We start from the raw sequence: 72,089 nt of genomic DNA, 5'->3' as shown, positions 1-72,089 counted from the left end.
CCATTGTAGGGCTTTGTCTCTTAATGTTCTAGTAAACAGTTTTGCAAGCAACCTTTGGTCATAAGCAAAATCAGTACATATTGTTTGAAAAGTCTTAACATGTGTTAGAGGATCTCCTTTACCATTATAAAGTTCCAAATGCGGGATTTCAACATGTTTAGGAGGGATAGCTCGAACAATGTCAAGAGAAAGTGGGCTGGCAACGTCAAATGTGGGCACACTAAACTTAGATTGATTCATAGAGGCAATTTGTTGTTGTAAAGAAGAGACAGTTTGTACAAGATTGTTGATGGTCGCTTCGGTCGAAGAGTTCATATTGGATGTGTTAGATTGAGATGGAGGTGTTATGTTATTGAAAGAGGGTAAAGAGTAAGGTGGTGGGACTCTATGATAATTAGTCATAGGAGATGATTGGACAGGAGGAACACTACAAGGAGGAATAGAATGGTTAAATGAATTGCCCCCTTGCGTCATGTTCATTTGTGGAGATATAATAGGGACACTCATTGAAGGAATGAATGAAGAAGTCGGATTGAATGAAGGAAGAGGTTTAATTGAAGAAGAAGGGTTGCCCCCATGACTAGTAATCATGGGAGGAATGTCTTGTATAGAAGTAGCCATGATGTTTGATGTAAAGGTAGGTATACTAGCAATAGGAGTTGTCAAAGGAATAGAATGATTGACTTGAGTAGGAGGTTGTGTATAACCTAAATTTTCAGCACAACTTTTCATAGGCATCACATTCGAATCCACAATGTGTGCAATACCACGCAAAATATCAATTCCATTCTTATCACTTTGAAGCATACGTTTTAGACCCTCAATTAAAGGAAGAGCTTGACTATCAGGGTATTCTTGAGACATCCATTGTCGAAAATCGTCAAATTGGTTATCCAATTTCGAAAGTTGTTCTTCAGAAACCTCATGGAGAGCTTCTTCATCATTAGGAGGATTAGAGGAATTACCCATGTCCTCGTTAAAAAGGCTATTCAAATTAGGTTCCATCTCCTCAGTAGTTAAACCTTGGAAAGACTTAATTCTATGGCTTCGTCTAACAGGAATAGTGTAAGTAGGGCTTATTGTTGTAAAACTCATGCACTAGAAAGAGAGAGAAGATTTTGAATTTAGAGGTAGCAATTTTCAGCAAAATCAGCCAATCTTCTGGATTTAAGCTGTTAAATGCAATCACAACAGTCTCCCAAAATTTCGGAAAAAATGTCCAGGACCGTGGCGCCCGGAGTGCAACACGGTCCTTGCAACTTTTTTCGAAATTTGCAGGGATGAAAGGTATGATGATTTTAGAGCTAATCTGAAAAAATTGAGTGATTTTACGATCTGTAGATAGGCCAAATTAAAGTTGTAATCTCGAAATTGAACCCTACCAAGATTGTCGAAAAATGCAAAATTTGAATTTTGAAAAAGAGAGGGAAACTGAAATTTTGAATGTTATGATTTTAGAGGGAATGTCAAGAGCAATGCAAATTTTGACTCAATTTCACGCAAAATTCAATTTTGAAAGCGGAAATTAAAATTGTTGTAATTAAGCACTTAATTTCAAAAGTCACAAAATGCAAGAATTTGAATAAAGCACTGAAATTTCGAATGAATGTTGACACACTTTTCAGATTTAGGACAGTAAGAACACAATTTTGACACAAAATTTCAGTTTCAATGATTTTTGAATGTTTAAAAACCTTAATCCAAGCAATCACAAGACCAACTTTGACTGTAATTTTGAAGGTGTTATAATTGATAAAATCAGCCAAAATTCTGAATTTTAGCAGGAAAATACAGTAAGATCTCGCTCTCGAAATTTCGGAAAAAATGTCGGGGACGACGGCGCTCGGCGCCACGGTCCTCGCAACTTTTTTCCAAATTTTCAGGGATGAAAGATATTGTGATTTTATTGTGGAATCCAAAGTTACAGCTGATTTGGAGATGTTTTGATCAGTGAAATTGTCGGACAAAGGTTGAATCAAGAGGGTTTCAAAAATTAGGGTTTTGACACTTAACCACTTAATTTTCAGAATTAAAGCACAAATATGAATTGAAAATTTGTAATAGAAGGGCAGATCTGAAACAAGCATTAACATTTAGACATTTCGCAGGTTCAATTACTAAAAAGAAAATTTAGGGTTTTTATGCAATCACCTCTAAAATTTTGCAAAAGATCAAACATGGAAATGTAATCAATTTTTTCAGATCTAAGCATGAAAAATCAGAAAGGATGTTCACGTCGGGTTCACCAAAATGTAAAGCAGAAAAATCGTGATCGAACCCTAGTTGTTCTCCCCTCTTCCAACTCCGAGGAGAGAGAAGGGAGGTTCACTAGGATTCGATGGTTTTCACTTAGGGGAGAGACTTTACATTCAAAAGAGGGGTTGAAACCCACAAGATCCAATCCCACGCAATGCAAGATTGGATGCTAAATGTGTTTCAAGGGTTAAGACAGCAAGGCTACCCTCTTTTGTAAAGAATGTTGATAGGAGAATTAAGCTAAGCATGCATAGAAAGTGATAAAGATTTGCTTATAAACTGAGATAGGAATACAGTATGAAGCTGCGGACCTGGAATTAGCAGTAAAATGTCGATACGGCGCTGTCCTGCAAATTTGAGCAAAAGTTGTTGGGACGATGGTGCCCGGTGCCACGGTCCTCCGAAAAATCCGCGAAACGAAGGGGGATCTGTTCGTCTCTGCACAAGGATTCCAGATCTTCAATTTCAGCCACGTACCTGCAACCTACACACAGAAAAGCGAAGACGATTGGGGGGTTAGGGATTAGGGGTTTGCCTTTAGGTCAAACCCTGGTTTTGAAATTAACCAAGAAATGAGCTAGTCCTGTAAATGTAAATGTATGTAAAACAAGTACTAATACCTTGTTCTAAGGATGTTTGTATCCTTATGTGCGAAGGTTTAGATGTTGTATGTTGTATGTTGTAGTAGCATGTTGTATGTAGTATGTGATCTCCTCTTAAATGGTTGAATCCTTGTCTTGAATGCAACACTTAGCCTTGAATGGAGACTTGAAATGATCAATTGCTTGAAGGAATGCTTGAATGCTTGAATGCTTGAGTATAATTTCCACGCTTTGTACACATATCCTCTTCATCCCAAATGAGAGAGAAAAATGTAGTTTATATACTTGTCAATTAGGGCTGATAGACTGATTTTCCCGACCTTAGGCCGACCAGGAAAGTTAATTTCCAATTTGCAAACAAAAAGACCCGAGACCCCTTAGGAGACCGGGCCCAAAATAGGACCCAGGGACCAGGGCGCTGGGCGCCCTGGTCCTGAAGGACCAGGGTGCTGGGCGCTCTGGTCCCACCTCCCGGGACAACAGGGTGCAAGGAGGTTCAGGCCAAGGTGCTTGAAAAATGTAGTTTTCAGTGTCGTGAGCAAGTTTCAGGGTCTCCATTCAAGTTGCGTGTTGCGTCGCCATCGTGAAGACCAAAATGCAGTCAAAATTGCAAGTGTCACAATTTTAGGACGCTACACTTGCAGAATTCATAAGAAATGCATTTATTTTTCTTTCTTTTTGTAAAACATGAAAATTTACATACAACCTAATGCATTGCTTCTTTCATTTGCAACTAACTAAAGTAGGAAAGACATTGTGTATTTCATTAACAAGTAGATACAAAATAATTTATGGATACAAATGGGGTGAAAACCCAACAATGTTTTTTTTTCTTTTCATGATACATGAATGTAATGCAACACTTTCTTTTCTTGAAAGTAAATACAACAAAAGCTCACATTTCTTCTTTTATACAAACTACAACTTTGAATCTAACCCCTTTCTTTCTTTTTTTTCAACACTTTTCTGCAACACAAAACAGCAACATAGCTCCTTAATTTTTCTTTTCCCATCCCATGCAACCTGTAATAAAACACAACTTTGACCATGGAGAGCTCACCTCCCAGCCTAGGCTTACTAGAAGCCACCCCCGAGCTTGGAGAACCAAGCACTAGACGGGTTACAAACAAGCAAACTCCACAACAAACATAGGAAGATACTCAACATACAAATTTCCCATCCCAAGCTACACTTTCACCACATTCATGATGATTCTTCCATGGGTGGAAGTGGACCAAGTACCAATGGGGAGATTGCAAGCCAAATACAACACAAGCCACCTCATGGCAATACAAATGCAACAAAATACTTCCACAATCCTTATGCCCCCCCAAAAGGCTCAAGGCCATATTTACTCCCCTTATGACCCCCAAATGCATACACAAGGCTATGCAACAAGGGTCACAAAGGACACCCTTGAGATCACTCTCCATAAGGAGAGCCTCTCACCCAAGGCTGTCATACTCCTTCCACCCCAAGATCTTCCTACCCTCCCAAGAGTAGGAGATCTTGGACATTCCCAAAAACAACAAGAACACAAAAAAAAACACATGGAAATGAAACTACACATTCTTTACTTCAACAAAAAACTTCATAAAACACTTTCTTTACAAGCATCTCTTTCCTTCAACAAAACAACATAAACTAACATAAACAACATAACAAGAGGAGATAAAAACCAACCTTATTCTGCCAATAGGTATGCTAAAATTAGTTGGGGATGAGCTGCCCAATTCCACACAAGCTTTTCTCCAAATTCCACCAAAAATTCTATTCTACTACTAATTTTCAAAAAACAAAGCATAATCTCCAAAAATGGAGAGTGGGTGATTACTCACTAAGTCTCCAATTCTTGCCTAAGAAGGCCTCTCACACACTTCCCAACCCCTTGGGTGAGGTGAGAGTTCCCATTGGTTGCCCTTCCCAAACTCTTACACATCACTAAAATTGGAAAGGAAAAAGGTGGAAGAAGATGGGGAAGAGAGTTTGACATCAAAAGGGAAGGTTGTCTATCCTAGGAGGAACTTTCTAAGTTGAATTTTCGTTCACCTTGGAAACACCACTTTTTGAGGTGACTAAACAGTCACATGGGAGAAGTCACATGTTTCAAAATACCCCTAACCCATAGGTATACCCTTTGGACCTTTGGAAAGGCCTTAAAACTGACCCTAGGAGTCCATTTAACCCTTTAGAAACCCAACTGAAGTTTACCTACGGGTCAAACTTGAGTTGACCACTCCCAAGACTCCCTACCCAAGGCAAATTTGGGACCACACTCATGTTTTTGAATGGCTTTGGTAGAAACAAAACTCCCTCCAAGAGACAACTCAAAATCAATGACACTAATCAGCACATGTGTCAAGTGACACAATAAAAAATACAATATAAAAATCACACATGGAATTTGTCTCTTGTAGGATTACACATATACATATAAGTTAATTTTAACACTCAAGCATCATACCCTTCACAAATAAAATACATTACAATGGGGTGTTGTCTCTCCAAATAGACAACTCCCGGCTTAACAAATGCACATTGGTCTAGGTTTGGTTCTCCATATAAATTCCATGGTCACATGGATAATTTTCCTGCGCATCTCAATTAACACATTAGTAATCCCAAATAATCACAATTATACATAATCAAATACATGGATTTCATTGCACATCAAACACTTCATACATTGGCAACAATAATTCAATATTCTCATTCGTTCAAATTCGATTTCACATAAGCAATTAACATAATTTTCCAAAATTGAACCATTCATAAATAAGCATCATTTTTCTATCATCAAAAAGAAGTCCTGTAATTCCAATAATGATATTCACCGTTTCAAAATAATTCTATTCTAGCAACATATATATAGTTTCATAATCATCATGCATAAAATAAAGCATCAACATATGTCAATGTGATCCAAATCATGGAATCATATAAGTTCTAAGTCCATAAAACATAAAATAAAGCATCCATAATATTCTCAATATGCAAATAACTGAAAATGTCAAACTGAGTCGAGGTAGGGCCTCATAGGAGATAGGCAGGATGCCTCAATGATTTTTCCACAACTTGTAGTGGCTGGAGGTGAGGGTGGGATGGATGTGGATGTGGAGGATATCTAGGATATTGAGGAGATCAACTCTTTAGTTGATTCTAGTTCAAGATCTAATAACTCTGATCACAATTTTGACTTAGATGAGAGTGATGATGAGGACAAAGATGAGTGACATGATGGGGATGATCTAGCCATATGGGACATACAATTGCAAAATGTTGAGTTGCAAGAGGTACATGTGGGCAATGATGTCACTCAAGTACTAGACCCACAAGTTCCTAGGGCTTAGATTATGACATTATATATAGGGTTAGATTACAAAGTTGTAAACACAACTTAGTATAGTAGAGAGGCACAGGGTTGAGGATAGGTTGATTTATATGGAGGAATAGGGCGAGTGAATACTAAAGCGAGATGATCTTAATTCAGAGAAAGATATTCTTATTGTACAGAGAGATCATCTGTGAGTTTAGTGGGATGATTCCCTAGCCTAGGTGCTATTGGCTATTGATGCTTATCAAAGATATTTCATAGATTGGTCAGATCATAGTGTGAGGGTTGTGGTTGATCATCTTTATAAGTTAGGGCATGAGGTATCTTGTTGGCATAAAATTGTATGAGAGACTAGAGTTATACCTCCAAACTAAATGACACTGAGTTACAAGGATTTTTAATCTCAAATCCATTCATAGAGTCAAATACGCTCAAGATCTACAACTAGCAGTGGGGTGTTATGGGACCACCATATAGGCCATCACCACCTTTTGGGCATCCTAGGGTAGGCACTTTGGCTAGTAGACAGGTTAGGGCTCCATATATTGATAATAGAGTGAGAACCAATTGACCCTCTTTATGTTAGACACTTTTTTATTTTTGATAAGTCTGTGGCCCTTATTGTTTTTCACAGATATGATGACATTATAGTCTAACACTATTTTTGAGCTATATATATGACATGCAATTTTGGCAATGATTTTATATGATGTGCATAATGTTTTATAGATAATTTTTTGATGATCATTATATGATGGATGGTTTATGACTCTTATGTGATGTTTTATGTGCTTTACATGCTTTATGATGGATGCATGCACTCTTATGATGTATATTCTCGTGCTTCTATAAGATAGACAATCTATATTCTAGATGCCTTAAATGTTATTATGGATGCAAAATACTATATGCATACATGTGATGAATACTTGATGGATGTTGTGTATCAACATGATTCTATATGCATGATGACATGTCTTTTAATTTCTTTTGTATATATATGATGATGTGATACAATGTAATGCAAATGATATGTTATGATGTGTAATGACTCGAATTTTCATAAATGACAAAAATTCATAAATTCTCATAATTTACTTAGAATACACGATAGAAGTTTTAAAAATTCATCAGTTTATAATTCACAATTTTCTTCTTACTCGAGACATAGTACAACATGAGACCAAGCAGGTCAAGATACAAATACATATGACCTTGAGGTAAAAAATTTAACACATGTTTAGTGACCAAAGGTCGAATTGCAATTACAAGAAAAATAATCATAAGATACAATAAAATTGTCTCTTGTCATCGTAGACTACTCTCCATCTGCTCCTGTGAGATGAACATGTGGCCTAGGCACATTAGCCGCCCAACCACAAAGAAAATGCTTCCTCAGTTCTCTATGAGCCCTCAACCCTTGCATAAGGCTCCTAGAAAACTAGAACCGATAGGTTGGATGGGATCCTAGTACAACATGAGAATAACTAAGATACACATCACCTATGACTATGCAGTCCCTTTCCCATGATATGGCAGGAGGTAAGAAAGAAATCAATAAAATCAATATATATATTGTAATGTGGTGAATGTGTGAATGAGAGATCAGGAGGAAAACTACCCTTTCCCTCCAAGGAGAGATAAGAGTTTCACTACAGATTTCCCTTCAAACACTTTTCACCCTATTACATTGGAAGAGGAGAGGAGAATTCACTACATTCAACCTTCAAAGAAGAAGATAGAATTCTAAGTGAAATAGGAATGATAAGCTAATCCCCCTCTTCCTATTTGAAATGGAAAAGAATTGATTGAATTATGTAGTGCAAAAGTGACAAAGAACTAACTATAACTTGAGATTGGAGTATGGGATGAAGTTGTGCACCTGGATCTAGCAATAATATGTCGAGACGAAGTTGCCTACAAATTTGAGGAAAAGTTTCCTTGATCGTGGCGGGAATGTACACGGTCCTCCGAAACAATCTGTGAAACAAAAAGGGTTTTTCTGCCTCTACAAATGGAGCCTGAATCTAAAAGTACAGTTGCACACCTACAACCTACACACAGAAAAGAGAGGGAAATGGGTTGGGATTGGGGGTTTGCCTTTAGGTCAAACCCCAATTTTTGAATTAACCAAGTAATGAAAGAAAGTACTTGCAAGTAGATGTAAATGAAAGACTGAAATGTAAATCACCTCAAGAGAGGTTGTGATAGAAATGTTGATACAAATTCTTGTGTGGAATTGAATGTTGGAATCAATATCCTCTTCAATGGTTGAATCCTTGACTTGAATGCAGCACCTAGCCTTGAAGGGAGACTTGAGAATGCTCAATGTTGGAAAGGAATGCTTGAATGCTTGATCATAATTTTATCCAACTTGACCAGCTTACAACTTACCCAAATGAGAGGGAAAATTCAACTTAAATACATGTCAATTAAGATTAATGAAACTGATTTTTGTCACAGGCCGACATCGGGGAAGTTTTCCGCTCACTGTACAACCTACAATGCATGCTTTAGGAAACATCCTGCCCTAAAATAGGGTAGCGATAGGGGCACCATTTCCCTATCCTTGGAGGACAAGGGTGCCACACCCCTATCTTAGGGGAGATAGGGGTGCCACACCCCTGTCCTACCCCTTTCTCTAGGGCAGAGTGTAGATAGGGCGGTGCGGAGGCCAAGGGAGAAGCAAATTCTGAGGGTTGAGCAATCTTTGGTCTCTGATCAGGCTAGGGAATTCAATCTCGCGTGCGTGAGGAACCTAATGTAGTCAAAAATTGCTAGGGTCATAATTTTATAGCACTACATTTATCCCCCACTTTAGCGGGAGTATGAGCATACGCCAATACTGCCGGTAAAGTACAAGGGATCAAGATTGAAAGACTTTTACCATGTCAATGAGGCAAGATGCACCAAGTCCCCAGTGGACTTAGGATCTTATGACTTCAATTGAAAAAGTAAAAGGGAAGATCAAGAAGGAAAGAACCATGACTACAAGTAGCAAAGTTCCCCTCACTATGATTCATGAAAGCAAGGATACTAAAGATTACAAAGAAAAACAAAGTTCACTAAGTAATTCTAAGTATCAAGAAGGAAAATATGAGTGAAGTGTATGCCCCCACATTAAAGCGATCGCACACGCTTTATCAGGAGTGATTTCTTTAAGGTAGGATACACCCAAAAGTGAGAGAAGAGAGGAAGCACGTTATCACAAGGATTTAGCCACTAATCAAGGAATAAACCCAAGGATAATGAACACAAAACATGAGGTACAAGACAGTTTCACTTTCCTCGTGGTTAGTATGTTGTATGATAACTCATGTATATCATATATGTATGTGTGCATATAATAATAATCATTCCCTAAAGAAGGACACCATATTAGAAGAAAGGGAAGAGAGCATATCTTTTAAGTCAACATGAAAGAGACCAAGAAAAGATCTCAATGCTTTGCATTGTCCCCAAGTAGACATTAAGGGGATAATAGAAGAACATGGATACACATAGAAGAATGGTCACAATAGAGCAAGAAAGGAGAGAGAAAGAAGATCTACAATGCTAATATTGCTAATATAGCATGACATACACCTCCCAATCTTGTTGATCACTATTTTGGGAAGGCGAGCAACACGTCAGAGGAGTGACATCAAGCATAGTATATGGAGCTATCACAAGATCCAAAAAAGGACTATGCTCATGTTGTAAGTCACTTTGTTTGATTCTAGGAGCTAGGATTAGGGTTTGTGAAAATTCAATTGATAAATGCTTGTCCACATTAATATATTCATACTCACTATTAGAAGCATTAGGAGTTGTATTGCCATCATAAATAAATTTTTCACCTATTTCTTCATCAAAGTTTAAAGAAAGAGGACCAAGAGCATGAATAGGAGTAAAACCATCACATGTTTTATGCAACTTATGATTTGGAGATGTAGGTTGAACATCTTTCTTAGGAGAAAAGGGAATCATATCAACTATTGGAGTCTTAGGAGATTGATTATTTTGAGGGACAACTTCACGAGCTCGAACATGACATCTTTGTCAGTGTTCTCTCACAAAATGATTTCGTCGAGTCTTAGTGGAAGGATGAGAAGGAGGAGGAACACTTGAAAAAGTAGGAATGTTTCTCTCCTTAATAGTTGACAGTTTAGGTTGAGGTATTTTAGGTTGAACAAGAGGAGAAGCATGCCTCTTCTCTTGATAAGAGGAAGGAGGTGGAATTGTGGCATATAAAGGAGGAATATTAGGTGTAGGAAGGAGACCAGGTCCATCATGAAGAGGAGGCACAGGTCTAACCTTAGGAAGAATATTGTTGTTCTTATTAGGAGAAGGCATAGTCACATCCATAGGAATAGGTTGATGATATTCCTTAGGAGGGAGATTAGTTCTATCCATGAGGGGAAGAACCTCATCGTAAAGAATAATAGGAATGTCAAGTGTTGGGGATCTGGGGATCTAGGTTGACTTAAGGATAATATCATATCTTTCTTCCATTTTTGATAAGACTGAAAAAGAGAATCGCTCCTTGATGGAAGAGATTGAAATTGTATAGACCAAAAGAAATCAATAGGAACACCAATGCTTCTTTCGGATGGACAAAATAAGCTATGGTTCACAGTTATGATTTCTCCATTGTGAGGAAATTTCAGACACTTGTGAATTGGAGAAGTAATGTCCTTCATGGAAGATAGCCAAGGATAGCCCAACTTCACATGGAATTGCTTAGAAGAGGGTATGATAAAAAAGTCAACATCCATGGATTTAGCATGAACTTCAACGGGAAGGGTGATAGAGCCAATGGTAGGACAAGAGAATCCATCAAATAACTTCACAACCACATTATAAGCATCATATATTGGTTTATGCAATCATAAAGTGAAAAGATACTCCTCAGTGATGACATTAATCATGTAAGAGGGATCAATAAGGGCACCACGACAAGGTATATCCTTAACCTTTGCAACTATGTATAAAGGGCCATCCAGTGCTCTAATGGTCTCACTAGGGTCAAATGTAATACAAGGATCCTTAGGCGTATCTTGTGTTTCTACCATATTTACCAAGTTCAGAGCCATAGAGGTGAATTCTTTAGAAGAGAAAGAATTAGGAACAATCTCAATAATGTTAGAGGTATGAGAAGGAAGGGATCAGTGAAAATATTAAGATTTTGATTAGGAGGAGCTACTGATTTATTCCATTTATCATTCACACCTGCCATAGATATAGTGTTATTATCAATCAAATCTTGAATCTTATTTTTCAATGCAAAACATTTCTCAGTATCATGATTAGGCTGACGATGAAATTGACAGAATGAATTGTTATCAAAATAAGGGGATGCAAGTTTAGAAGGATCAACTTGTTTTATAAGAGGAAGTTTGATAACATTTATTTGCAACAACTGAGACATAATACTATGTAAAGATTCACTCAAAGAAGTAAATTGTCTTTCTCTTTGGAAAAAATTAGAAATAGAAAGAACACATGTTGTAGCATTCACATTGTGCTTGTTGATTGTATCATTGAACTTGATGGAGATTTTTGTTTGTTTGAACTTCACAAATGGTTGTTGAACACTTTTCCCCTTATCACTCAAAGCCATAGGAGTGGATTGCTCTATTTGGCTCACAGGAAGTTGATAATTATGGAGTGTTGCACACAACTATGGAAAGGAAGTAAACTCAGACAAAAGAAGCTTTTCCCTGATATCTTTTTGTAAATTAGAAATGAAAATTCTTTGAATATCATTATTAGGTACATGAAAAGAAATTTGAGCACACAAATGCTTATATCTACCAATGAAATCAGACACTTTTTCTTTAATACCTTTTTTACAATGCATTAAATCAGTCAAAGTGATTTTAGGACCAATGTTGTTTTGAAATTGTTGGATGAAAGCATTTTCCAGTTGTTGAAAGGAAGTGATAGAATAAGAAGGCAAAGAGCAATACCATTGTAAAGCCTTATCTCTTAGTGTTCTTATAAACAATCTTGCAAGCAATCTTTGATCATAAGAAAAATTGGTACACAAGGTTTGAAATGTTTTGACATGCGTAAGAGGATCGCCTTTTCTATTATAGAGTTCTACTTGAGGGATCTCAACATGTTTAGGTGGCACAACTTTAACAATATCAAGAGAAAGTGGGCTCGCAACATCAAAGGTGGGCACACTAAACTTGGGTTGACTCATAGAAGCAATTTTTTGTTGTAAGGAAGACACAGTTTGAGCAAGATTGTTAACTGTTGCTTCAATAGAAGAATGGATGTTATACATAGTTGATTAAGAATGTGGTGTGATGTTATTGAAAGAAGACATGGAATGAGAATAAGGTGGTGGGACATTATGATAAGTAGGCATAGGTGATGATTGGGTAGGAAAAGGGACACTTAAAGGAGGAACAAAGTTGTTGAAGAAATTGCTCCCTTGTGTCACATTGATTGGTTGAGGAATAATAGGAATACTTATGGAAGACATAGGTAAAGATGGAGGATTGAATAAAGAAGAGGGATTTCCCCCATGACCAATGGTTGTAGGAATGACATTTTGAGTTGACGTAGCCATGATGTTGGAAGTAAAAGTAGGAATATTAGTCATAAGAGTAGTCAAAGGAATAGAAGGATTGACTTGTGTTAAAAGTTGTGAATAACCTAGGGTTTCAGCACAACTCTTGATAGGCATGACATTAGAATCAACAATATGTCCAATGCCATGCAATATATCAATTCCATTCTTATCACTTTGAATCATGCACTTAAGGCCTTCAATTAATGGAAGAGCTTCACTATTAGGGTATTCTTGGTTCATCCATTGTTGAAAGTTATCAAATTGATTGTCCAATGTGGAAAGTTGATCTATAGATACCCTGGTTAAAGCTTCTTCTTCATCATGGGATTCATCAATGGGGTGAATAGGGACAAGATTAGGATGGGAAGAATTATCATGATCTTCATTAAAGAAGTCACCCAGATTAGACTCCATCTCCCCAATAATTAAACCTTTGGAGGCCTTAATTCTAATGATTAGTCTAATGGGGATAGAATAGGTAGGACTAATAGTGGAAAAACACATCAACTAGAGGGAAAATTTGAATTTTGAATTTTGGAACAAAGCTTACAAAATTGATTAATGCAAAATTTAAGAAAATACTGATTAAACAATTTGAACTTTGTTGGAAGAAGAGAATGACACAATTTCCAAAAATAAAAGGAAATTGGAATTTTAAAATTAGGGCCAAGGGAATACCACTTAATTTTAAAATCAGAATTTTTAAAATCAGGGTAGACTATAATTAACCTCTTAATTGAAAAAAAAATCTTAAAATTTGAAATATTGAATGTTGCAAGTATTTCCGATTCTAGAGGGATCAAAAATCGACAAAATCAGTCAATCTTCTGGATTTAGGCTATTAAATACAATCATAATAGTCTCCCAAAATTTTGGGAAAAAAATCGAGGATGGTGGCCGGAACGCACATGGTCCAACCAACTTTTTTTGAAATTTTCTGGGATGAATATTACGATGATTTCAAAGTTAACCCCCCAAAATTGATGAATTTTACAACCTCTAGATGGGATAAATTAAGGTTCTAATGTAAAAATAGGACCCTATTAGGGTTTTGAAGAAAAAGAGGAATTGAATTACAAATTTAAAAAATGTCAAACCTAATGGATAGGGACACCTTGGAAAATGTTTAGAAATCTAAATTGGAATGAAATTGATTTGAAATTTGTACAAAATCCAATTAAATTTAACAATTAGGGTTTTATGACCTAACCACTTAATTTTCAAAATTTGAATTTTGGGGAAAAGGAGGGAAATTGAAAATTTGAATTGTAGGAATGAAAACGAGTCTGAGAACAATCTGAAATCTGAAAATTAAATGGAAATCCAATTTTTGAACAAGTTCAAGATGATTTTTGAAAATTACGGTTTTAACAAGTAACCTCTTAATTTTGTAAGTTTTATTTTCAAATTGAACAAGACAATGAGGAAATTGAATTTGATAATCAAAACAATTTTCAGATCTAAGATAACCACAAGCAATTTTTACAAATCACAAGTTCAATTTTAATTTTAAAAATTAGGGTTTTTAATGATTTAACCACTAAGTTTGCAGAAAATTTAAACTTGCAAATGAAAAATATGCAATTTTGTTCAAAGGAAAGCATGCAAGACGTCGGGTTCACCAAAATGTAATGTAGTGAATGTGTGAATGAGAGATCAAGAGGAAAACTACCCTTTCCCTCCAAGGAGAGATGAGAGTTTCACTATGGATTTCCCTTCAAACACTTTTCACCCAATTACATTGGAAGAGGAGAGGAGAATTCACTAGATTCAACCTTCAAAGAAGAAGATAGAATTCTGAGTGAAATAGGAATGATAAGCTAATCCCCCTCTTCCTATTTGAAATGAAAAGGAATTGATTGAATTATGTAGTGTAAAAGTGACAAAGAATTGATTATAACTTGAGATTAGAGTATGGGATGAAGTTGTGTACCTAGATCTAACAGTAATATGTCGAGACAAAGTCGCCCTGGGAATTTGAGGAAAAGTTGCCCAGACCGTGGTGGGAATGTACACGGTCCTTCGACAAAATCCACAAAAAAAAGGGTTTTTTTGCCTCTGTATATGGAGCCCAAATTTGAAAGTACAGTTGCGCACCTACAACCTACACACAAAAAAGAGAGGAAAATGGGTTGGGATTGGGGGTTTGCCTTTAGGTCAAACCCTAGTTTTGGAATTAACCAAGTAATGATAGAAATTACTTGCAAGTAGATGTAAATGGAAGACTGAAATGTAAATCACCTCAAGGGAGGTTGTGATAGAAATGCTGATACAAATGCTTGTGTGGAATTGAATGTTGGAATCAATCTCCTCTTCAATGGTTGAATCCTTGACTTGAATGCAACACCTAGCCTTGAAGGGAGACTTGAGAATGCTTGAATGCTCTTGAATGCTTGATCATAATTTTATCCAACTTGACCAACTTACAACTTACCCAAATGAGAGGGAAAATGCAACTTAAATACATGTCAAATAGGGTTAATGAAACTGATTTTCATCACAGACCAACATCGGGGAAGTTTCCCGCTCACTGCACAACCTACAATGCATGCTTTAGGAAAGGTCCTGCCCCAAAATAGGGCCCAGGGATAGTGGTGCCACACCCCTATCCTTGAAGGACAAGGGTTCCACACCCCTATCCTACCCCTTTCTCCAGGGTAGAGTGTAGACAGGGTGGTGCAGAGGCCAAGGGAGAAGCAAATTCTGAGGGTTGAGCAGTCTCCGGTCTCTAATCAGGCTAGGGGATTCAATCTCACATGCATGAGGACCCTAATGCAGTCAAAAATTGTTAGGGTCACAAATTTATGACACTACAAATATATATAATTAAGTTTCACCAAAGATTTAAGTTGACTATCGGTAGGTAAATTAGGTGTCGAGATTTACGCTCCCCTGTTATTCCATATTTGGCACCTGCCCATTCAGCTCATATTTTCTCAAAATAATTAAATGATAGTGAATTTGATCAAATCAATCCATTCCTATGCTTATACAATTTGATAGTTTTTCAATAATTCAAATTTCTTTGTACAACATTCACACTTAATGTCTTTGGAATAATTCATTTTTAATTTTTTATCTAAGTAAAATTTATTCCTCTACATAATTTATCCTTTACCCATTAACTATTCTTCTTATCCATAATTTAGTCTTATTATAATTAAATATGTCCAAATTAATTATGCCCACAAAACCTACTTAAACTAATCTACTCTACAATGATGTTTGTTAAATAATCCTTTTAATTAATCCTTTATATATGTTTATAAATATTCAGAATTAAAAAAGTAAAACTAAAATTAATGCCACATCTTAAAATAATAATAAATCCTCTTTATAATTTTGAAATTTAACTATATTTTATGGATATACTGAATTCCCACCAAAAAAAATAAAAAAATCTTTAATCCTTTATTCTTCTGTAAGAAGTCAAAAAGGTAAAAAAATAATTGTGAGCACATAATGGGATTTGAAATCTAACCCATAGCTCCCAAAATATGCCCCTTAACACTACACCAATTTTTTGAGTTTGAACATATTAAGAGATAAGTGTATATAGACTACATCACCACCGACTAATTAAAGCACAACCACACATTTGATAGAAGCTAGCTTATAAATACAACTTCATAAATTATGTTTAATGGTTTTCAACGAAAATCATGTTGGCATTCTACACTCTAGTGAGAAATGATGGTGTTGTCATTGATGGAAACCTATCGGCAACCTACTGGCAACCTTCAGGCAACCACCCGAAATTCATCTGGTAAACCACCGGCAGACACTAGCACCGACAGACACTTCACCGGCACTGGCAACAATGCATACCGGCACCCTAGCCGACAGGAATAAACTTTTGTTTATTGTATTTAATTGTATATATCTTATGTAAAGCTGACATGGCATATTGTAATGGACTCATATATGTATGAGATCTTGTAATTCATTTTGATATAGAAGATATAGAGGATAGAAGATAGGAGATGAGATAGGAATGAGCGAAAAATAAGGGTAGATTTTGTATAAGGTTTATGGTTATAGTATGAGCTTAAACTGGTACTGAACCTGACATAGTTGATGCTGATTTGAAGCAGTACATTGTATTGGATTTTCATAATCCATTTTGTAAGTCAGTGAGACTTCTATTTTGTAGATTGAGTAGTGAGCTCTAGGCAGCTGGCCTTCCTGCATGTACAGGCCCCTCATTGTAAATAATATTTATTCATTGGCCAGTGAGTGAATATTGTGGGTCACAAATCCCACCGAGGTTTTTCCCACACCGGGTTTCCTCATTAAACATCTTGTGTTATGGTGTGTTTTCTATGCTATCTTTATTGTTCTTGTTTACTGCATTAATTCTTATTTACCGGTACATTGTTTTGGAATGCAAAATACTTAATAAAGTTAAATATTTTGTCAATCGGTTAGATACTGATTCATCCCCCCCTCTCAGTATATTTGGGACTATCATCAATCCTAACAATTGGTATCAGAGCTTGGTTCTGACACTGGTACAGATGGAGAACTTAAGAAAGCAATTGGAAGGAGCTCTTGTAGACTATTATTCAGATAAGTTGAAGAATATCAAACTTGAAGATGATCTGAGGACTGCACATGAATTCATTCAAGGACTTCAGGAGAATCTTACTATTTGTAGAAATAAAAGAAAAAAACTTCATGAGAAGATGCAGAATGACAATGATGAAAAGGAAACTCTTAATGAGCTTGTGAACAAGATGAGGCAAGAAAACATGACTCTGAGGAATGAAATGCAAGATATGACTATGAGATTTTGTAAAGACATTGAAGACAGAAAGAAGAATGAAGATGACTTTACTAGGAGACTCAATGATGCTGGTAATGAAAATCTAAGACTCAGTCATGAAAATTATATGTTAAAGACAGATCTGATTCACATGCAACATGATAAAACTGAACTTATGAGGCAAATGGGAATTTTGAAAAATGAGTTGGCTACTGCAAATCAACACAAAGAGAAATTCAAGACAAGTTAAGGAGAACATGATGATATGCTGAAAATTCAGAAATCTAATGGGGATATTAATGGACTTGGATTTGAAATTGGATAAAGTTTTGGTTCTGCAAACAATTTTGATCACAATAAACCGGTAAGACAACCTAATGCTTACAAATTTAATGGGAAATGCTTTAATAGTAACAAGTATGGTCATAGAGAAAATCAGTGTAGATCTAGAAACAATCAAAACATTAATGCACCCACTGGTCAATGTTCCAAATGCAACAGTTGGTCATAATTCAGAAAACTATAGAATGAATGTGAGATGTTATGTTTGTGGAAGATTTGGGCACTTATCTAATCAATGCAGAACACAAACCGGCATAGGATATGGAAAGGCTATTTAGAAGAATAATGTGACTTGTTATGCTTGTAACAAAATTGGACATATTGCAAAATTTTGTAGAAGCAAGACTTCACCGACAAACAATAAAGGACCCAGTCTGAAAGGCAAAGAAAAGTTTGATGAGGTAAAGAAAGAATTTTCAAGACAATGGATTAGAAAGACATATCATAATGTTGATGAGAGTATTTCTTAACTAGTAGAATAGAGTATTACTCCACCGACAGGAAATTCTTCATCCAACTGAGAAGTAACCCTTTGGGGGTATTGCAGCAAGTTGAATATCATACAGATTACCCTCAGTAGATGGTGAGAAGATAGATTTCTTCTTTACCGATAGATGTGTTAAGTTTTCACTTAACCGGCGAGCATTTATTGCAGTTTTTGAATGAAATTTCATTATAAATCATCGATTTTCCTTCATTTTTGAATCACCAAGTATTCAAACTAGCAGAGAGCGTGAAAATCTAAGCGAAGACATTCAAGGCAAAGAAGTGAAGCAATTTCTTTCAAGTACTCAAACATCGTCATGCAGCTTAAGGTATTTTTCAAATGGCTTCCTCTTCTGCTCCCAAATTTATTGCAAACCCTACTATTATGGAAATTGTAAAACACTCTAGGCCCATTTTCAAAATTATTCTTGCGATAGCTAAGCAAGATGATTCCATAGGCACATTCTCAAAAATTCCTAAACGTGTAGCTTATGTTGAAGACCCTAGAATTTATATTCACTGCAATATTGAAGAATTAGGTTCTGTGGAAATATTAAAGATGTTTAATACCGTAATTTGTGATGAAAATGGAAATATCAAACCCAAGCACAAGGTTATTGAGACCTTAGGTTTTGTAGAAATCTTGAACATCCCTGAATTTCCAGAGGAGGTCGTAAGAATTGTCCTACGCAGGGCACATGGAAAATTTCTTTGGCTAGACTCAGTCTGCAAATTCACCCGACAAGCAATTAGGGCAGTGACAGGTTTACCCTTTATCGGCAGCAGACCAGACAAAACAAAGAAGGTACCTAACAACACAGTCATGACCTTAACAGGAGAAACATCTGATAGTAGATCTTTGAGAGTAAATGACATCAAGGATATCAATGTGAGATTCATAAGTATGATTTTAGGCTATAAGACCACACATGCAAACAAACTTAACTTAGTTTCTAGTCTTTGCATTAAAAGGGTGAACTCACAAAGTTGGTTCCCACTTTTTGGTACGTCCTGATTTTTGCTAAAATCATACATTTTTTAGAAAATATAATGATTTAAGCTTTACGAGGTCCCATTTTAAGTAATTAATTGAAGAGAGTTAAATAAAAGGCTCTTAGATCAAAATTTCTTGGATAGAACCTCTCTACTTCTAAATCATACTTGCAATGGAGTCTCCTTCGCATCTATCAAATGCTGATAAAAAACCAATTTTACATTAGCTTTTGGGGGGTCAAATTAATTCATTTAAATTTTTATTTTTTTAAAGTATTTAGTCCTTATTATAAGTTTTCCAAGTAGTATAACTTTTAATATATTTAATTTCATTAATATATTTTTATTTTATTTCTTATGAATGTAGGTTTTTCACCGAACATGAACTTCTTTGTTCAATGCATTGGGAAAAATTCTGAAAAATATCTATGCACTAGGTATTGATGTTTTCTTTCTACCAAAAAAAAGAAAATTGAATTTTGATATATATCGAACAAGTTATGTGTTCAAACGTACACCTATATCTAAATTATAATTAGTCGAACTTCAAAACTTAATAAAATAAAAAATATTCAACATATCACTATCAAACCAACTACATGCCTTGGGTATTGATGTTACAAACCAAAATTCAAAAGAATTAAGTTTTTATCATTTATGGAAAAAAAATTATGCGTTTCAGGATACACATCACTCTTAAAAAATGTTGTTTGCTGTAAAAAAATACTTTTTGAGGGAGATGGAAAAATCAATAAAATTTTATTCAAACAAATTTGAAAAAAATATATTTAGAATCTATAAACAAGATGTTAAAAATCACTAGTTTATATCATCTTCAAATTCTTAACGATTTAAAAGTTATAGGTGTCGGAAACTGAAGGTTTTTTTCAAAATATTCATATGTGTCAAAGTTGGTCAAAAAGTGGGAACCAGTATTGTGAGTTCACCCAAAAGTGCTTATGATATGGTAAATAACAATGCAAAAATAGATGTGTGTGAATGGCTAAAGGATGAGCTAGTTGATAATTTAAAAAAGATAAAAGAAGACAAGAAAGGGACATTTCATTTTGGTAATCTTTTGGTATGCCTTATGTTGTATTTCTCAAAACAAATTCTTGGTATTGGACAAAAAGATTTTGGATATGACATACTGGTAGGAAAACAATTGCAAGAAGCCTTCACCGACATGGGTACTGCTAGGGAAAACAATATAACTGAATATTTCAAATCCTTCCAAGACAAAATGAGAACAAGAGAGAGACTACCACAGAGCATAGTAGATAAATATAATAAGGAAATATGTTTTGGTGATTAAGAAAGATGAAATATGGATGGAAGCAGCTATATGGGTAACTAAAATGGGGTATGAGGTTGATGTGAATATTATTGAGACTTATGCTAAAGCCCTATTAGAAGCACCTAGAGAACCAACGGAAGAAGTTTTTGGTAGTGTAGAAATAATTGAGAGTGATGTACAAACAATGAAATAAAGAAAGAGAAGAGAAAAGTGTATAAGAGATGCATCAAAACAGGTACAGAAAATAAAAGAAAATGTTATGAACCTTACTAGAATAAAGGAAAGTGAAATGGAAGAATTGCAACCAGAGGCACATATCTCACCGGTTGGCACATCATCTGACAGTGAAATACCTCCTGAATTTAAGAGAGTTGATAGGAAGAGAAAACCTTCACCGGTACCCTCTCCTCCACCCAAGAAAACAAGAACTTTGAGAAAGAAGCAACAAGCGGTAAGACAACCGACAAAGAACTTAACACCCAAGAAGAAACAGGTGATACCACCTTTGGATAATTTACTAAATGAAATCACTAATGATAGTAACTTGGCTAATGTGAGCAAGTTGTACAACACATTCACTGATTTTGAAAAGGAAAGTGTTCAAAACAATATTATTCTACATCTGAACATTTACAAGAAAGAGCTAATTGAAGTAGTAGATAACTTTCCAAATGATCTGTACAGAAGATAAGATGCAAAAAGGATTGCAGTAATGGAGTTGGACAAGAAACATAAGGTTGAAAAATTATAGTTGTGCATCCAGTTAACTCAAAAGAGGATATTGATGAATTAATTTGTGAAGCTAACAGATCAGTTTTTTCTAGTGGTCACCGATAGGTGAGCTTAATGGTTGGCAGAGTAAATGAAATTGCAGAGGAAACAATTGACAAATGGGATATCTTTTTTGTAGAAAAGGAAAAATAGGAATAATTAAATTGACCCAAGAAAACATTTAAACTTTATCAGAAGGACAAGGACAAAGGGAAAGGTAAAGTTGGTGGAATACCAAACATCAAAATAACTGACAACTTACCACCACCCTTGGATACTACACTGGTACATATTGTTGATACACCGGCTACTGAAAATGTGGACATAACACATGATGACACTAACCCTGATTCAGAAATTCTATTCACCATGAATGTTGATACTCGAGAAGTGAACATTATTGTGGACAAGGACAACACATAGGTACAAGATGATATTGCTGATAGTGGAAACATTGTTGAGTAGCCGACAAAAAATGTTGAGGTTGAAATGCATACGGAGCAAATAGAGCATACAAAGCAACCTTTGGACAATAGAATGAATACTGGTAGTGTAGATACTGGCACAGAGAAATCAACAGAGAAACCAGCAAAGGCATAGGTACACATTGAGATAGTTAAACTGGTAATCACTAAGAAACCCAAACCACTACATGTTGAAACACAAACTCAGACTGATCCACCAGAGGTTGATACAAGCAAATTGGTAACAAATAATGGAAGCACTGAAATAATAAAGGCAGTTGGTCAGACATCTGAATTCAGACCCACTAATGAGATAGAGGTACTTCTGGACTCAATCAAGAAGATAACTGATTGTAATGCATTGGCCTACAAGACAATTGATGATACAATACCTATTCTTAAGATGATTGCACCAAAATGCAATGTAGATAATGTAAAGGATTCTTTAGGACAGTTAGACACATTGTCTAAATTTATTGTTGGAAATGTAATAACAGTGGATAAGGTAAATGAGGATACATTCAAAGAGAAAATGGAAAAAGAAAAGGAAAAATTCTTTGAGGAGACAATAAAGAAGTGCACTAAGCATATTAACACATTCAAAGAGAAAATGGAAAAAGAGATAAGCATAGTACAAAAGGAAATTGATGATATAGCTGATAACATCATTGGTTCATCTGAGCCTATATTAGTTATTGAGCAAGAAATAGCATGATTTGAAGAAAAGTTGGAGAAATTTGAGAAGGAAAAAGCAATGATCAAGGCAAATGCCAGAGAGCTGAAGTATAAACTTAGTCCTAAACTGGATAACCTTATCTCTTTGAGAAATGAGATCTCTAAGGCATTAATTCAAGGAGAAAGATCACCGGAGGGGCATATGCATCATCTCATCGGCACAATCCAACAACTTGAGGCAACCATGAATGACAACAATAGATTCATGCAAAGTTTAAATTTGGTTTTGGTTGATATATTTCAGATTGTAACCAACCGGTTACAAACCTTAAGGTGAAATTTTGTACTCGTTTGACAATTTTTGACAACCTTTGTCATTGATGTCAAAGGGGGAGTAGTGGACAGAGAAAAATGGCTATTCAGAGGAGATCATGTGCTCAGGGGGAGCACATATTTTTGGTAAATGTTTGGACTTCACTTTTTGGAAATAGTTTTTGGATTTTTCTCATGAGTGTTGCCATCAATGCCAAAGGGGCAGATTGTTGGCATTATACACTCTAGTGAGAAATGATCATGTTGTCATTGATGGCAACCTACTGGAAACCTTCAAGTAACCACCTAAGATTCATCTAGTAAACCATCGGTAGGCGTCGGCACCAGCAGACACTTCACCGACAACGACAACAATGCATACTGACACCCCAACCGATAGGAATAAACTTTTGTTTATTGTATTTAATTGTAAATATCTTTTGTAAAGCCGACATGGAATATTTTAATAGACTCATATATGTATGAGATCTTGTAAATAATTTTGATATATAAGATATAGAGGATAGAAGATAGGAGATGAGATAGGAATGAGCGAATAATAAGGGCAGATTTTGTATAAGGTTTATGGTTATAGTATGAGCTTAAACCGGTACTGAATCTGGCATAGTTGATGCTGATTTGAAGCAGTACATTGTATTGGATTTTCATAATCCATTTTGTAAGTCAGTGAGACTTCTATTTTGTAGATTGAGCAGTGAGCTCTAGGCAGTTGGCCTTCTTGCATGTGCAGGCCCCTCATTGTAAGTAATAATTATTCATTGGCCAGTGAGTGAATATTGTGGGTCACAAATCCCACCGAGGTTTTTCCCACACTGGGTTTCCTCATTAAACATCTTGTGTTATGGTGTGTTTACTGCATTAATTCTTATTTACCGATACATTGTTTTGGAATGCAAAATACTTAATAAAGTTAAATATTATGTCAACCGGTTAGATACTAATTCACCCCCCCGCCCCTCTCAGTATCTTTGGGACTATCATCAATCCTAACAAATCATACTTTAAATCTCATAATACTAGTACATTTCCACCCATATAAAAATTATCATTAAATTTGAAATCATCTAATCACTTTCAATGTAAGAAAAATATAAATAGTGACATTCCCAATTGAATGTATTATAATGCTATGATTCAGATTTTAAACACAATAAAAAGGAATGAGATAAATGGTATGATGCCCTTACTAGTGCCCAACTAGATATGTATGAAAAACATAGAAGCACATGCAAGACACATGATTAGCTTAACAGAAAGACTCTAGAGGTACCATCTGATATAGCGCATGTAGGCAAGAGACATTGTATCAGTGAAGATTTGTGCATGAAGATTGCTTAGGGGTTGTCATTGATGGCAACTCAGTCAATAAATCCTATCCGATGTATATAGATTTGACTTATCAGAAGTCATATTGTTCATAAGGCATAAGTCTGGAAGGTGGAACTCAGTAACCGGTAGAGCATGAGATCATTGTGTATATCCTGATTTTGGGTGGGTAATTTTGGTAGTGGTGATTAAGGTAGATGATTGGATGTTTGAGGTAGCTTACTTAGTATTATTGACCCCTGGTGTTGATTCATGAGCAAGATTAAAGGTCTGGTATCTGATGATTTCAGAAGAACAAACTTATCCTTGGTTTGATGGTGTAATGTGTGATGCAGAACTGTTGGGTTGATTTCGATGATTGGGCCGACTCATATGAAGATTTTTATCATTAGTTTTAGGTCCACATATGGATTTGTGGATGGATTGAGCCAACTTGGTGTTACATGTTTCATGTTGTGTGTTATGTGGTTTTTGTTGGAATCCAAGAACACTGAGAGGGGGGTGAATCAATGTTCTACTTGAATGATCAATTTTAACCTTATTAAAACATACATACACCAACCGGTATACTGATACATATAGAATTGAAAGAAGTAAAGCAACCAATAAGCCAATCACATAAATGAATACCATAACACACAAAATTATACGTGGAAAACCTCAAAGAGAAAAAGGCATGGTGGGATTTGTGACCCACAATATCAATCCACTAGCCATATGAAGAGATATTACAAAATATAGGGGCCTGCACTTGTAGGAAGGCTTACAGCCTAGATCACATTGCTCATTCACAAAAGGAGCCTCACTAAATACATACAAATCTAGATTACAATCTAGAGAAATGATTCAACTGCAAAGATAACATCTTCTATGCCTGAATACAGTTGCGGTTAAGCTCTGTATGTTCCAGTCTGAAACCCTTACCCTTATCGGAATACCCCTTACATAAATATCCTCACATACATGATCTCTCTCATATATTTCATATTACATAACATTATCCTATTCTCATATCCATCCATATTCGCATGATATCATATATCAAAATGATCTAATCAACTAACCTATATACCCTTTACAATTTATCATGCCTAAAGTCAGTTTACAAAGATAATTACAATATCAATATACATGTCAGCTAGATAACATAAATACATGAATATCAAAAACAATTGTCGATGTCAGATCCAAAATATGTCGGCCTCCAATACTGATAACCTGATTCTAAACCATGTCAGCCTGCATTGTTGATAACCAAAGAATTCCTTCCAACTTGTCGGTGCCGGTCCCGGTGAAGTACCTGTCGGTACACAGCTAACCCAAAATATGAAGCTGGATTAAATTACCATGTTCCCATCAATGACAACATAGTGAAACCAACCAATTGAGTGTCAATTGCCAACAATCTCCCCCTTTGTCATTGATGGCAACACTCATGTGAAAAATGGTCATGGTTTCCAACTGCCGGTTTTATCTTGAACCGACTCTCCCTACGCCAAATATCCATCAATACAAAATACTCCATACTTCCATATCTTTACCTATACTCCCCCTAATGTATATAACTCCCTTTTTATTTTTCACATCAATATCACTCCCCCTTTGACATCAATGCCATAAAAAATACCCAAAAAAGTACCAAAAAGCCAAAAATCGGGACGAAGAATGAAAGATTGTACAATGAATATGTCCCAAAATACCTTACTAGAGCTGGATGTATTTGAAAATATCTGGATAGGCCTTCTCCAATAGCTCAAGATAGATATCCTAGCTAGATTTGAAAGTGCCAGAAACAGATACAAGTCCATTTAGCATATGGGCAAATGACTCTTTCCCATTAAGCTCTATCGGTGTGGGCTTACCAACCAGATCTATACACTCCTTCTTATGTACACTAAGTGAATTCAACCGAGGACTCACCAAACCTCTAAGACTTTTGGCTCTCCTTATGATTTTGTCTTTTTCCCTCTCGAGAAAAAACTTGGGCTTCCAAAACCAAAATCTGACCATCAATAGATGTAGTTAATTAATTCAATCCATCAAAATAATTGGCTATACCTACAATCTTCTCCTGAATATCCTTAATCATTTTATATGTCTCAATTGTGAGCAAACCTGCATTACAACATACTCTGTAGATATTAGTACACTGCCTCAATGCATTATTTGTCAATTACAATTTTTCATTAATCTTCTTCCTCTCAGACTTAATCACTTGATCAAATGTAGCTCTTTTTGCATGTGTGAAGCTCTCCAGCGCTTGTCGGTTTGATATTTACTACAAGGACTGAAAATCCTTTGAAATGTGCTATGTGATTGTCTTAAGCTTTCCAGATGGACTCGATTCTCTGTCAAACTTGCACTCTGGGACTACTCTATGCAAAACAGTGATAGACTAATCAATAGCCCCTTTATCCATAGATCCCTCCTTCAACATTTTCTGTGCAACCATCATCATGAGTTCAGGAGAACTCATCTTGGTTATGATTTTCTTTTCAACCTGCAAGGTGTCAATTGACAATAATGATGGACTCACTACCAGTTCCCTACCGGATTCCCCTTTCTTCTCCTCTGATGATTTAACCTTTATAGCATCCTCACTTGCATCGGTGACTTCGCCACTTGGTGCAATCTCAGTAATTGTCAGTTCCTCCCTAGGAACTGTAACCTCATCTTATACATTTGTATGTGGAGGACTATTGTCCTCAACATTAATAACCTATTCATTATCAACCTTTACACTCTTTGTATTTGCCGGTATCTCAACATTTTCCTGTACATTTGTATCTATCGGGGGCTCAATTTTCACTATCTTAATGTTTTTCAAAATTGAGGGTGAAGTGCCCATAATACCCTTTCCTTTTCCTTCAGCCGGGATGTCTATGGTACTGTCTTAGATAGCCAGGGTTCTCTTCAAAGAACTTAACCCATGCCTTGTGGGTCTCCTTGATTATCTCATTGACCCTTCCTAACATAAGACTGATTATTCTATGCTTGTTGTTAAAGATTTTCCTATCTGCAACCTCAAGTGTCCTATTCATCTCCTCTGGAGCAATAGAAACACAAACATATAACAACTCTTGAATCTTTATATGCTTGTCCTCTTGCATTGTTGAAGGTCTTCTAGCATCTAAAATATCATACAGTTGTGCCAGTATTTGGTCTTCCATTTCTAATAGGGCTTTCTTATAAATATCCAAATACAAAAAAATTGCTTCCTCTACTTCTCTTTGTTCATCATCCTCTAAATGTTCATAATAAAATTGTACATTCTTTAATATACCATCTTTAGTAATTTCATCGACTAACTCTGCACAATTCTTTGGTGGAATGATAGTTACATTACCAGATTCAATTGCTAGATCAATGTCATCCTTCTTTTTTCTCCTTCTAGTACCAGATGGGGCTGAAGGTGTTACTTTTGGTGCTTTCTTCTATGTCGATATCTTGATAGTAACTTTCCTAACTAGTTGCTTCTTAGCCTCTACCTTAGTTTCTTCATTTTTCTTCCTTAGTACCCTTTTGAATACCAGGGGTGTGTCATCATCAGATGCAAACTCTGTTGCAATAGGCTCAATGAATATTTATGGTTCTTTCCTCTTCTTGCATTTCTCCAGGACAACATCAATCAATGCTTTGATATCCTCTAAAACCTTATCAACAAACTTACTTTCCTTTCCTTCCTACTTCTCTCTCTTCTTCCAGTTGAACTTAGTGTTAGGCCTCGGAGGCAACTGAGAGGGGGGGGTGAATCAATTGTCTATTAATTTCAAACCAAAACTAACTTAACCAAACTTAGTGCATAATACCGGTAAACCAAACTTTAATGACGGTAGATAGTTTAACAGTTAATAATAGTACCGGTAAAGTTTAATGCATGAAACAAAAAGACAAATAACATACACAACACATAACATAGTTATTTGTATGTGGAAACCCTGTAAGGGGAAAAACCATGGTGGGAAACCTTACCCACAATTAGATGATACTACTGCAGATAGTATGTGTGTACAAATGGGGTCTGCACATGCAGAAAGGCCAACTGACTAGAGCTCACTGCTCAATCACAAAATGGGAGTCATAATGACTACAATTAGATGGTTAAATACAATGATAATGTACTGCTCAAAATAACATCTTCATATGCTGGATTTAGTACCGGTTAAGCTCTGATTTGCCTTCTCCAAACCTTCCTTGAATCTTCAAATGATGTCTATGTTTATAGCTCTTCTTATATTGGCATACCTTATTACAATCCTTTTTCACACTCCTCTACTTCTACTTAATCTCACAAATGAGATCTTACTGTAGCGTCCTAAAATTGCGACACTTGCAATTTCGACTGCATTTGGGTCTTCACGATGGTGATGCAACACGAAACCTGAATGGAGACCCCGAAACTTGTTCATGACACCAAAAACTGCATTTTTCCAGCACCCTGCCTGATCCCTCCTTGCACCCTGCTGTCCCGGGAGGTGGGACCATCGTGCCCAGCGCCCTGGTCCCCCAGGACCATGGCGCCCAGCGCCCTGGCCCCTGGCCCTATTTTGGGCCCAGTCTCTTATGGGGCTTTGGGTCTTTATGTTTGCAAATTGGAAAATAACATTTCCTGTTTGGCCTAAGGTCGGGAAAATCAGTCTATTAGCCCTAATTGACAAGTATATAAACTACTTTTCCTCTCTCATTTTGGTAAGAGGAAAAAGAGGGAAAAAGGCATGGAAACGATATTCAAACATTCAAGCATTCAAGCATTCCTTCAAGCAATTGAGCATTCTAAGTCTCCATTCAAGGCTAAGTGTTGCATTCAAGACAAGGATTCAACCATTGAAGAGGAGATCACATACTACAACATACAACATACAACATACAACAACATCTATACCTTCGCATATAAGGATACAAACATCCTTACAACAAGGTATTAGTACTTGTTTTACATTACATTTACAACATTTCTCATTTCTTGGTTAATTCCAAAACTGGGGTTTGACCTAAAGGCAAACCCCTCATCCCTAACCCCCCAATCATCCTCTCTTTTTTGTATGTAGGTTGCAGGTACGTGGCTGTAATTGAAGATCTGGAATCCTTGTGCAGAGACGAACAGATCCACCTTCATTTTGCGGATTTTTCGAAGGACCGTGTGCACGCTGGGCGCCATCGTCCCGTCAACTTTCATTCAAATTTGCAGAACAACACCGTCTCGACATTTTACTGCTAATTCCAGGTCCGCAGCTTCATATCATATCCCTATCTCTGTTTATAAGCGAATCTTTCCTACTTTACATGCATTCCTAGTTCAATCTTTCTATCCACATTTCTTTACAAAAGAGGGTATCCTTGCTATCACAACCCTTGAAACTCATATAGAATCCAATCTTGCATTGTGTGGGATGGGATCTTGTGGGTTTCAACCCCTCTTTTGAATGTAAAGTCTCTCCTAAGTGAAAACCATCAACCCTAGTGACCTCCCTTCTCTCTCCTTGGAGTTGGGGAGGGGAGAATGACTAGGGTTTGATTTTTCCGCTCTACATTTTGGTGAACCCGACGTGAACATCCTCATTCTGATTATTCATGGTTAGATCTGAAAATTTTGTTTCCTTAATTACATTTCCATGTTTGATCTTTTGCAAATTTTAGTGGCTAATTGCATAAAAACCCTAAAATTTTCTTTTTAGTAATTAAACTTGTGAAATGTTTAATTGTTAATGCTTGTTTCAGATCTACCCTTCTATTGCAAATTATCAATTCATATTTGTGCTTTAATTCTGAAAATTAAGTGGTTAAGTGTCAAAACCCTAATTTTTAGAACCCTCTTGATTCAACCTTTGACTGATAATTTCACTAATCAAAACACCTCCAAATCGGCTGTAACTTTGGATTTCGCAACAAAATCACAATATCTTTCATCCTTGAAAATTTGGAAAAAAGTTGCGAGGACCATGTGCACCCCGAATGCCATCGTCCTCGACGTTTTTTCCGAAATTTCGGGAGCTAGATCTTACTGTATTTTTCTGCTAAAATCTAGAATTTTGGCTGATTTTATCAATTTTAACACCTTCAAAATTAAAGTCAAGGTTGGTCTAGAGATTGCTTGGATTGAGGCTTATAATCATTCAAAAATTGTTGAAATTAAAATTCATATCAAAATTGTGTTTCTTACAGTCCTAAATCTGAAAAGTGTGTTGGCATTCATTCGAAATTTCAGTGCTTTATTCAAATTTTTGCAGTTTGTGACTTTTGAAATTAAGTGTCTAATTGCGATAACCTGGATTTCCACTTTCAAATTTGAATTTTGCATGAAATCGAGTCAATTTTTAAATTTCAAAGCCTGCATTGCTTTCAGTATTCCTTCTAAAATCATAAAATTCAAAATTGCAGTTTCCCTCTCTTTTTCAAAATTCAAATTTTACATTTTTCAACAATCTTGGTAGGGTTCAATTTTGAGATTGCAACTTTAATTTGGCCTATCTACAGATCGTAAAATCACTCAATTTTTTTAGATTAGCTTTAAAATCATCATAACTTTCATCCCTAAAAATTTTGAAAAAAGTTGCGAGGACCGTGTGCACTCCAAGCGCCACGGTCCCAGACATTTTTTCCGAAATTTCGGGAGATTGTCCTGATTGCATTTTACAGCTTAAATCTAGGAGATTGGCTGATTTTATTGAAATTTGCTACCTCTAAAATTCAAAATCTTCTCTCTCTCTTTTGTGCATGAGTTTTACAACAATAAGCCCTACTTACACTATTCCCGTTAGACGAAGCCTTAGAATTAAGTCCTTCCAAGGTTTAATTACTAAGGAGATGGAACCTAATTTGAATGGCCTTTTTAACGAGGACATGGGTAATTCCTCTAATCCTCTTAATGATGAAGAAGCTCTCCATGAGGTTTTTGTAGAACAACTTTCAAAATTGGATAACCAATTTGATGATTTTCGACAATGGATGTCTCAAGAATACACCGATAGTGAAGCTCTTTCATTAATTGAGGGTCTAAAACGTATGGTTCAAAGTGATAAGAATGGAATTGATATTTTGCATGGTATTGCACACATTGTGGATTCGAATGTGATGCCTATGAAGAGTTGTGCCGAAACTTTGGGTTATACACAACCTCCTACTCAAGTCAATCATTCTATTCCTTTGACGACTCCTATTGCTAGTATACCTACTTTTACATCAAATATAATGACTACTTCAATACAAGACATTCCACCTATGATCACCAGTCATGGGGGCAATCCCTCTTCTTCAATCAACCCTCTTCCTTCATTCAATCCAACTTCTTCATTCATTCCTTCAATGAGTGTCCCTATTATATCTCCACAAATGAACATGACGCAAGGGGGCAATTCATTTAACCCTTCCATTCCTCCTTGTAGTGTTCCTCCTGTCCAGCCATCTCCTATGACTAACTATCATAGTGTCCCACCACCTTACTCTCTACCTTCTTTCAATAACATAACACCTCCATCACAATCTAACACGTCTAATATGAACTCTTCGACTGAAGCGACCATTAACAATCTTGCACAAACTGTCTCTTCTTTACAGCAACAAATTGCCTCTATGAATCAATCTAAGTTTAGTGTGCCCACATTTGATGTTGCGAGCCCACTTTCTCTTGACATTGTTTGAGCTATCCCCTCTAAACATGTTGAAATTCTGCATTTGGAGCTTTATAATGGTAAGGGTGATCCTTTAACACATGTTAAGACCTTTCAAACAATATGTACCGATTTTGCTTATGACCAAAGGTTGCTTGCAAAGCTGTTTACTAGAACATTAAGAGATAAAGCCCTACAATGGTATTGCTCGTTGCCTTCTTATTCTATTTCTTCTTTCGAACAACTTGCAAATGCTTTTATTCAACAATTTCAAAACAATATAAGTCCTAAAGTTACTTTGATTGATTTAATGCATTGTAAACAAGGTGTTAAAGAAAAAGTGACTGATTTCATTGGTAGATATAAGCATTTGTATGCTCAGATTTCCTTTCCAGTGCCTAACAATGATATTCAAAGAATCTTTATTTCTAATTTACAAAAAGATATTAGAGAAAAACTCCTATTTTCTGAGTTTACTTCTTTCCAACAGTTGTGCGCAACTCTTCACAATTATCAACTGACTGTGAGCCAAATGGAACAAGCAAATCCTATGGCTCCGAGTGATAAGGGTGATAGTAGTCAACAACCATTTGGAAAGTTTAAACCGAGCAGAGAGTCCATTAAATTCAATGAAAACATCATCAACAACAATGTGAATGCGGCATCAGGTGTGCCTCCTATTTCTAAGTTTTTCAAGAAAGAAAGAAAGTTTACTCCTTTGAATGAATCATTGCATAGTATTATGAATAAGTTATTGGAACAAAATGTGCTTACTCTTCCTCCTATAAGGCAAATAGATCCTGCAAAGATTAATTCACCCTATTTTGATAACAAATCTTTTTTTCAATTTCATCGTCATCCTGGGCATGATATTGAAAAATGTTTTGCTTTAAAGGGTAAAATTCAAGATTTGATTGATAATAATACTATCTCTGTTTCTCGAGTGAATGATAAAGGCAACACATCTGTAGCTCCTCCTAACCAAAATCTTCAGATTTTCACTGATCCATTGCCTTCTCATACCTCTAATGCAATTGATACTACTGATTCCTCTGTCTCACCTAATGATCTCGTGTCTATGACTCCGAATGTGATTAACTTTGTGGAACAGCAGAAAATCCCTAAAGAACCTTCCATCACATTTGATTCCAGTGAAACTATCAGGGCACCTGATGGTCCTTTATATATAGTTGCAAAAGTCAAAAATACACCTTGTCGTGGAGTGCTTATTGATCCTTCTTGTATGGTTAATGTCATTACTGAAGAATTTCTTTTTACTTTGCAATTGAATCAAGTAATCTATGATGAAACAAATGTGGTTGTGAAATTATTTGATGCATTTTCTTCTCCTGCAATTGGTTCTATTACATTACCTATTGAGGTCCATAACAAATCCCTTGATGTGGACTTTGCTATTATTCCATCATCCGAACAATTTCGTGTGAAGCTAGGCTATCCTTGGCTATCTTCCATGAAAGCTATTGCTTCTCCTATCCACAAGTGTTTGAAATTTCCCCATAATGGTGAAATTGTTACTATCAATCATAGTCTCTTTAAACCTACTGAAAGAACTTCTAGTGTTCCTATTGATTACTTTCGGCCTAAACAATTTCAGTCTCTTCCTACGTGAAGTGATCATCTTTTCAAATCTTATCAAAAGTGGAAAAAAGATATGATCCTTTCTCTAAGTGAACCTAGAACACCCAAACTTGACATTCCTATCGTTCTTGAGAAGGAAGTTCTTCCTTTGAAAGATAAAACTAATGTCTTTCCTCAAGAAGATTCCCAACCCATCCCTATGGATGTGACTATGCCTATGATTAATAAACTTTCTAAAAGTAGACCTATACCTCCTCGTCATGATGGACTTGGTCTCCTTCCTAAACCAAATATTCCTCCCTTATATGGAGCAGTTCCTCCTCCTTCCTCTTATGGAGAGAAGAGAACTTTCTCTTCTCCTATTGTTCAACCTAAGAGACCACAACCTAAACACCCAAGTGATAAGGATGAGAACATTCCTCCTCCTCAATCTTCTCAACTTCCTACTAAGACTAGACGAAATCATTCTGCACGTGAACGCCGACGAAAGCATCATCTTAGAGCTCAGGCAGCTGCTTCTCAAACTTTGTAATCCCCAAAAACACCTTCAATCAGTATTATTCCATTTTCTCCTCAACCGAAAATTGAGCCAAAATCTCCTAAACATAAGATGTATGATGGTCTTGATCCTGTGCGAGTCAAAGATCCTATTTTTATAAATCTTGATGATGATATAGCTGAAAAAGTTATTCATGATGAAAATGTTACTCCTCTTCATTCTGATAGTGAATATGAATGTGTTGATGTTGATAACCATTTATCTAACGAATTTTCTAAAGCACTTATCCTAGCTCCTAGACAAGAACACCACGGCTTGGGATATGAACATAGCCCTTGTTTGGATCTTGTGATAGCTCCATTTGCTGTGTTGGATGTTCCTCCTCTAGCGTGTTTCCTACCTTCCCGAAATATTGATCAGCAAGATCAGGGGGTAGATGACGTGCTAGACTAGTTTCATTAGCATAGCAAATTCTCTCCTCCTCTCTTTTGTTACTTCTATGTGTTATTCTCATTCTTCTATTTGTTGTCCTTAGTGTTGTCTACTTGAGGACGATGCAAAGCATTGAGATCTCTTGGTCTCTCTCATGTTGACTCAAAAGACACATGTGTTCCCTTCTTCTAGGTGACCTTCCTTGATTGGGGAATGAAGAACAATTATGCATACATACATATGATATACATGAATTATCATACAGCATACTGACCCCGAGGAAAGCGAAGTCACCTTGTGCTTTGTGTTTTGTGTCTATTATCCTTGGGCTTATCTCACACTTGGGGGCTAAATCCTTGTGATAACATGCTCCTTTCTCATTTCTTATACGTATCACTACCTTAAAGCAATCACCCCCGGTGAGGCATGTGCGATCACTTTAACGTAGGGGGGCATACATCCCGTTCATATCTTTTCAAGATACTTGAAAATTTCTTGACAAATTTAGCTTTGCCTTGAAAATTTTTGATATCTTTCTTGCATGACTCATAGTGAGGGAACCTTACTACTGACAGTCATGGTTCTCCCTCGTGATCTTCCCTTTTACTTTGTCAATCGAAGTCGTAAGATCCTTAGTCCACTGGGGGCTTGGTGTATCTTGCCTCCTTGATGTGGTGAAAGTTTTTCAATATTGTTTCCTTGTACTTTACCGGAAGTATTGGCGTACGCTTATACTCCCACTAAAGTGGGGGCTAAATGTAGCGTCCTAAAATTGTGACACTTGCAATTTCGACTACATTTGGGTCTTCACGATGGCGATGCAACATGGAACCTAAATGGAGACCCCGAAACTTGTTCATGACACCAAAAACTACATTTTTCTAGCACCCTGCCTGATCCCTCCTTGCACCCTGCTATCCCAGGAGGTGGGACCATAGCGCCCAGTGCCCTAGTCCTTCAGGATCAGGGTGCCTAGCGCCCTGGTCCCTGGCCCTATTTTGGGCCCAGTCTCTTATGGGGCTTCGGGTCTTTATGTTTGCAAATTGGAAAATAACATTTCCTGGTCGGCCTAAGGTCGGGAAAATCAGTCTATCAGCCCTAATTGACAAGTATATAAACTACTTTTCCTCTCTCATTTTGGTAAGAGGAAAAAGAGGGAAAAAGGCGTGGAAATGATATTCAAACATTCAAGCATTCAAGAATTCCTTCAAGCAATTGAGCATTCTAAGTCTCCATTCAAGGCTAAGTGTTGCATTCAAGACAAGGATTCAACCATTGAAGAGGAGATCACATACTACAACATACAACATACAACATACAACATACAACAACATCTATACCTTCGCATATAAGGATACAAACATCCTTACAACAAGGTATTAGTACTTGTTTTACATTACATTTACAACATTTCTCATTTCTTGGTTAATTCCAAAACTGGGGTTTGACCTAAAGGAAAACCCCTCATCCCTAACCCCCCAATCATCCTCTCTTTTCTATGTGTAGGTTGTAGGTACATGGCTGTAATTGAAGATCTGGAATCCTTGTGTAGAGACGAATAGATCCACCTTCGTTTCACGGATTTTTCGGAGGACCGTGTGCACGCCGGGCGCCATCATCCTATCAACTTTCGCTCGAATTTGCAAAACAGCACCGTCTCAACATTTTACTACTAGTTCCAAGTCCACAGCTTCATATCATATCCCTATCTCTGTTTATAAGCGAATCTTTCCTCCTTTACATGCATTCCTAGTTCAATCTTTCTATCCACATTTCTTTACAAAAGAGGGTATCCTTGCTATCACAACCCTTGAAACTCATATAGAATCCAATCTTGCATTGTGTGGGATTGGATCTTGTGGGTTTCAACCCCTCTTTTGAATGTAAAGTCTCTCCTAAGTGAAAACCATCAACCCTAGTGACCTCCCTTCTCTCTCCTCGGAGTTGGGGAGGGGAGAACGACTAGGGTTCAATTTTTCCACTTTACACTTACATATATACCAAAACCTAAGACCAAATGTGTAGGTCAGCTCACTAAGATATTACAATAAAATCAATTACAAATGAATCAATATGTGATGCATGATGTCGGCTCAATGCATTTACCACAATAACAAATCATCTCCATAACATGTTGTGCTGATCTGGAATGGATAATTCTTGTCGGTCCATAACCTAGACCTATTTGCAGGTAACAACAAATATGCAAACTCAAGTGTACCAATAATCAAATCACCAAAACCAAGTGTCCAAACAATGTCTTCGACATAACCAAGTAATCTCTAGATGATAAAAGATCATCCTCGGTGTTGGTGGACAATATAACCTGCCGGTGAACCAGATACCGGTGACTATGCATAAGTCACTGAACATGCTGATGAACATAACCAAAGATCTCCAAGTGTTGACATAAATGACAAAACCATTGCAACACATCCATAATACCAACACTTAGTTTCAAACTCTTGTGTCTTTTTCTTAACAGTGCTAAAGGTTTTTATAGTTTCTTCTACCGGTGCATCAATTAGCATTTGTGCATAAGCATCAAGAATTTGTGCATCAAATTCATAACCCATTTCCTCAATCCAAATATTTCGGGGCCTAACAACTTCCATCAATTTTTCATCTTTCTTGACCATGAAGCATATGTCAGTTGAGTACATCTCAATAATGTGCTTATGAATCCTCATCCTAGAATTCATAGCCTTTTGAAATGCTTTAAAGTATCCCCATACTTTATCATCTCTCTGACTACCTAATGTAGCAATAGATTGTTTTAATTGCCTCCCTACTGGGATATCGAATACCCATTTTCTCTTCCCAAAATCGGGAGTCTCATTGATGAAAAATAGTATTAAACAGACAATTAGGTTACCATACCAGAATGTCCCTTTCTTTTCTCCTTTAATCTTTCCTAGGTTAATCAACAGTTCATCCAACATCCAACCACATCGATCCAACTTCTTGTTATCTCTCATCATTTTATGAGTTGCATAAATGCAGGAGCTAGAAATAGAATTCAGTCGATTTGCTTGTGTTACCTTGTAACCAATGACCATGCTACCGAATCTGATGTCTGTGTCGATGATAGTATTAATTCTCATTGATTGCATGTCTGATGTTGCACCAATAATCTTGTTAACCTGATCATTTGAAACTTTCTTCTCTGGACGTTGTCCAACCTGTAGTAAACCGGTGATTACCCTGATGGCCTCCTGCATGATCTTATATGGTCTATCCAACTAGATAAACTCTCCATGCACTCTGCTCAAAACATACCTAACAATTTCATCTTTTAATTCTGGAATATCTAGAATGTCGATAAACCCTAGATCAACAATATGTTGGTATTCAGGTTTAATCTTTCTAGAATCTCCCATTAGCTCATTCATGTACATGCTCTTGATATCATTCATACCCAAATCCTCACTATGATAGTGAATATAGGCTCTTACATATTTGACATATACGACTCCTTCTGGTACACGAGAAAAAGCTCCAATTGAATGGTCCAGGGTAGCAACATGCGGATATCGATTGAAAATCAGCTTGGGACGGTCCTTGACCTCAACTACAGTCAAATTTGCAAAAAAGATAGGCACAGATGATGATCCCACTTCCATGATTGAAGATAATTACCAGTGAATCGTTGTCTGTGAAAGACCCTAAAGACCTCTTCCAATTGCACTGATTCACCTTAGAATTCCTCTGAATCACCCTGAATCGCTTTGAATGCAAAGTGATCGGAAATGAAGTGAATTCGACCTTTTATCCTCCAAGAAAAACTAATCTTTCAGTGATATAAATGACTCCTGGTGGAAGATACCAGATCTCGATAAAAAATTTCCATGCCGAATAAGCATCTCCAATGTCTGGAACATCTTCCAGAATGTCTTCCTGGGGCATATGCAACATCTTCATGAATTTTCCCTACCCCTAAGGCATCTGCCTTAGTTACCGATTAAGATTCCTGTCGGTGCAGTAGCAACCTCCTCGGTTGGTTGAGTAACCAGAACATTACCATTTGTTGATTGTTCTTTTGACTTCCTAACCCATCTCTGGGTATGATCTTGTAGGATTTCATTAACCTTTTCTTTTCCTTTCTCATTTGATCCTCAATTACCAACTCCTTTCTCATTTGATCCTCAATTACCAACCGGTGGATTTCTACTTCTACAGAACTTAGCAATATGTCCAACCTCATTACATGCATAACATGTAACATTGTTATTTTGAATTGCTTTGCTAAAACCAGTGTAATTGCTTGACCTGCACTGATTAGCCATATGTCCAAATTTTCCACATGCATAACACTTAACATTCATTCTGCAATATTTTGTCTTATGTCCATACTTATTACATTTAGAACATTGACCAGGAGCAGAATCAGGGTTCTGATTTGCTCTATTTCTATATTGCCTAACCATGTGACCAGATTTATTACAAACAAAGCATCTACCATTAAATTTATAAGCATTAAATCAGAATCAGGGTTCTAATTTGCCTTATGGTTTTGATCTTCATTTACAGTACCAGAATTTTGTCCTTGTTCAAATCCAAGTCCATTGGAATCTTCATTCTGCCTTTGTCTCTTCAATAACTCATCTAGTTGTGTTGAAATAATCTTGAATTTTTCTTTATACTCACTTGCAATAGTTAGATCATCTCTCAGAATTATCATTTATCTCTCAAGCTCTTGTTTATTACTCTGGGATTGTACTAAATCAGTTCTCAACATATCATTCTCATGAACCAACCTACCACATTCTTCAAATTTGTTCTTCAAAGATACAACAAGATTTTTTTCCTTTTTCTTTCGGTCCTCAATCTCTTTAGATATTCTCATAGTTATAGCTTGCATTTCATTTCTCATAACCATGTTCTCCTGACTCATCTTTTGACATTTTTCCTTAAGTGCATCTTTCTCTTCATCATCCTTATTCTGCAAAAGTTCCTTCCTCCTAGCTTGAAAAAATGATAGCCTCTCCTATAGGACAAGAATGAATTCCTAAGAAGAATTTAATTCATTTTGTAGCTTCAAGTTCTTCATCCTTTCAGCATCATAATCTTCAAGTGCCACCTCAAGTTGCTTTTCCAAAACTCATATCCATGGATTCCGGATTCAGGATCTTGCTCAAGCTATTAAACTTCCTCTAAGGAACAAGGCTCTGATACCAATTGTTGGAATCCAAGAACACTAAGAGGGGGGGGGGTGAATCAGTGTTCTACCAAAATGATCAATTTTAGCCTTATTAAAACATGCATACACCAACTAGTATACCGGTACATATAGAATTAAAAGAAGTAAAGAAACCAATAAGCCAATCACATAAATGAATACCATAACACAAAGAATTATATGTGGAAAACCTCAATGAGAAAAAACCATGGTGGGATTTGTGACCCACAATATCAATCCACTAGCCATATGAAGAGATATTACAAAATATAGGGGCCTGCACTTGCAAAAAGGCTTACAGCCTAGAGTACATTTCTCATTCACAAAAGAAGCCTCACTGACTACATACAATTCCAGACTATAATCCGGAGAAATGATTGAACTGTAAAGATAGCATCTTCTATGCCTGAATACAGTTTCGATTAGGCTCTGTATGTTTTGGTCTAAAACCCTTAACCCTTACTAGAATACCCCTTACATAAATATCCTCACATACATGATCTCTCTCATATATTTCGCATTACATAGCATTATCCTATTCTCCTATCCACCCATATTTGCATGATATCATATAGCAAAATGATCTAATCAACTGACCTATATACCCTTTACAATTTATCATGTCTTATGTCGGCTTACAAAGATGATTACAATATCAATATACATGTTGGCTAGATAACATAAATACATGAATATAAAAAATAATTGCCGATGCCGGATCCAAAAGATGTCGGCCTCCAATAGCAATAACCTAATTCTAAACCATGTCGACCTGCATTGTCGGTAACCAAATAATTCCTTCCAACCTACCGATGCTGATGAAGTGTCTGTGAAGTGCCTATCGGTACACAACTAACGTAAAATATGAAGCCGGAATAAATTACCATGTTGCCATCAATGACAACATAGTGAAAACAACCAATTGAGTGTCAATTACCAATAGTTTTTGTGAAGTTGACTTGGTTGAGATCTATTTTATTGGTGCAAATATATAACATCGATCTAGATGATCATTTTATGTATGTTTTATACGAATGTGGATGTGTGGTATGCAAATGAGCATCAAAATGTAGAATTGGTGCTCGATAGATGATTGTGCAACAAAACAAGGCAGAAAGGCAAAGCAACTTTAGACACTCAAATTGTTCTTAACTGGAACTGATCTTTGGCATTTGTAGATACTATATTCCAGTTCACACATTGTAATCTCTCTTGTATCTCATTTATAGGACAGTGAGTCCTCTGGGGTTGTCTCCCTCTCATGTAATTGAGCAGTGAGCTCTAGGTAGTGTGCCTAAATGCAAGCAAATTCCATTTTGTAATATTATCACACTCCTTATCAAAGTATAATAATATTGTGGGTACTCAATCCCACCGTGGTTTTCCCCTTTTTGGGTTTCCATGTAAAAATTTTGGTGTTATTGTTTTGTGGTTGATTAGTTTTTGTTTATGCACTTTGCTTTCGTTTATTTTTTTCTGGTGGTTGAAGAATCAATTTAATAAGTTTGTGTAGTTTCCCACCCTAACTCATACTCCTTGTGCATTTATGGACCCTATTGGCATAGCTTAGCTTACTTTATGATAATATTTGATGGTAATATACTATGTGCTGACTCTATTCATATTTTAGATGTTTAAGGTGATACTTGTTATTGATGATCATGAAATCTATAGGTACTGTAGACATTTAAAAAGGTCAACGCTTGTAGAGTCATACTTTAACATTTGCGTGTTGCCTTATTTTAGGGTTTTTGCGTCGCATTAACATTTATTCTATGTTGCGCACTTGGTCTTTATCATTTGCGAGCATCGAGTCCTTCTTCTGCATTCTTCATTTGTCTCACTTTTGAATTTGGTCTTGTTGATAATAATCTTCAGTCATGATTTTGGTTGATCTTATCCTATCACATCAATGTGCATGCTCATTTGGCATATTTTGACATTGTCAATTCAATTTCATTTTGGACATCGTCAATCCTAATCGATGATAGAATTAGGGTTTTTGTCCTCTTGTCAATCTTGTCATCTTGCAATCAATTCATCATCGATCCTCGTCCTTTTCAATCTCGTCATTTTGCGATCGATTTATCATCGATCGTTGTTCTTGTCAATCTCATCAATTTTGTGATCGATTTGTCATCGATCGTTGTCCTTTTCAATCATGTCAATTTGGATCAATTAGTCATTGTTCTTCATCAATTGGCGCTTATCAATTTGGTCTCTTTATCAATCTTGGTCAGTTTGTCAACCAATCTCAATCGTTTGTCAGCATTGGTCATTTGTCAGTCTGAACCATGATCAAATCGACCCTGCATTAATTATCTTTAGTCAAGACCTAATTGTCATCCTTGCATTTCTAATTCATCTTCTAAGGTTTTATGATTTATTCATTTAATCTTGTTTATCATTTTCCCTCTAGGTTAAATAATTTATTTATTTATCCTAAGTCTTCTTGTCACAATTAAATATTTATTTAATTGGCTAACTAATTCCTCCCTCTTTTTGTGAATTAATTAATGAATGAAAAATTATTAATTAATTTACCTAATTTTCCAATTTACTAATTTCTCCTAATTCCTAATTTTCATCAATTTCTAATTTCCTAATTTCCAATTCATCTAATTTTCTATTTTCTCCTATTTTTCTAATATTTCCCCTAATTTCATGGGAATGACATAGCAATCTTGTCATAATTTGTCAATCAATCAATTTTGCATAGCAACCTTGTCAATTTTGTCATAATTTGTCATATTTGTCATTCTTGATTTGAAATTTCCTTTCAAATCTCTTCATGGTAATCTTGTCTTTTCTCCAATTTATCTATAAATTGGATGAATTTCTTCAGTCATGCCCCCCCCTAATCAATCAATCACGCTTCTAGTAGCCTTATACTGTCTTGTCAATCTTGCTTTCATATTATGCTTATGCACTTGTAGGTGAGATCCACAAACAAAGCAATTTGAAGGAGAAAGAAGGACAATGGAGAATTATGGAGAAGACATTCACGTTTGGAATGGTTTGCATTTGATTTGAATGTCTTGTTTTCGTGTCTCTATTGAATGTTTTTAGGATTGTTATCATTGCAATTTAGTTTTCGTGATTGAGCTAGTCTAATTTGCTACTTGCTTTGATGATTTCCAAATTCCTTTCTACAGGTACTTACTATGTTAAATGGATTAAATGGATTATGGATTTGATGTTGTTATGATTACACTAACCCTATTTCATGATTACATTCGATGAGATGTTTATGAGATGTGTTTGACCATTGTATGACTATCTTCATGATAGAGACGATGTCACACCACTCATTGTGAGCGGGATGTGTCATCATGACTCTCCATCACTTGCTTGTTATATATGTATATATGTTGTATCATCATTTTGAGGTTGCAGGATCTTGCAAGTACCAGACATCGACTCCACTTGGCTTCACAGGTCTGAGCGTGTCTTTAATCCCAATGGTGTATGTGGTCTAGAGATGACATGAGTTCCCTTCACATACTCTAGTTGTTCACTAAGATTCATCAATGTCTTGGCGTAATTCACCATGTCAATTAGTAAGCTTGGTCTTCTTGGTGTTCTGAGTATGTTGGTAATCATTGATTTATTTAATTATATTTAGAATAATTATTTGATCTTTGATGTGTGGTTCTATAAATAATAATGTTTAATTTAATATTTTAAATTATTGGCTTTGAGCATTTAATTATTTGATAATTAATGTTTACTTAGTTTATGATGTTTAATCATTTATTTAATATTTATTATTTAATCTTTATTAAGGTTTGATCATTTATTTGATATTTAATTATTTAATTATTTATTTATTCATTCATTTATTGTTTATGCTTTAATTATTTATTTGGTATTTAATGTTTATTTATTTATTATTGATTTATTTTTATTTATTTTTCCATAAAAGTGGCCAAGCCACTAAACTTTTTTATTAATTTTAAAAAATTTTACATCGGGTTCAAAAGGCATATCGGCAGGAAAGAACCCACAAGAAAACCTCCAGTTGTCGCCTTATATGTTAACCAAAGAGCTAATCTACCCTTACAAAATAGCTGGGTCCAGTTGATCCGAAATCCCATCCAAACCCATACAAATTGACCTATATATAAAGGTCCCCTAGGACATATCCAGATACAAAAGATCCTCAACTGATTGTAACTCAGTTGGTTACAAAATGAAGAGTTGCACTATATAGAAGTTTCCTCGAGAAGAACCAGGAGCCCAACAACTGTTATCAATTGGGGAGCAGCAGGAGATTACAAAAAATGGACATCATAAAAATTATCTCCTCAAGAAGAACATGCCGAGACACCAAGGAGCCCATAAATTTGTACCAAAGGGGAGTCAAAACTAAAATAGACCAATTATATCTGACTCTAGAAAATTGAGCCAAGAAGAAATGCCCAAAAACCTGTACCATTAGTGCAATGTGGTTCCTAAATCCAACATCCCATAGACAGCCTGCCAAAAAAGAGTAAGAGATACTTGCAAAAACATGTTATCAAATAGCCATAAACCAATTACTTGAGCTTTCCACAGGTGGAGTAGGCCGAACATCATCAGGAACCAGATCCTGTATCGAGACTGCGAGGAGAGGATTAGTAGATGAAACAAAATAGAAATTAATCAGAGCATGGAGGCCAATTAACACATCTCATGCCCTAGATAAAACCTGAGGAGAGATGAATTCAAGCAACCTATCCACAACTTTTAATGCTTCATCAATAGTATCGCAAATTAGGCCCATTCTAATTTCAAAGAGCAACTCTCCATAGAATCCATTCTCCAAAAGCTCTTGAACAAAAAGGAAACCCCCATAAGGAAGAGTACCCATATCAAAGTTATAACTATCCAAAGCTGACCCAAGATAATGCATATAACACAATGGAGGAGCCACAAATTTTGATGCAATAATTTGGACTAGAGTCTTATCCCATAGAAGATCATAACAAATAGTAAAAAAATGAGACAAAACTTTTGAAGAAGAGATAAAAGAAGGAGAAAGCAACCAACGATTCCCCACCACCCTACAAATTTCAGACTCTAACTCCAAATTATGCAAAACAAAAATTCTCCCAAGCTTCTCAGAATCATACCCATAATTATCAACAATGTCTACCTTTGGAGAATCTAATGAAACACGGTAAATCGGAAGTGTAATAGACATAAGAAGAAATTACCTTTCCCACAAAGAGAAATACTCACCAAGTTACCTTCGACACAGCTGTTAAATGAACTCTGGACCAAAAACCAATATATAGCTGAGGCAAAAAAGTAGCTAATGTCTAAATTAATTTATCACCTTACACAATAATGAATGATCTGATTGTGTGAAAGCCAAGTATCCAAGAAATCATTCCAAGAGATGCATCTCGGCCAAACAAAAACTAAGCCAAACAACCTATATTAATTAACCACCTTACATAATAATGAATAATCCACTCGTGCGAAGGCCAAGTATCCAAAAAAATCATTCCAAGTGATGCATCTCGGCTAATCCAAATTAAATCAATAAATAAATAATGATTGTTCCTTATTATCACCGCTGTGAGAAGTACCAAAATATCACCACCTAAGCCAAAAAATAGTATAGCAATAATCATCATTTGAAAGGACCAAGCATGACACAATTATCATGTCACAAAATGAAAAGACTTTATAAGTAAATAAGAACACAACCGAGCCACCACTCTAATGGCCAATAAACATAGCCACCCTTATTGCCTATGTCAGCTTGAAACCAAGATATATATAAGAGAACATATTCCCACATACAGAGCCACATTGCCAGCTGAACATAAACAATAAACATGCCCACATTGATTGGCAAAAGAGAGGCAATTTTCAAAAATTAGATACCAAGAAAACCTTATATCATTGCAAGTATTCCAAAACTGAAACAGAAAATTGTGTCGACCTTTTTAGTCTATGCGTTATATTTCTGTGTGTATGCGTTGTTTCTATTCTATATGCGTTGTTTTGCCTTGTATTTTTTTTCTTTTAGTTGGTGAAGGCGTTGAACAGCTTAACAAAAGCATTGTTTGATTGAAAGAATGCGTTGTTCTAGTGAAAAAAAGTATTGTTTTGTCTACTTACTATGTTTTGATCAGTTGTTCTCATGTTTGTGGTATTTTTTCGATTGGATTTTGGTACCAAAGGCTTTATTGAGGTCTACTGATATTTTCCAGATTTAGCTTTGATCAGTTTCGATGTATTTTGATGGTTTTATGTATATTTACTTCCCTATGTCATTATGGATATTTTGGAGACTCTCCATGTTGATGTGTCATGGATTGATGAGTAGATTGTGTGTTGCTCTTTTTGACCAGCAAGTGAGTTGGCCTTGTTGTGGATTTACTTGCATTATTGACAACATATTTGATGGCTTGATATGCCTTTGATTATTGTTGGCCAAGAGGGTCATTTGTTATATTTGATGTTGTTGTAGCCTTGTGTATGCTATAAAAGTATGTGTGGATGCTCTTGGTTGCATATGAATGTTATATTTTTATATTTCACAATGGTTTAGAGCCTCTTGTGATTTAATGTTGGGTCGTGTTAAGGGGAGTGGGCTTCCTTGTGATGACTGGGATCATGAGAGATAGGCTTGCATGAGGTTCCTTATAAGGATGCATGAAGTCTAGACCACCAAGGTACATTGGGAGTTTACCATGATTTGTAAATAAGTGATAACCTAATAATTAATGGGTTGGGTAGTTAAATTCAATAATAAAGATAAAATTGTCGTGAGCCTTATGACTTGATCCTAGGGAGGATGTTTTAGAATAAGCATGAGAAGGCCATTGCTATGGCAAGTCAATCTCCCTTGATCTCTCATAGGTTGAGATGGATCCACATATCCATCAGACTAGTGCCTTATGTTGTTATGTTTTGAGGATGACATGTGATGACACTCCACCCCTACATGTGTCCCTTGATGATTCATGATTATGCCTTATTGGTTGCATTTATGTCTTGTTGAGTTGTATGCCTCTGGGATTTTATTCTTATTTTTTTGTGTTGGTTCTTGCATGAGAGTCCTTATGTGATTAGTCTCTTTGGTTATAGGTGCTAGCTTAGGTTTAGAGTGCGTGTTGGGACCTTATGTCATTTCCTAGCATGGGGGGTGGTTCCTTTGGTTCCACCTGGTCGGGTACTTGGTGCTTTTTAGCCATTTGGATGTTCTCTTGGATTCTTCATGCTTGGATGTGGATTCTTCTTCATGATGGATTATGGATGGTTATTGTAGTAGATGGATGTAATTGATATCATGGTTCATGTAATGTAATTATCTTGTACTAGTTGTAGACAAAATTATGTACAAAGAATTATGATCTTCGTATGATGGAAATATTCATTTATTGATAGATGTTATCTTAGGACTTGATCAGGATACATGAAAGAAGACATTGAGATGTATTGTAATGTATCTCGTAGTTTGTGGACTAGTAGTATATTGGAGTCATTGTAATATTTTTTTGTAAATGGATATTTAATATGCATGTATTATGATGATGACATTAAATGAATGTTCTTAATGGATGGTTGTTATTCTTGTTTACAAATGTGAATGGCTAATTGATAGGATGATGGTTATCCTTAAGGAAATAATCTAGCTTGCTTTAGTTGATGTGGGATAAGTCTTTGACTCTAGTAAGAGAATAATTGTGGATGTGTCTTACTGTATCATGTAATTGGATTTGAAAAGGAAACTATTGTTATTGGAATTATAGACATTCTTTTGATACTATGTGTATTCTATGATGTTAAGAAGGCATTATAAATGTGAATAGATCATATTGCTAATAGGTAAACCCTGATAGAGAAAACAGATATGTTCTTGTGAGAATTTGAATGTAAAGGAAAATTAGGAATAATAGGTATTGATGCTCTAGAATGAAGATTAAAAAAAATGATTAGATTTGCATAGTAATGGAATGTATATCATGACAAATAGGTAGTAAATGACTTGTATATGAAGTATTCCATGTACTTGTATTGAAAAGAAATGAATTTATATTGTTAGATTGTAGTACCCCTCCTTGATTGAACTTATGAGACTCATATTTTATTATTGTTTACTTTCAGGGGATACATTACCATTATGTGTTATTCAGACTTATATGACATTATTTCATGCTTTATCTGGATATGGGATGCATACTTTATTTACAATATTTCAGTACTTGTGATTTGTGGTATTTTATGGATTATTGTTATGTACTGACACTTTACTTTATCTATGCAATGTGTAATTATATTTTGCGTGTTTGCGAGTGTATTAGATGCGAGGGGATGATTTTCCTTCACTCACTCCGATGAGACAGGGAACGTCATGATTCTCCTTCATCAGTGTGCGTGTCATGTATTATATATTTGTATATATGCATATGTGGTTCGATGATGCAGAACATTACAGGTACAAGTACTGGGTAGGTACGGGGTATCATCTCCACCTGGCTTCACAGGTCTGAGCGTACCTTATTTGTCCAATGGGAGTGGAGGAGATAGTGGTTGAACCTAATTTTACCCCAGTTACACTCTTATAAGTGTCGTCAATTGGTCGTCTTTTTTGTATGTTTGGCCTTCGAGTTTTGTTTGTTTGATTGTTTAAGAGTCTTTGTTTGGGTCTTCTTGGTTTGCGTGCCCTAGTAGATTAGATTAATTATTTGAGTTTATGGCGTCACTTTATAATTAGCATATTTAATTTATGAATTATAATGCTTTAGTGATTATGAATTTAATTACTTAAGTGAAGTGATTAAATTTAGTTGCAAATTGCATTATATTAGAAATATAATTTTATTTAAATTTAGTAGAAAATAAATTAATTGCATTTATTGTTCTCTAGATTTTAAAAATAAAATTACTTTCCTTAATTAGTTTGCAAATTGCATTATCTTAGAAATATAATTTTATTTAAATTTTAGTGGGGAAAATAAATAAATTAAATGCATTTATTGTTCTCTAGATTTTAAAAATAATTAGAAATAAAAAAAATAAAGTTAATTTACTTCCCTTAAATTTATTTTAGAAAGTTAATTAAATGGGCATGAGAAAAGAAAAAAAAAGAAGGAAAGTAATGATTTTTGGGAAATTGCAATTTCATTTGTTTTTTGTGGAAATTAGAAAATGAAATAAAATCCTTTTAGTTTTAAATGGAATATGATATTTTGGAGAGGAAAATATTTTCAACCTAAAAAAGTTTAGGTTAAATATATTTTTCGAATTTTTTGTTGGGAGTTCACGGGAAGGAGACAACAGTCTGTAGGAATAAATTTTCTCTTCCTCAAGATCTTCCAAGAAAGCTTCCAAGGTTGGATAGCTTCTGCCTGTTTATTTTTTTTAATATTAGCTCAAATATTCTTCCTCTCTCTCTAGTTTCTGGTGTGTATTTGTAAAAAAATTAAATAGAATATGGTTGTTTGTAAAAAAATTAAATAGAATATGGTTGTTTCTTCCATTTCCAGTTGAGTTTTGATTTTGTTTATGATTAAATGTTTTATTTATTTCCTTTCTGTGTATTTATCTAGCTTTGATATTTGTGAAATTGTAGGGGGTTATGCTGGGAAAAGTTTGCTAGATTTACCCTCCTTTGCTTCAAATAAATTCTTCCTATGCATTTGATTGTGTTCTTCTTGTTTGTGAAAAAAATTAGAAATCTGGTTTAAAATTATTCCTTATGGGTTGTGTAAAATATTTTTCTCTTTTAAAGAAAATTGGTTTTTGTTATCAATCTCTTTTCTGGCTCAGAGATTTGAATCTTCTGGTAAGATTTATTACCAGTAAATGTATGTTTGGACTTTAGTTTATAAAAAGAAACTTTATTAAGCTTTAAAAAAAAAGAGGAGAAATATAATATACTTTACCCGTGATTTTATTAAACTTTGTTTTTTCAGAGTGCAAGAATCGAGATTTATTTATCTCTGTTTTAAAAAAAATTAATTTGAATTTTTTTTTTTTAAAAGAAGGGGGGGGGGGGTTAGCAGTGCTATCGTGCGGTAGCACCTGCTACCGTAGGGTAGCAGGGCTACCTTACGGGTAGCACCTGCTACCGTAGGGTAGTAGGGCTACCTTATGGGTAGCAAAACTACCACAGTCAACACAAAAATGTGCCTTCCTTCCCGTGCCCCCATAATATTTATGATTTCAGATTTTCCTTTTTATGTTTAATAAAAAAAGTATGTATATATGATAGTTTATTATTTGAGTATTAATGAATATTGTGTAAATTTTTGTATGTTTTATTATATGAATATATTTATATGATATATATTTTGTGAATATATACTCATATACATATATTATATTATTATATATATATAATTAATTCAAAAAATATTTTATCTTCTTAAAAGCATATATTTAGATTCTTGTATTAAATTAATCATGAATATATGTTAGGGGATTAATTTTTATGTAGTTAAATTTAGCCTTATTGGACAAATGACAACTCTGCTATTCTTTTATCAATAAAGTTGTATTTTCTATTTTTCTGGAATATTTGTAATTGCAAGTATTTAGCGTTTTTTACTATTTTAAAAAGATTGTATGTTATAGGATCTTTAGTTTAAATGGTAGTTCTCGTAAAAGAATATTTACATTGTAATTCTGATTTCGAGTTGTTCTCATGTCTTTATGGTTATTAATACCCCTTGGTCAGGTGTTGTGTGTAACCCTGTTGTTGTGAACCATTAAGTGTTTTATTTCAAATGGTCAACCCTGGGTTATTGATTGTGTATCCTTCAGCTATAGATTTGTCAGGATTAGTTATGGCTATCAGTTTTGCCATAGAATTCTCATAGAGAGACCATTCCTGTTAGTGTACTATGAGAGAGAGTGGCTTTCGAGCGGGGGCCACACCCAAAGTGGATGGCAGGATAACCCCTCGAAAGTCAGTTAAGAAGTGATAACCTAAAAACTGATTAGGGGGTGGGTAGCTGAAATATTAAATTAAGATAATATGCCTCACACATGGTTGAGTGCTTGTATAGGCTCAGGATGTTGTGAGAAGGCCTAGAATGGCAAACCTACCACCTTGTCTTCACGAAGAGATTGGTAGGGTCCGCATGAGGCTTAGATGGAGCCGAGGGTTCGTGAGAGGTTACTAGGATAACCCAGGATGGGGGCTGAGACCTATGGAGGCCTACCTAGGGTAACCACCTTAAGCTATGTGATGACACTCTCTCCTTAGGGTCACTAGTGTTTGTGAGTTGAGTCACATGGGTTTTGCGAAGTCATGTTGTAATGTCGTACTTGTCTTGGTTGCTTGCTTGAGGGTCTGCTGCTATCTCCTAGCACGGTGGGGTGGTTCCATATTGGGATCACATGGTCGGGTGGTAGTGCCACTTACCATCGGATATCTTTGATTGTACCTTCCAGCGAGGAAGGGCTTCACTGGTGTATCTAGGTTCGTGATTCATTTACCAGCTCATGTTCATGATTATTGTACACTTGAGACCATGTGGTCGTTGTTTCAGAAATCTATGTAACCTTGGCATTATAACTTATGTATTTAGTTATACTATTGGAAGCCATGTAATTATAGATTATTGTAATATTAATTCATTTGAATGTATGTTAATTCAGTATCTTTATCCTTATGTGTAAATGAACCATGGAAAGTAAATGTATTGGAACACTTTAAATCTTTCATTATGGGATTTAGTTTTATGAATATGTTTTAATTAAAAGCAATTAAGTTCCTAACTAGATGGATGATAGTTTTATGATTACGTTTTATTTAAAAGCAATTAATTTCCTAACGAGATGGATAATTGGATTAACCATGATGTTATTATTATTATTATTACAAATTAATCTTTGTTGGCAACCCTTAGGAAATCATGTGTTAGACTTCTATTGTGTTAATAAATGTGCAATGTGATAATTAATGCACTTAATACTTTAAAAAAAAAATATTTCACCTTTTAGTTGCCTAGTTGTGTTGTTTCCTTTAGGGTTCCTGGCGGGGCATTACATACATGTTCATAAATTATTAAATGAATCTATGATTGAAGGAGTTATTGTGATGATGTGCATGTTCATGCTTAAGGAATAAGGAAATATGTTTTGTATGTTGGATAGGAAATGAATATAGGTATACATTAAGAGTAGATAAGCTTGAAAGGTGGGATGAAATCATATTATTTTAGGAGAACGGTTATGGGTTTAGGAACCTTTTGGTTTTGGTTGATAAATGGACTAAAGTATTAGATTGGGTTGCATTGAAAGAATTGCATATTATGTTGGCATAAAAGATAGTGAGATACATATCATAGAACTTAAGTAAAAGTGTCTTTCGCATTGGTATTGGAAATCTTAAGGGTGTAATGATCATGAGTAGTTGTGTTGCTTGTGTTGGTAGTAAGTAATGATGGTGAGATACCCTGGGGAGATGGTAGTGATGTTATGTTTAATTTCGCTTGCGTAATTGGTTTATGAATGTATGTGATATGTATTCATGTTCATAGAGATTAAATGTTAGTGGATGCTCTACACAATTAATGTTATGTGTTGCATTAGATGTTATCATAAAAAAATTATCTCCATTAGAATGTTATTTGCTTAATTTCTCTAGGGTATTTTGGCAGGCATTACATCTGGTATCAGAACCCATGTTGCAAACACTAGGATCTATGGTTAAGGTTGTAGCTCTTAGCATTAATGTGCTTTAATGTTCTTTGAATTAATTTACTCTTTGAGATTTGTGTCGGAAAAAGGTCTCATTGGAACATTGGGGATCTTAGATGTCTATGCTTTGCGTTTCTCCCTAATCCCTTCTAGGAATTATAATTTTATGCAATATGTGTATTCATTTCTTATGCATGACTCTAGAATGAGAGGAATGTCTATATGATCCTATACGGTCTTGCTTGCTTTCTTTGTAGTTTATTGTACTTAATTTAATGTTAAAGGTTGCTCTCTCTCTCTCTCTCTCTCTCTCTCTCTCTCTCTCTCTCTCTCTCTCTCTCTCTCTCTCTCTCTCTCTATATATATATATATATATATATATATATATATATAATTGCATTGTAGAATGAGAAAAGATTGTTTATATTCTCTTAACTAATGCTATGTTCATAAGATTAGCTTGCTATGTTGAACTTCTTATAAATAGTAAGATGAAGTGTTTGTATTATGCGTATAAGAATAATTTAGTATAGTATCTTATAATGTCTTTCCCTTATTTTAATCTACTTTGTGAAATGAAAGGAAGTTAGCTAGTAGTGTAGGGGTACCCAATAGAATTGTTTGTTGTTTTTGTATATGTGTGATTTTGCATGTAAGAAGGGATTGTTTGAGTAAAATTATATCTTTCAAAGGATTTGGGATTTATAGTTGCATTTGTAATATTAGTAGACCTTATGGAAAATTGAATTTGCATCTTTAAAAAAAAAGTAGCTGAATTTGGCATGACTAGGATATTCAAACGGATTATGCATAAATTAGTGTGTGTATTGATTGTGTGGCAATACCCTTACTTCCTCTTCTTTATTTTGTGTAAAAGATTCAAATACCTAGGAGTTTATTGATATTACAAAAAAAGATTGAATAATCATTTATGGATATGACTTTGCATACATTAAAGAGAAGTTTGGATGGAATTAATCTGCATTGAAGATTGAAATTTAGGTATTGTTGTTGGCATTACAATAGAAAGGATATTGTTGGCATTTCAATAAGGATATTGAGAAGGTTGTTAGAGATTATTGATATAACTGAAGAAGGATGATTACTGTCTTAATAATATTATTTTATCATTGATGTCAAGAAACTGATTTTCTAATTCAGTATGATGTTGCCATATCTTGAGAAGTATGTTTTGATGAGTATTAAGAGGTCGGTAAGTGACACAGAAAGAATGTGATAATGAAGGGGAGAAATAAGTTATTCAATGGGCAACTATTATCGAGTTAGACAATGATGAGATCATGTTGTTTTGATTGTTTTGATATCCTATATGTGAGTACTCAAAGACTGAACAAGAAGGAGAAAAGAGTTCAAGCTATAGAATTAGTTAAGGCTTGATACTGTTCTATGTTACCGAGCAAGATGCTAGTCGGTAAACCCTAAGGTTATCACTATCAGTTAAAGAAGGTAGAATATCTACCGAGTGAAGTTTAGTATTTATCGAGTAACAACCAAGTAATAACAGAATGCATTGGATGGATAAATACATTATTAAATGTAGAATACCAATGAGCTGGAGTTGATCAGATGATTGGTATGTCATGCAAGAAGTTTGTTGAGGATCTATGACATCAAAAATACAAGAGGAAGATCTACAACACAGATTGAACCACAATAACCTAGCACAAGTTCCAAGGTGAGGTAAAATGTTTTCAGATCGAAGGATACAATGAACCTAGTCAGATTTTAAGATCTAATGGCTAAGATTGATCATGGGAAATGTGATCAAGGAGATTAAGCGGTTAGGTATTGTTCATACATAAGAAACTGTTGATGAAAAATTCTTGCGGGAAAATGTATGCACAATGATGCTACAGTAATGTTTACTGAGCACAGAAGATTGAAGATTTGATTGAAGAACAGAATGAGAAGCCCAGCAAGAAGCAAGATAAGTATTATGACAAGATTTTTTTGAGCATATAGAATCTGCTTTAGCATTTTAGATGTGAAGTTACAAATATATTTTATTACTGTTATTTATTTTGTAAGTGATAGGAAATCTCTTAACCGAGTGGACTTCACAGTCTTATTTGTAAACCCTCTAGCAAGGTAACATTCTAAATGAGTGTTTGAAATCCTTTGACAAGGTCACTTCTAACAAAGTGCAAGACTCTAACAAGTCTGAGGGAAATCCCTTAACCGGGTCACATCTAGCAATGTGTTTTTGTAATCTGTAACTGGATTATCTTTTAACCGAGCATACTCTAGAAGGGTATATTTATTAGTGGGTCTGAAATCCCACAATGGTTTTTCCCTATTTGGGTTTCCACGTTAAATCTGGTGTTAAATGTGTTATGATGTTTTAAGTGTATCTGTTTATGAGTATTGAATGATTTATAGTCATAGTTGCATATCAGTAAAGGCTACCGAGGTTGAATTTGGTGAATATATTGTATGGTGAAGTTTTTTATGATTCACCCCCCCCCCTCTCATCTCTTAACTAACAATTGGTATCAGAGCTTTGGACTCCAGAAGAAAAGTTTAAAGGTACTTGAGGCAAGATCCAAAGATGTATAAAAGGGATGCACCAAAGCTGAACAAGTCAAGTTTCTCCACATGGCAGAAAAGGATGAAGCTGCATTTATCAGGAATTGGAGAATATGCAACATATTATCTGGAGAATGATTACATAGTACCTAGCACCAACCCGATGAAAATGGAAGAGATAAAGGCAAAGCAAGAACATATTCAAGCTATGATTGAAATAACATCTGCATTAATCGACTCAGAGTTTAATGATCTAGAAGGCTGCAATGACGCCAAAGCGATGTGGACCAAGCTTATATATGTGTATGGTGGTGATGAACATGTTTAGAGAGCAAAAGTAGATAGTCTAAGAGGTCAACTTGAATCCATGAGAATGAATGAAGGTGAGAACGTAACCCAATACAGTACAAGGTTAAAGGAAACTATCAATCAAATCAAAGGAGCAGGAGGAAGTATTGAAGAAAATGATGTAACAAGTAAGTTGCTTAGAACACTTATACCTACTTATACCATTCGAGTCTCTGCAATCAATGAATTAAGGTCTATGCCAAACATGCCAATCTCTTTGGATGCTACTATCAGTAAGCTACATGCATTTGAGTTAAGTAATTTTGATAACAGTGGGTCCTCGGTAAATAAAGTTGAATTTGCATTCAGTTCTTTTCATATTGGTGAATCTGATGATTACAATGATAGAATATATAAGTATACTGAAGGAAATCATAGTGGAGCAAGTGAAAGATTCTGCAAAAACATGGAAGAGGTACACAAAGTATATGAAGAAATCAGAAAGCAAGAAGAGTTTGAAGCATTATTAGTCAGAAGGTTACCGAGAGGCAAAGGTAAGTATAAAGGAAAGTTACCTTTAAAATGTTTTAACTGTGATAGAATAGGACATATGGCTTCTAACTGTCCTGACAAAGAATCTAGTGAAAAGAGAGAATATTTTGATGATAGACAGAAAGACAACCAATATAGAGGACACCGAGACTTCAGAAGGAAAGATAGAAAGACATGCCTAGTAGCTGATGAGAAATCCAACGATGATAAATCTGATGGAACTGATACAAAGGAAGTTGTTTATGTGGCTATCAAAGATGGATCAGATGAAGAAAGGTATGAAGAAAAAGCCCTAACATCTCACATAAATAAAAATGATTCTTGGATCATAGATAGTGGATGCTCACATCACATGACAGGTGATAAACACAAGTTTGTTAAATTAGAAGACTATGATGGAGGATATGTAAGATTTGGTAATGATCCACCATGTCCAGTGAAAGGTAAAGGATCTATAACACTTCTTGACAATGCTAAATGTGATGATGTATACTGGGTTGAAGGTTTGAAATACAATTTGTTGAGTGTAGCATAGCTAAACAATACAAGATACCGAATAGAATTCTAGAAGGGATGTGTCAAAGTTCATGACAAACATGGAAAGTTGGTTGCTACCGGGACACAAACAAAAGGTAATACATTTCATCTTGACTCAACTTGGAACAATTGTCTGTATGCTAAAGTAGAAGATACCTGGTTATGGCATAAAAGGTTTTGTCATGTAAATTTTGATAACCTGATCAAAATAAGTAAGAAGCACTGAGTAAGAGGTCTACCAAGCCTGGAAAAACCAGAGAATGCAATATGTCGAGGATACCAGATGGGTAAGATGAAAAAGTCAAGCTTTACAAGTAAGTCCTACACTTCTAAAGGAATTTTAGATCTAGTGCACACTGATCTTTGTGGTCCTATGAAAGTTCAAAGTTATTATGGTGACAAATATTTCATATTATTTGTGGATGATTCCTAAAGGATGATGTCAGTTATATTTTTAAAAGAAAAATCAGAAGCTTTTCAAATGTTTAAATGGTACAAGGAAAGAGTTGAAAAACAAACAGGAAGACATTTGAAATGTCTAAGATCTGATAGAGGAGGAGAATTCATTTCTGATGAATTTAACCTATTTTGCAATGATCATGGTATAAAGAGACAAGTGTTTGCACTGAGAACACCTCAGCAAAATGGGATAGCTGAAAGAAGAAACAGATCAATTGTAGATTATGCCAGAACCCTGATGATAGAAAAGAGGGTACCTCAAACATTTTGGAGAGAAGCAATCAACACTGCAGTTTACACCCTGAACCGAGTACAACTGAAGAAAGGAACTTTGAAGACACCATATGAAATCTCGTATGATAAGAAACCCAATGTAAGTTATTTTAAAATATTTGGAAGTAGATGTTATGTTCACAAAGATGATAGAAATGGAAAGTTTGATCAGAAAAGTGAGGAAGGAACATTTCTTGGTTATTCTTCTAGAAGTAAAGAGTTTAAATGTCTGATCAAATCATCTAACAAAATAGTGGAAAGTGCAAATGTGAAAATTGATAAATTTGCAGAAAGAAATGATGAAGGAAATTCCAAAGAACCAGAAAATTATGAAGAATTTGTTTATGTTCAACCGAGAAATCCTACCGAGAAAGTTGATGAAGAAAATGAAGAAAATACTCAGTTACCAAGTGATGAAGAAGACCAAACAGAGCATACCAAGCCCATATTAGCCAAGTATGTCAAAAGAAATCATGCATCAATTCAGATTATAGGAGATAAGGATGATCCAGTGATGACAAGGAAAAAACTGAGACAAAACACATGTCTGATATCTGAATTTGAACCAAAGATAGTAAAAGAGGCATTTAGTAATGAAGATTGGATAAATTCTAGGATAGAAGAAATTGAACAAATCAAGAAGAATGAAACATGGACACTGGTCCCAAGACCAAAAAAGAAAAATGTAATCGATACAAAGTGGATTTTCAGAAACAAGCTAAATGAAAAAGGAGAGGTCATTCAGAATAAAGAAAGACTAGTTTGCAAAGGATATGCTCAAGAAGAAAGAATTGATTATGGTGATACTTTTGCACATGTGGCAAGACTTGAAGGAGTGAGAACATTTTTGGCATATGTTGCTTACAAAAATTTCAAGGTATATCAAATGGATGTTAAATCTGCATTTTTGAATGGTATACTAGAAGAAGAAGTTTATATTGAATAGCCTGAAGGATTTATTGAAGACAAGAATAAAGATCAGGTATGTAAGCTGAAAAAAGCTTTATATGGTTTAAAGCAAGCACCTAGAGCATGGTATGAAAGACTGCACTCTTATTTGATCAAGATTGGATTTATAAGGAAAAGTGAAAACAACATGTATATGAAAATGATGAAAATAATGGTATACTACTTTTAGCCATATTTGTTGATGATATTATTTTTTGTGGTAATGACTCCTTATGCAAGAACTTTGGAAATGAAATGTGCAAATAATTTGAGATGTCATTAATTAGTGAAATAAAGTATTTTATAGGTTTGCAGATACTACAAATCAAAAATGAGATTTTCATTACTCAATCCAAGTATTAAAGGAAATCTTGAAGAAATTTGGAATGGAGGATTCTAAACCTGTAAGTACTCCTATGACTACCAATTGTAAACTATCAAAGAGTGATGAATCTGCATCTATTGATGAGACACTTTATCAATCTATGATTGGAAAGTTGCAATATGTGGTTCACAGTAGGCCAGATATAGCACATACAGTAGGTATAGTTGCAAGATTGTCTGCAGATCCCAAAGAAATTCATTTGACAGCAACCAAGAGAATTTTTCAGATACCTGAGAGGCACTGAAGATTATGGCTTAGTGTATCAAAAGAGAAATGTTTTTGGCATAAAAGTCTATACTGATGCCGATTGGGCAGGAAACATTGATGATAGGAAAAGCACAAGATGTGGAGCTTTCTTTTTGGGAGATAGACTAGTAAGTTGGCTTAGCAAGAAACAAGGATGCATTTCACAGTCAACAACTAAAGCTGAATATGCCACTGCAGCATTGAATTGTACCAATATAGCATGGATCAAACAATTGTTGGAAGGTATGAATGAGAAAGTTACCGAGCCAGTAACTATATTATGTGATAATACTAGTGCCATTAACATTTCAAAGAATCCAGTAATGCACTCTAAGACAAAGCATATCTCTATAAAGTATCATTATCTCAGAGAAGAAGTTCAAGAGAAGAAAGTTGTGCTGGAATATATCAGTTCAAAGGAACAAATAGCAGATATTTTCACAAAGCCATTGCCAAGGGACACTTTTGAGTATCTTAGAAGTTAGTTAGGGGTCCTACCCCTATCTAGTACTCACTGACAGAGTTCGGTGAAAGCATCAATTCTATGAATCTAAAGGATAACTATTTATGAGTTGATGCTGCTTTACACACTTTAGGAGGTTGCCTAAAGTTGTACAAGAAAAAGTGAATGAAGATAGAGATGCTCTGACCATGAATGAGACTGCAAGGAAAATTACTTCACAAAGGAAGAAATCATGAATTAGTTTTTCTTTTTGGCATTGTTGTCAAAGGGGGAGAAGACTAATTTATAAGAAACTAACAGAAGAAGTTAGGAGAAGACTAATGACTGGGGGAGAATTCCAGAAAATTTCAGAGAAGTTTAAACAACAATCCGAATCCAAATCAATTGAAATCAATCATCTTGGTATTGCCATTAAAAGTTGGTTTTGCCATCAATGCCAAAGGGGGAGATTGTTGGCATTTCAATAAGGATATTGAGAAGGTTGTTCGAGATTATTGATATAACTGAAGAAGGATGATTACTGTCTTAATAATATTATTTTGGCATTGATGTCAAGAAATTGATTTTCTGATTCAGTATGATGTTGTCATATCTTGAGAAGTATGTTTTGATGAGTATTAAGAGGTCAGTAAGTGACACAGAAAGAATGTGATAATGAAGGGGAGAAATAAGTTATTCAATGGGCAACTATTACCAAGTTAGACAATGATGAGATCATGTTGTTTTGATTGTTTTGATATCCTATATGTGAGTATTCAAAGACTGAACAAGAAGGAGAAAAGAGTTCAAGCTATAGAATTAGTTAAGGCTTGATACTGTTCTATGTTACCGAGCAAGATGCTAGTCGGTAAACCCTAAGGTTATCACTATCAGTTAAAGAAGGCAAATTATCTATCGAGTGAAGTTTAGTATTTACCGAGTAATAACAAAATGCATTGGATGAATAAATACATTATTAAATGTAGAATACCAATGAGTTGGAGTTGATCAGATGATTGGTATGTCGTGCAAGAAGTTTGTTGAGGATCTACGACATTGAAAATACAAGAGGAAGATCTACAGCACAGATTGAACCATAATAACCTAGCACAAGTTCCAAGGTGAGGTAAAACATTTTCAGATCAAAGGATACAATGAACCTGGTCAGATTTTAAGATCTGATGGCTAAGATTGATCATGGGAAATGTGATCAAGGAGATTAAGTAGTTAGGTATTGTTCATAAATAAGAAATTGTTGATGAACAATGCATGCGGGGCAAATGTATGCGCAATGATGCTACAGTAATGTTTACCGAGCACAGAAGATTGAAGATCTAATTGAAGAACAGATTGAGAAGCCCAACAAGCCCAAGAAGAAGCAAGATAAGTCTTATGACAAGATTTTTTTGAGCATATAGAATCTGCTTTAGCATTTTAGATGTGAAGTTGCAGATATATTTTATTACTGTTATTTATTTTGTAAGTGACAGGAAAATTCTTAACCAAGTGGACTTAACAGTCTTATTTGTAAACCCTCTAGCAAGGTAACATTCTAAATGAGTGTTTGAAATCCTTTGAAAAGATCACTTCTAACAAAGTGCAAGACTCTAACAAGTCTGAGGGAAATCGCTTAACCGGGTCACATCTAGCAATGTGTTTTTGTAATCTATAACTAGATTAGCTTTTAACCAAGCATACTCTAGAAGGTTATATTTCTTAGTGGGTCTGAAATCCCACAGTGGTTTTTCCCTATTTGGGTTTCCACGTTAAATATGGTGTTAAATGTGTTATGATGTTTTAAGTGTATCTGTTTATGAGTATTGAATGATTTACAATCATAGTTGCATATCAGTAAAGGCTACCGAGGTTGAATCTGGTGAATATATTGTATGGTGAAGTTTTTATGATTCACCCCCCCCCCCCTCTCTCATCTCTTAACTAACAATTGCATCCATGATCGTTGTTTTTAAAAGAAGAATTGATTAGATAGAATATCTCATCATTTAAAATAGAAAAATTTCACAAAACTAATAGGTTAAAATACCATGATATAAATATGTGTATTGAAGTGAGGATTGGTGTATTGCATATGTAGAGATTGAAATGGTACCATTGTGTCTTTACTTGGTTTGGTAAGATAAAAAATATAAAAAATTGTGTAGGAGTTGTGTGGCTTTGAACAAATTTTTTGCCTAACTAAATAGATAGATTAAGAAAGGATATTATCTCTTTACCTTATTTTGAATTTTAAGAAGTGCTTCCTTAACAAATTCTAGTGAGATAAAATGATAAATAATTGTATGAATTTGTGTTGGGATTCTAAATGGTAATTTCCCTTGAAATGTTGGATATAGATAGTCTATGGATGATAATAACTAAGAAATGATAGGAAGTGTGTTTTATTAGAACGATGCATATATCTTTTGAATTTGTTTGACATTAGATTTTAACAAAAAGAATTAAGTTTTTGCAAGTAGGGTTGTGATATCCTTAATTTAGATAACTAGGAGTATATTAGGAGATTTCTATTGGTAAAAGGTGTGGATGTGAGTAGAAACTAATATTAAAATTTTGGCTTAAGTAATGAGACTTATTTTCTTATTTAAATATATGATTGACTAAATTTCTTAATGACTTCATGAAGGACATTCTAATATTCTATATGATATTAGTTGTGCATAGAGAGAAATGATGTATGTTATAGTTTATTATCAAGTGATTAATTGAAGTTCTAACCTCTATTCTTTTATAACTTGGTAAATATGACCATGGTATAGATAAGATATCTTGAACACTAGTCATAGTATGAGTCTATCCCTTGTGCGTATATGAGTACATTAGTCGCTTTATCTCTTCCTAGCATATGTCATCTTCCATAAAGAATAAATGACTAGACTTTCGTAAAAGATTGCATTGCATTAAAGATGATGAAAGGAATATGGATGTATGAATAAAATATAGGTCTTAAATATATGGTGTGCACTCTCTAACACATTCAGGGTATTGTACCCTTGGATGTTGTGCAACAGTTACTCCCTTTGGTGTGACTAATGTTGGTAACCTCATGATGTGGATTGGATGAGTCATTTATTTTGCCTTGAGTTAATTTATGATTTGTGTGATGTGTCGTTGGATTAGTTTGTTTTTTAAGATTTATTTTCTCTTGGGATGACCACCGAGTTCTTCTTCTTTTAGTTTGCCCTTGTGGTGGCACTTGTCACACTTAAATTTCTCGATTGATTTTGCCGACAACTTTTCTTCTCTTGTAACTTAATGAATTGACTTGAGGATATTTCCTTTTGACTTTCTCTTTTGTTGTCTATGGTGGTCATTTTGAGTGTCGATGTATTGTGGGCCCTTATCTTGAGTCAAGTGTTGTCTCTACCATGTTCATTTCAAACCTCTAATAGTGTGTGCAAGGGAGGATACCACGGAGAAGTGCACTAGACTAAGCAAACAATTAGATAATGTTGATATTAGCTAAGTAAATGAAAGGTGTTAATCAGATGAAATGTGTTGGTAACTTTTTAAATAAAAATAGTAGATAGAAGTGCTTTGGAATTGTGAAGTCTATAATTTATGGGATTGTTAAATAAAAACCAATTGTTGATTTCTTGCCTTTAAAAGATTTTTTGTATATATCATGTATAAATAATGGATTAAGGATGCCTTCGAATAATTTGATTGGATAAAGGTTGCACCTAATTTTTGTATCAAGAGTAGCGTAGTGGAAACATGGTGGAAATTAGGACATTTGAATGTCATGAATCTTGTTCTTCTAAGAAAATGAGCTATATTTTTTTGGTTATTGTGTGATGTCTTGATTATACTTGACTGGAAGAGTCTTATTTATGAGAACTTTTCCCTCATTTAGGCCTATGACATGACTTATTTTATATTATGAGATGTGCATATGTGTAAGATATTGTGTTACATTTATATCTCTCTCTCCTTATTTATGTGCAACTAGATGATAAAGGAGTGTTGCTATGCTTATTTGGTGTGAATTAACGTGATTTATACTTATTGATGTTAACTTAGTGACAAGAATTATAGGTTTGTTTTTCAAAGTGTAGTTAAAATGAAGTTCCCTTGAAAATATTTTAATGATTTAGTGTACATATTGTAATTATTAGGAGTTGGCACTTCATTTACCTCTTGTGTAATGTGTTTATTTCGAATAATCAAAGAATGAGGAGGAAAATTTTTCCCTCTTATGTTGTCTTATGTTGGATAGGAAATGAATTATAGTTATACATTAAGAGTAGATAATCTTGAAAGGTGGGATGAAATCATATTAGTTTAGGAGAACGGTTATGGGGTTTAGGAAACGTTTGGTTTTGGTTGATAAATGGACTAAAGTATTAGATTGGGTTGCATTGAAATAATTGCATATTATGTTGGCATAATATATAGTGAAATGCATATCATGGAACTTAATTAAAATCGTCTTTCGCATTGGTATTGGAAATCTTAATGTTGTAATGATCATGAGTAGTTGTGTTTCTTATGTTGGTAGTAAGTACTAACATTGAGATACCCTAGGGAGATGGTAGTGATGGTATGTTTAATTTGGCTTGCATAATTGGTTTATGAATGTATTGTTGGTATTATAGTAAGAAAGATTGTTGATATTCAGTAAGGATATTGAGAAGGTTGTTGAAGATTATTGATATAACTGAAGAAGGATGATAACTATCTTTATAACATTATTTTGTCATTGATGTCAAGGAATTGATTATCTGATTCAGTATGATGTTGCCATATCATGAGAAGATTGATTTGAAGAGAATTAAGATGTCGGTAAAAGACACAGAAAGAATGTGATGAATAAAGGGAGGAATAAGTTATTCAATGGGAAACTATTACCGAGTTAGACAATGATGAGATCATGATGTTTAGATTGTTTTGATATTCTACATATGTTGTTGATTATAAGGTTTATACTATACTATGTGACCGAGCAAAGAACCTAGTCGGTAAACCGTAAGGAACCTAGTCAGTAAACCCTAAGGTTATCGATATCGGTTAATGAAGGCAGAATGTCTATTGAGTAAAGTTTAGTATTTACCGAGTTGCAACTGAGCTATGACAGTGCGCATGGGATGGATAAAAGCATTATTTAATGAAGGACAATGATTAGCTAGAGATGTATAAATGATTGGAATGTCGTGCATGAAGTTAGTTAAGGATCTATAGCAAAGGAAAATCGACAGGAAGATCTACAACGCATATTGAACTGCAATAACCTTGTGCAAGTTTCAAGAAAGGACTTCAAGTCTCGAGGCAAGGTAAAACATTTTCAGATCGGAAGGATACATTGAACCTGGTCAAGTTTGAAGATCTGATGGCTAAGATTGATCATGGGAAATGTGATCAAGGAGATTAAGTGGTTAGCAATTGTTTATAAATAAGAAATTATTAATAAACAATGTATGCGGGCAAGTGTATGCACAGGGGTGCTACATAGTGATTACCGAGCACATAAGCTTGAAGACCTGTTTGAATAACAGAGTAGAGAGCCCAGCAGAGGGACAAGATAAGTCCTATGACTAGGTTGTATTGAGCAAATAATAATCTGCTTTAGCATTTTAGATGTGAAGTTGCAGATAGATTTTTATTACTATTGTTTTGTAAGTGACAGAAAATCTCTTAACCGAGTGGACTTAACAGTCTTATATGTAAACCCTCTAGCAAGGTAACATTCTAAATGAGTGCTTGAAATCCTTTGACAAGGTCACTTATAACAAAGTAAAGATCCTAACAGATCTGAGGGAAATCCCTTAACCGGGTCACATCTAGCAATGTGTTTGTAATCTTTAACAGGATTTTCTTTTAACCGAGCATACTCTAGAAGAGTATATTTCTCAGTGGGTCCAAAATCCCACAGTGGTTTTTCCCTATTTGGGTTTCCACGTTAAATCTAGTGTTATGAGTGTTATGATGATTATGTGTTTATGAGTTTGCATGTTTAACAGTTTTGGTTAAGTTGCTGAAGTATATGTTACCGAGGTTGAATCTATTGTTTTTATGGAAGATTAAGTTTGTATGATTCACCCCCCCCTCTCTCATCTTGTTAGCTGTTGGCATCTATACTTACATTAAGTATCATAACTATCAATTGGTATCAGAGCTTTGGAATCTGGAAGAAAAGTTTAAAGGCACTTGAGGCAAAGATCCAAAGATGTATAAAAGGGATGCACCGAAGCTGAACAAGTGAAGTTTCTCCACATGGCAGATGAGGATGAAGCTGCATTTATCAGGAATTGGAGAATATGCAACATACTATCTGGAGAATGATTACATTGCACCGAGCACCAACCCTATGACCTTGGAAGAGATAAAGGCAAAGCAAGAACATATTCAAGCTATGATTGAAATTACATCAGCATTGACCGACTCAGAGTTTAATGATCTAGAAGGCTGTAATGATGCAAAAGCAATGTGGACTAAGCTCATATCTGTGTATGGAGGTGATGAACATGTTCAAAGAGAAAAAGTAGATAGTCTAAGAGGACAACTTGAATCCATGAAGATGAATGAAGGTGAGAACATAACCCAATACAGTACAAGACTAAAGGAGATTGTCAATCAAATTAAAGGAGCGGGTGGAACTATTGAAGAGAAGGATATAACAAATAAGTTGTTGAGAACCCTTCTACCGGCTTATGCTATTCAAGTCTCTGCAATCAATGAATTGAGGTTTGTACCTAGCATGCCAATTTCTTTGGATGCTACTATTGGTAAGCTACATGCATTTGAGCTAAGTAATTTTGATAACAGTGGGTCTTCGGTAAATAAAGTAGAATCTACATTCAGTTCTTTTCATATTGGTAAATCTGATGATTACAATGATAGAATGAGTAAATACTCTAAAGGAGATCACAGTGGAGCAAGTGAAAGATTTCTCAAGAACATGGAAAAAGTGCACAAGTTGTATGAGGAAATCAAGAAGCAAGAAGAATTTGAAGCATTATTAGCCAAAAGGTTACCGAGAGGAAAAGGTAAGTATAAAGGAAAGCTACCTTTAAAATGTTTCAATTGTGATAAGATAGGACATATGGCTTCTAACTGCTCTGACAAAGAATCTAGTGAAAAGAGAGAATACTGAGATAACACGCAGAAAGATAACCAATACAAAGGACACCGAGACTTTAGAAGGAGAGATAAAAAGACATGTCTAATAGCTTATGAGGAATCCAATGATGATGAATATGATGAAACTGATACTGAGGAAGTTGTTTATGTGGCTATTAAGGATGGATCTAATGAGGAAAGGTATGAAGAAAAAGCCCTAATATCTCACATAAATAATAATGATTCTTGGATCATAGATAGTGGATGCTCACATCATATGATAGGTGATAAACACAAGTTTGTTAAATTAGAAGACTATGATGGAGGCTATGTAAGATTTGGTAATGATACACCATCTCCAGTGAAAGGTAAATGATCTATAACACTTCTTGACAATGCTAAATGTGATGATGTATACTGGGTTGAAGGATTGAAATACAATTTGTTGAGTGTAGCACAGCTAAACAATACAGGATACTGAATAGAATTTCAGAAAGGAATTGTCAAAGTTCATGACAAGAATGGAAAGTTAGCTACTACCGAGACACAAACAAAAGGTAATACATTTCATCTTAACTCAGCTCAGAACAATTGTCTTTATGCAAAGATAGATGATACCTGGTTATGGCATAAAAGGTTTTGTCATGTAAATTTTGATAATCTGATCAAAATAAGTAAGAAACACTGAGTAAGAGGTCTACCAAGTCTGGAAAAACCTAAGAATGCTATGTGTCGAGGATGCCAGATGGGTAAGATGACAAGATCAAGCTTTAAAAGTAAGTCCTACACTTCTAAAGGAATTTTAGATCTAGTACATACTGATCTTTGTGGTCCTATGAAAGTTCAAAGTTACAATGGTGATAAATATTTCATATTATTTGTGGATGATTACTCAAGGATGATGTCAATCATGTTTTTAAAAGAAAAATTAGAAGCTTTTCAAATGTTTAAATGGTACAAGGCAGGAGTTGAAAATGAAACAGGAAGATAACTGAAATGTCTTAGATCTAATAGAGGAGGAGAATTCACTTCTGATGAATTTAACCTATTCTACAATGATCATGGTATAAAGAGGCAAGTATCTACACCGAGAACACCTCAACAAAATGGGATAGGCGAGAGAAGAAACAAATCAATTATGGATTGTGCAAGAACCCTGATGATAGAAAAGAGGGTACCTCAAACATTTTGGAGAGAAGCAATCAGCACTATAGTTTACACCCTGATCTGAGTTCAACTGAAGAAAGGAACTATGAAGACACCTTATAAAATTTGGTATGACAAGAAACTTGATGTAAGTTACTTTAAAATCTTTGGAAGTAGATGCTATGTTCACAAAGATGACAGAAATGGTAAGTTGATCAGAAAAGTGAAGAAGGAACATTTCTTGGTTATTCTTCTAGAAGTAAAGCATTTAAATGTTTGATCAAATCATCTAACAAAATAGTGGAAAGTGAAAATGTGAAAATTGATGAATTTGCAGAAAGAAATGATGAAGGAAATTCCAAAGAACCAGAAGATTATGAAGAATTTGTTTATGTTCAACCGAGAAGTCCTACTGAGAAAGTTGCTGAAGAAAATGAAGATAATGTGCAGTTACCGAGTGATGAAGAAGATCATTCAAAACCTACCAAGCCTATATTAGTCAAGTATGTCAGAAGACATCATGCATCAAGTCAAATTATAAGAGATAAGGATGATCCAGTGATGACAAGGAACAAACTGAGACAAAACACATGTCTAATTTCTTAATTTTAACCAAGAATAGTGAAAGAGGCATTTAACAGTGAAGATTGGGTAAATGCTATGATAGAAGAGATTGATCAAATCAAGAAGAATGACACATGGACACTAATCCCAAGACCAAAGGACAAAAATGTAATTGGTACAAAGTGGATTTTTAGAAACAAGATAAATGAAAAAGGTGAGGTCATTCGCAACAAAGCAAGACTAGTTTGCAAAGGTTATGCTCAAGAAGAAGGAATAGATTATGGTGAAACTTTGCACTTGTGGCTAGACTTGAGGGAGTAAGAACATTGTTGGCATATGCTGCTTTCAAAAAATTTCAAGGTATATCAAATGGATGTCAAATCTGCATTTTTGAATGGTATACTAGAAGAAGAAGTTTATATAGAACAACCTGAAGGATTTGTTGAAGACAAGAGTAAAGATCAGGTATGCAAATTGAACAAAGCTTTATATGGTCTGAAACAAGCACCTAGAGCATGGTATGAAAGATTGCACTCTTATTTGATCAAGATTGGTTTTATAAGGACAAGTGAAAACAACAATATGTACATGAAGAAAGATGAGGACAATGGAATATTGATCTCAGCCATATTTGTTGATGACATTATATTTTGTGGTAATGACTCCTTATGCAAGAATTTTGGAAATGAAATGTGCAAAGAATTTGAGATGTCGCTAATCGGAGAGATAAAATATTTTATAGGTTTACAGATATTGCAAATGAAAGATGAGATTTTAATTACTCAATCCAAGTACATAAAGGAAATCTTGAAGAAATTTGGGATGGAGGATTCTAAACCAGTAAGTACTCCTATGACTACTAACTGTAAATTATCAAAGAATGATGAATCTGCATCTGTTGATGAGACACTTTACCAATCTATGATTGGAAAATTGCAATATGTTGTGCATAGTAGACCGGATATAGCACATGCAGTAGGTATTGTAGCAAGATTCTCTGCAGATCCCAAGGAGACACATATGACAGCAATCAAGATAATTTTCAGATATTTGAGAGGCACTGAAGATTATGGCTTAGTATATGCAAAGAGAAATGATTTTGATTTAAAAGTTTATACTGATGCTGATTGGGTAGGCAACATAGATGATAGGAAAAACACAAGTGGTGGAGCTTTCTTTTTAGGAGAAAGACTAGTGAGTTGGCTTAGCAAGAAACAAGGATGTATCTCACAGTCAATAGCAGAAGCTGAATATGTTGTTGCAGCATTGAATTGTACCAATATAGCATGGATCAAACAACTGTTCGAAGGTATAAATGAGAAAGTTATCGAGCTAGTAACTATATTCTGTGATAATACTAGTGCCATTGACATTTCTAAGAATCCAATGATGCACTCTAAGACAAAGCATATATCTATAAAGTATCACTATCTTAGAGAAGAAGTTCAAGAGAAGAAAGTTGTGCTGGAATATATCAGTTCAAAGGAGCAATTAGCAGATATCTTCACAAAGCCATTGCCAAGGGACACTTTTGAGTATCTCAGAAGCAAGTTAGGGGTCCTACCCCTATCTTCTACTCACTGACCGAGTTCGGTGAAAGCATCAATTTGATGAATCTACAGAATATTATGTGTGGATTGATGCTGATTTACACACTTTAGAAGGTTTTCTAGAGTTGTGCAGGAAATATGAATAGAGACAAGTTACTCTGACCAAGACTGAGATGTTACACAGCAAGGCAAATCACTTCACAGAGGAAGAAATCATGATTTAGTTCTTTTACTTTTTGGCATTGTTGTCAAAGGGGGAGAAGACTATAAATGGTTTGGCTAGAAGACTAAATAGTTGACTGAATGGCAAAGCCCTGAATGATAAATAACAAAAGACTAATGACAGGGGGAGAAGATTGCAAAATGGAGAAAACTAAATGTAAGTCAACAGCTTAGGAGCCTAATGAGAAAGGAAGAAGACTTCAGAAGATTTTAACAGATCAAAGGATAATAGGAGAAGTCTAACATCAATCTGAATCTGAATCAATTTGAATATCTTGTTGGTATTACCATTTAAAAGTTGGTTTTGCCATCAATGCCAAAGGGGGAGATTGTTGGCATTACAGTAAGAAAGATTGTTGATATTCAGTAAGGATATTGAGAAGGTTGTTGAAGATTATTGATATAACTGAAGAAGGATGATAACTATCTTTATAACATTATTTTGTCATTGATGTCAAGGAATTGATTATCTGATTCAGTATGATGTTGCCATATCTTGAGAAGATTGATTTGAAGAGAATTAAGATGTTAGTAAAAGACACAGAAAGAATGTGATGAATAAAGGGAGGAATAAGTTATTCAATGGGCAACTATTACCAAGTTAGACAATGATGAGATCATGATGTTTAGATTGTTTTGATATTCTACATATGTTGTTCATTGTAAGGTTTATACTATACTATGTCACCAAGCAAAGAACCTAGTCGGTAAACCCTAAGGTTATCGATATCGATTAATGAATGTGGAATGTCTACTGAGTTATGATAGTGCGCATGGGATGGATAAAAGCATTATTTAATGAAGGACAATGATTAGATGGAGATGTATAAATGATTGGAGGGCTGTGCATGAAGTTAGTTAAGGATCTATGGCAAAGGAAAATCGGCAGGAAGATCTACAGCGCAGATTGAACCGCAATAACCTTGTGCAAGTTTCAAGAAAGGACTGCAAGTCCCGAGGCAAGGTAAAACATTTTCAGATCGGAAGGATACATTGAACCTGGTCAAGTTTGAAGATCTGATGGCTAAGATTGATCATGGGAAATGTGATCAAGGAGATTAAGTGGTTAGCAATTGTTTATAAATAAGAAATTATTAATAAACAATGTATGTGGGCAAGTGTATGCATAGGGATGCTACATAGTGATTATCGAGCACATAAGCTTGAAGACCTGTTTGAATAACAGAGTAGAGAGCCCAGTAGAGGGACAAGATAAGTCCTATGACTAGATTGTATTGAGAAAATAAGAATCTGCTTTAGCATTTTAGATGTGAAGTTGCAGATAGATTTTTATTACTATTGTTTTGTAAGTGACAGAAAATCTCTTAACCGAGTGGACTTAACAGTCTTATATGTAAACCCTCTAGCAAGGTAACATTCTAAATGATTGTTTGAAATCCTTTGACAAGGTCACTTCTAACAAAGTGAAGATCCTAACAGATCTGAGGGAAATCCCTTAACCAGGTCACATCTAGCAATGTGTTTGTAATCTTTAACAGGATTTTCTTTTAACCGAGCATACTCTAGAAGAGTATATTTCTTAGTGGGTCCAAAATCCCACAGTGGTTTTTCCCTATTTGGGTTTCCACGTTAAATCTGGTGTTATGAGTGTTATGATGATTATGTGTTTATGAGTTTGCATGTTTAACAGTTTTGGTTAAGTTGTTGAAGTATATGTTACCGAGGTTGAATCTGTTTTTTTTATGGAAGATTAAGTTTGTATGATTCACCCCCCCCCCCCCCCTCTCATCTTGTTAGCTATTGGCATCCTTACTTACATTAAGTATCAGAACTATCATGTATGTGATATGTATCCATGTTCATAGAGATTAAATGTTAGTGGATTCTCTACACAATTAATGTTATGTGTTGCATTAGATGTTATTATAAAAAAAATTTATTTCCATTGGAATGTTAGTTTCTTAATTTGACTATGGTATTTTGGCAGGCATTACAGTTTGTAAATAACAGAACACTGATTCACCCCCCCCTCTTAGTGTTCATTGATTCCAACAATTGGTATTAGAGCCTAGTTCCTCAGAAGGAGCCTCACAAATTGAGGAAGATCTAGAAGATTGAATCAATGGACTCTGATTTGCAGAAGCAACTAACTATGGCACTTGAAGTTCTTGATGCATTTATGAAAGAGAAGAGTAGCCTAAGGAGAAATCTAGAAACAACTAAAAATTTCACTGAATCTCTGAAGGAACAAGTCAACACATCAAGAGATAAGAGAAAGGAACTGATGGACAAACTAAAGGAGAAAGAAGAACAAAGCATTGATAATCAAGCTCTAAAAGACAAGATAGATGAATGTGAGAAGCTTACTAGAGAGAATGGAGTCTTGAAGAATGAGATGCAATCCATTGTGATAAAGTTGACAAAGGAGATTGAAGATTGGAAGAAGAATGAGGAAACCCTGAATCAATCACTGAAGGAGAGATCTGATGAATGTTGCAAATTAAACTATGAGAATGATCATTTGAATCTTGAATTGGTGCAAACAAATAATGATGGACAAGAACTTAAAAGGCATATCATAATTCTATAAGATGAACTTTCTATTGCCAATGAGAACAAAAAGAAATTCAAAGCCAGCTCAGCAAGGCTTGATGAGATGCTAGAAAGCCAGAGAAGTGGAAAAGACATGCGAGGACTTGGATATGAAAGGGGAGAA

The sequence above is a fragment of the Cryptomeria japonica genome, chromosome 3 (genome assembly GCF_030272615.1).
Source record: "Cryptomeria japonica chromosome 3, Sugi_1.0, whole genome shotgun sequence".
NCBI classification, from domain to species: Eukaryota; Viridiplantae; Streptophyta; class Pinopsida; order Cupressales; family Cupressaceae; genus Cryptomeria; species Cryptomeria japonica.
The sequence above is the reverse complement of the archived record's forward strand: the minus strand, read 5'-3'. Positions refer to the sequence as shown.